Source organism: Sceloporus occidentalis, unplaced genomic scaffold (genome assembly GCF_023333645.1).
Source record: "Sceloporus occidentalis isolate IW3139 unplaced genomic scaffold, rSceOcc1.0.p SCAF_79, whole genome shotgun sequence".
Taxonomy (NCBI): domain Eukaryota; kingdom Metazoa; phylum Chordata; class Lepidosauria; order Squamata; family Phrynosomatidae; genus Sceloporus; species Sceloporus occidentalis.
This window is the reverse complement of record NW_028317059.1, coordinates 3,683,181-3,755,269: the sequence shown is the minus strand read 5'-3', so window position 1 is coordinate 3,755,269 and position 72,089 is coordinate 3,683,181. Positions and strand designations below refer to the sequence as shown.

At 41.9% G+C, this 72,089-nt stretch overlaps 3 protein-coding genes across 3 annotated transcripts; 1 reads left to right on the top strand and 2 right to left on the bottom strand.

The window, feature by feature from the left end:
* The first annotated feature begins 13,807 nt into the window (after positions 1-13,807).
* Positions 13,808-26,545, top strand: LOC149285458 (formylglycine-generating enzyme-like). Its single transcript, XM_089495380.1, has 9 exons — positions 13,808-14,029; positions 14,822-14,995; positions 15,460-15,534; positions 18,956-19,038; positions 19,634-19,756; positions 21,871-21,985; positions 22,639-22,752; positions 23,844-23,903; positions 26,447-26,545. Exons 1-9 carry the CDS (start codon positions 13,808-13,810, stop codon positions 26,543-26,545), a joined length of 1,065 nt encoding a protein of 354 aa, XP_089351506.1.
* Positions 26,546-27,501: 956 nt separating this feature from the next.
* Positions 27,502-30,515, bottom strand: LOC149285457 (histone-lysine N-methyltransferase SETMAR-like). Its single transcript, XM_089495379.1, has 2 exons — positions 30,432-30,515; positions 27,502-28,272 (listed from the first exon to the last, which is right to left on the bottom strand). Exons 1-2 carry the CDS (start codon positions 30,513-30,515, stop codon positions 27,502-27,504), a joined length of 855 nt encoding a protein of 284 aa, XP_089351505.1.
* A 21,848-nt stretch (positions 30,516-52,363) lies between these two features.
* On the bottom strand, positions 52,364-54,520 carry LOC149285456 (leucine-rich repeat neuronal protein 1-like). The gene has a single exon (XM_089495414.1). It carries the CDS (start codon positions 54,518-54,520, stop codon positions 52,364-52,366), a length of 2,157 nt encoding a protein of 718 aa, XP_089351540.1.
* Positions 54,521-72,089: the final 17,569 nt, after the last annotated feature.

Here is a 72,089-nt window from a genome sequence, read left to right as displayed (position 1 = left end):
AATATGTTTACAGCAGAATATTCTGATCCAATATTAGAAGTGATGGAACGAGACTGGGCATTCTGTGGCCCTTAATTACCACATCCACAGGGCACACTACAAGAGTACAATATAATGGGGGGTGTGTGTGTGTGTGTGTGTGAGAGAGTATGTTACAACGTGCGTGCGGGTGTAAGTTACAACGTGCGTGGGGGTGTAAGTTACAACGTGCGTGGGGGTGTAAGTTACAACGTGCGTGGGGGTGTAAGTTACAACGTGCGTGGGGGTGTAAGTTACAACGTGCGTGGGGGTGTAAGTTACAACGTGTGCGTAAGTTACAACGCGTGTGTGTGTGTGTGTATGTTACGTGTGTGTGTATGTTACAACGTACGTGTGTGTGTGTAATTCTGTAAGTATTTTACGTGTGTGTGTGTGTGTGTATGTGTGTGTGTGTGTGTGTGTAAGTATTTTACGCTTGTGTGTGTGTGTGTGTGTGTGTGTTAATTCGGAAAATAACCAGCCTCTGTTTATATAGATAGTCTCACTCCTGGGCTATCTAGACGCTGCACTGGACTGAACTGGAATGACAGAGTGCCATATCAGGGGGTACAAGGCATATCAGGGGCATATAGGGGGTTATACGGCACATTAGGGGAGCAGAGTAGCATATCTGGGGGGTATAAGGCATTTCAGAGGGCACTATGGCATATCTGGGGGTATGTGGCATATCCGGGAGGTAGTGTGGCAAGCTTGGGCTCACATGTGCATAACTGGGGGGGGGCAGGTTGGGAAATAAAAACAAGAAATGCATTTTTTTTATTCTTCTGTTTGTTTTTAACATCAAGTTTGTTCATTAAATTATTTTAAATAAACGAAAAATTTACATTTTCTTATCCGATTAATCAGAAAAAATAAATAAACGGCCAACTAATCGATTATGAAAATAATAGTTAGTTGCAGCCCTACCATTACCTTACAAGTCTGACTTAAGACATTGTGCCAGTCATGCACGTTGCATATAACCCCCGCTGCCCGCTTAGTTTCACCCACCTTGATGGCAATAACCAGTTTCCTAACATTTTAAAACTCACTGGAGGGAAGCAATTTGTGAGTTTTGTTTTGATGTGGTCGTTCCTTTTTGCATATAAAAAAAATCCCCTACTGCATGCGTGAGCGATACTACTCAGAACTGCTCGCTAGCCGTCCCTCTGTCACCCATAGCCGGGCACACGGGTCACAGTCAGGTTTAATCCTAAAGCCAGCCTGTAGGCGTTATGTTTCCAATGGCTTTTTTTTTTTTATGAGCATGTCCCTTTAATTATTGGATACGTTGCATAGCCATGAAGCCGTCCAGCTGGATGACTGAGCAAAGAAACAGAACACTACCTAATTAGCAAGTCATTAGCACATTATTTCTCAGCTGAAACTGGCAGCCACCTAAGGTGGTAATTTTATTGAAACATTAACCTAAATTGTACAGAGGTCAGAACACAATTTGCTTTTCATCCCAGTGCCCGGTGGTAGAAGCAACAGCATTCCCTATTCCAAGAGACTTTTAAAGAGATACATTAAATGACTACAATAACCCTATGTAACTTTTTTTGTAGCAAATAAAAGTTTATGCACGGTGAAAGTCATCCATTTTTTTCCAGAAGACCTGAGATTTCTTATCCTCATCGGATGGGCTAAGATATGAATATTTTACTACTGTTACAAAGGGACACTTCAGCCATCATTTGCCTTTTAAACACATATAACAACCCTATGGGCCCTTTAGATTTTCGTGTGATCAGTTTTGCAAATGCATGGGGAGGTTCCGTAGAATCCCCACAAGTGCATTTGCCCCTTTTCCCCTTACGCCTCAAGCTAAATGCATTGCGGAGACCGAAAATTACTCCCTTCCCACCTTGAAAAAAATATATATATTTAATTTTTCCACACTGCTTTGTCGTTGACCCTTCCCTTTGGTGCTTTTGCCAGGCTGACCCTCACTTTAGTATTGGATTTATGTAATTGCCCCAGCTAGCTGCCCCCCCCCTTGTATATTGATGCTGCCAGCACATATAATATGTTGCCCTGCAGGAAGGGGTCTGCACATCACTTGGCATCCTGTGCCATGCTTACACATCCATCCATTCATTAATTTACCCATTCACTTATCCATATACTTATTCACAGATATTCATTCCCTCAATCACGCATACTCGTTCATAACCACCCACCCACCCACTTACCTCAGGGGCCGCTGCTTCCCTCTGCTTTGCTCACACTCTATGCGAACTTCTCCTCTTGTCCTGCCCAGGGAAGTAGTAACGGAGCAGGGTCATGTGATGCGACGTAAATTCACGCGGCTCCGCTGGGATCCTGCTTCCCCTGGGCAGAACAAGAGACGTTGCACAGGTAAGCAGCAGGGCCCCTGCGGATGCAGTTGCTGCAAGCTTTTGCCCCCCATTAAAGACAGCCCTGGCGGCTGATTATTTTCGGCAGTTTTTTTTTTTTGCCTATAATGCCGATCTGTTTCAGCCACCGATATTTTTGTGCATCCCTACTAAATGCCGTGATATAATCACCTCCAGCGCTGGCTTGGGGAACACTAGGGGTGAAGGTCTGTCCAGCCACTGATTGGCTGCTTGAAGTAGTCAGTTAAAAGAAAAGTCAGACGGTGGGTGAGCAGGGCAGCCTCTTCTGTGACTAGTTCAATATGCGTCCTTCGACTGTGGGGGTCCCAGGGATACTGAACTGTCCCTTTAACAAAAGCACAAACAGTACCGAGCCACATAAAACCAACACTTTATATAAAGCACGGTTTAGCCGACTGCAAATACATCCCGCGTTATATGCATTTCTTTGAATTTATTGGGCTTTGTGTCCAAAATGCAAAAAAAAAAAAAAAAAAAAAAAAAAAGATAGCAATCCCTTTCACTTTCTTAAATAAATGCCCCCCTCAGCACTCATCTCAATAGAATAGAAACTAACATGTTTTCTTTGTTAACCCTTTGTAGTCTTCATAAACCGTATATTTTCATTATACCAAACCCGTGATTTTTTGTATGTTTTAGATTACTTTTCCCAGAATATTGGAATCTGTGTTCACTTTTCAGGGAAGTAATTCCCGGTTTAATTCTACTGGATTTGTAGGATTACCTCCTGGTCTGTGCAACATGATTTTACTGGAAAGAGTCTAGCGGATTGTAACTAATTCCAATGAGTTAAAGGAACAGTCGAAAAAAGGCTCGGTGCAAAGGACAAAGGGCATCGGCCACACCATTCCATCATGAAGCCATCTGCTAGGCAAGAATGCACTGGGGGTGAGTGAATGTGCACTTCTTAATTCCCAATGGGTGCTTCTTGGTCCACGATGGCCCTTTAATCCAGCTTTTTTCCCATTAAATCAGGAAGCATAAACTGCGGAGCCAAACAAATTACATATTTTAACAGAAGCTATGATTTGCTCGGAAATTATGTGGGGATCCCAGTGCAGGTAATGGATAGTTAAGTGCAGCAAACTAAGCCCCAGGTAGGAGGAACGCACCCCACCTGTCTGCCCCACCTATACTGCATCATTTATTTTCTGGATAAATCCCTTGACGGTAATGCCCAATGTTTTCCCCAAACTATAGTCTAAATCCCGATGTAATACCGTGTATTTTTAACTTTTCCGTAAGCGTGATTTAGTATATAATGTACTTTTGGTTTAATGAAGTATGCAGTATTTTGGAGCCAGACCAAAGAAATCCAAGGAATGTTAGATTTCAATAAACTGCTTGTGGCCTGTGTCGAAGGTCACTACCTTATAAATGAACAGTGGCGTGGAGGCTTATTTAGAGTGTATTTATCACCGGCAGAACCGTTTAGCAGTACACCGTGGGAACAGCAGCTGTAAGATTCAGCTTCTGACCCCCGCAAGAAATCAATCACTAATACTTTGATGTCCAAGTCCTTCTCAAACACCTTCAGGAGAGGTCCACGGGAGAGGTCTGCATGGTGATGCTGGTCCCGTCAAAAAAATTGCGGGCAGTTTTTCGGGTGTTGCTGACGGTCAGACAATGTACCTGCGGGTCCCGGTAATCCCGCAAGGCTGCCTTCGAGTTGCTCATACACAGCGTCTTTTCTCTTGTTCCGCCCAGGAACACAGCGGAGTCACGGGAAGTGACGTCACTTCCCGTTACTCTGCGTGTTCCTGGGTGGAACAAGAGAAAAGACGCTGTAAGGGAGCAATGCGATGGTGGCCTTTGCGGGAGTGTGTGGGAAATCTGCAATTCAAGTAAAAGGGGTGGGTGGGAGCGGAACACACACGTGGCGGGATCGGACACATGTGGTGGGAGCAAAACATACACGTTGCAGGAGCGGGCAGCAGCGGTCAGAAATTCAACAGGATCAAGAATTAACAGTCCCACGCAGGGCTCTTCTCAAACATGGTGGTGTCTGAGCATAGCGCTGGACCCAGACTTAAGGCACATAAGAAAAATAAAAACACATTGAGACATTCTCTTTATTGGAAATGCCTTTTAGAGATTTCTAGAGATGTACTAATAGAAAGTACACCCGGCTCCTTGTGTCCTGGGGAGTTGTGTGTTGGACGCTTATTCTAGGGATACAGAGCATGTTAGCCTGGATCGTTGCTGTAACTCTTCTAACTTTTATAGCACACCTGCCACCCAATGTGGAGTTCATAGAAGCACGGACAGTGTGATGAAATGCGCAGCAAATTCAACAGTGTTGCCTGCCAGGGATTATCCTTAGCTCATGAAAAAAAGTGTGCCATTTCAGAAATACAGCTCTCGCCATTGAAGAGTTTGGTGACCAAGCTCCACTTGCTTTGGTAATTTTGCTTTCGGTAGCTAGCATGGTATCAGTAAAGAGACTTCTTCACCTGGTGACAGCGTGATGACATCACATGCTCCAAAGCTTTCCCATTGGCAGCCGACCTCTGCGATGATCCCGGCTGGGCCCAAGCAAGTTGGAGGCGCTAGCAAGTGTTTCACTAAGGAAAACCGTGCAGGGCAAATAGCTTGAGGTGCGACTTTAAAAAGACCAAATGCAATGGTTCTTTCAAAGGATGATATTCATAACCAACAGTACAATGATGCTATACTGTGGACGGTTTTGCTTTGTTCCTCCACATTTTAGCCAGGTCTTTTTTGATCTACGCCACAATACCTGCAAAAGACTACAAGGCCAACAGCCTGGCAAGGAAACTAGAATAAACCTTTGCTAACCCATAGCCCAGCTTCAGACACACAATAGCCTCTAATCTTTATTGATTCACCTAACCTTGCTATAGATTTGTCACCATCATCTGCGCCGGAGACAAGTAACAGCGCAGGATATATAATTCAAACCCATTTAAAATGACTACTTAACAGGGAGAAATCGCCTTGGGAAAGACTGCAACCAGGCAGCCAAAAGCCATCCAGTAATTGTTAAAAAATGGGTTAAACTGCTAAAATACCAGGAGCTCAGAAGGGGAACCCATGCCAGCCCATGGTTTTGGCATTATTTTGAGACCACCCAATAAGCCCGACTGCCCCTATAGCCGGCACAAAGTTAAAATAAAGCCACACTATGGAGACGCGGTTATCCAAGCCAACGAAGTGTGAGCAGCGTTCCAGATGGTGCAGCGGAGGAAGGCGATTGAATAAAAATATACTTTCAACTTGGTTATAATAATGTCTTGTGTTTCTATAAATAGAAGAAGCAGAGGGAGTGCTGAGTGGGGGGGCTATGCAGAATCTGTCCTCAAGCGCAGAACATGTGGAAAGGGAGTGGGAGCAGCTAAAGACAGGCAAAAATTTGGGCAGCCAAAAATTTAGATGGTTAGCGTTACAGAGGGTCTCAAAGTGCGGTCACATTGGCACCGTTTGGCAGTACAGATGAGCAGAGTGCATGCCAGCTCAATTCTGGAGTTGATATTTAGAATGAAGCAGTGGCAATCATCTTGGGGATAAACTTGGTTAAGGATGAAGGCATTCCAGGTGATAATGTTTAACACGATGTGGGAAAAAGCTGCAACATATTTTGGTACCCATACAGTCAGGAAAACATCATATAGTACTAAGGTGATTAAACTCCTGGCAGCTCCCCCCCCCCCCGTGCCAGTCATTATATGCACTTTAACGTATACGATCGCAGAATGGTCCCTTTAGAGTTTTGTTGTATCGTACCCTAGAAGTTTTGGGGGGTACACCAAAGTCTCCATTGGCAGAAAATCCTTCATGTGGCAAATGGTTCATTTAGGTTATATTTTCTTATACGATGAACAAACAAAACATGGAACCAAGCAGCTTGAGGCTTGGCCTTGCAACTTTAAGGTAGAGAATTCTAACAAGAAGGTCTTTCAATGACAGATTCTAGTGCGATGTCATACCTGAGGAGTGATAAAAGCACAAAAGCCTCAAGTGACCAAGCTACAAAACCCCTTGGGTGGCAGAACACCCATAAACTGATGCTACCATCGCTGACAAAGCTTTTCTCCAAGGGGACATTTATGAAATTCTCCATGAAATTCGCCTTTTTAATTTTAGGGGGAAGAGGGAACCTGGTGTAATATAAATGAGTTTTGTCTATCTTTTATAGGAGAGCTTTTCACATTTGCGGCCAAGTCAATTTCATCTGACCATCACAAGGTGCGAACGATGGACCACAGTGTACCAGCTCACCATTAAAGGCTATCAAGGACTAGCCTGGAAATAACGGCAGCAATAAAATTTTATCTTAGAATGTGCAGCCAGCAACAATGCTGAAAGGGAATAAAGTGACACTACCATCAGTTCTGGTTGAGCAAGCCCAAGGAAAACAGGAACACTTTTGCATGAAGACAGATAAAAATACACCTCAACAGAAGATAAGTTCTCTCGAGACCAAAACAAAATGCCTGCACACCTTACCAGGACCAAAAGGGTTTTTAAACAAGCTTCTAATTTATGACAAACGCACTTTGCGTTGTATTGTGTAACTATAACGACACTATTACAACCCAAACAGAGGTCAGATAAGGAAATTCTACCTTTTCGGATTAGAAGCAACGATCCTTCATCACTATGCATGTCTGAGATGCAGATCTAAGGGCAAGGATAGAAATCCAGAAAAAATGTTTAAGGCATCGTGGAGATGTAAGAGGTCATAACCACATGAGTAAGAGAAAAAATGCGATGTCTGCTAGACTGACGGACACCGGCTCTGAGGAGGGTTTTCTTGCCCGTGGTAAGAAATAGCCAACGGCTGCCTGGAATAATAAGGATTATACCCCCCACAGCAACACAAGTGACCCTCCCTGTTCTACTTTGTACTCCGTTTTGGTAGAGATGTTCTGGACAGGCCTGGATGGTACATATTAACCACTTTCTGCTGATCGTGTTTTGGGTCTCTGTAATATTGTGTGATTTTGATGGGATTGGCCACCTCATATTCCAAAGATGAACTTTGTCAGCCCTCGCTTGTGTTGGCACAGTAATCTCACACGGCACATCTCAATTCTGAGCCTCAGATGTAGAACAGGACTGTTTCTTTCCCAGAAGTCTAAGGTCCTCCAGAAGAAGAAGATGTGTAAGAAATAAAGAAATAACATAAAAACATAAAAAAGCTGAGTGGCACACATGCACCTATTTTTGGTGGCGTTGGGGATGGTATCTGATTAATTCACTAAATTGTGAATTATGGCCTTTTAACGTATTTCTATAGCCTTCGAGAATTAAAACGCGCTTCAGCTTTTCACTTAAAGCATCAGAAGACAACGGGTACAGGACCAGTTGGTTAAGAAAGCAAACTTTGAACCTTCTAGAGCAGTGGTTCTCAGCCTTCCTAATGCCGTGACCATTTAATACAGTTCCTCATGTTGTGGTGACCCCCCGCAACTAAAAAATTATGTAATTATATACTGTGAAATATCTGTTTCCCGATGGTCTTAGGCAGCCCCTGTTAAAGAGGAAACCCTATACAAGAACAAAGCATCATGGATGCCACAGCAGCAACACTATGATGGCAACTTGACACATTAAAGAAAAAGGTAGACATTATGGTGGGTACTAGAAGGAGGAAATAAATCCACGGTGGTACCCATTATCCCCGGTACAGCAAATCATGTCTACCTGGCTTCATGAACAGAAGCTTTTTCAAGCTCTGTGTGGGAAATGCCACATAAGTAAGCTGGTCTGTACCCAGATCTGATGATGTCATAATGTGGATGTGAAATACATGCCTTAAAATGAATGATCAATTGAGGTATCTGCACCTGCCCAGGCCTGATGACATCATCATCATACCTGGGAACTTTTGGGTGCCAGCTACCTGGAGCCTACTCTTGCGGGACGTGGTCCAGTTAGGACCCGCTCCCACGACCTGAGGGATTTGGTTGTCGACCTGGAGAAGCGACGCTGATATGATCATCATATTTTGCATGACATCACAATAAGTATGGGAGGCTTCACAACACTTATTGTATATCCAGCCAGCTAGATGTTTTAGTGGGGGGGTTTTTCAACACAAAAAAGGGGACATGGCAGGGCTGATGGCGACAATACAGGGGCTCGTGTAATTATATACTGTGAAATATCTGTTTTCCGATGATCTTAGGCAACCCCTGTTAAAGAGGAAACCCTATACAAGAACAAAGCATCATGAATGCCACAGCAGCAACACTATGATGGCAACTGGACACATTAAAGAAAAGGGAGATACACACACATATATATATATATATATATATATATATATATATATAAAAAACACTTTCAAAAAGATGGTCAGCACTCCAGGTCTTTAAATAGACAATTTCATTTTATTCAAAGTCAAGTCGACGTTTCAGTCATTACTGACTTTCATCAGGACATGGTTGTCCTATTTAAAGACCTGGAGTGCTGACCATCTTTTTGAAAGTGTTTTACATGGAAACTGCTGGTTACTAGCACCGGGCTTGGAATATTTGGAATGGTGTGCAATGGACTCTGTGAGTAAATATATATATATATATATATATATATATATATATATATATATATATATATATATATATATATATACACACACATACATATACACCCTCTAAAATAGGAGAAAATGCACATGTTAACGTTTTATAATCTATTATTTCTTGTCAATAAAACGACATGGGGAAATCACTAACCAGTAGTAAGTGCTAAAACCAAAAATGATGGAAATCCGCCAACATCATCCGCGCTGGATGTATAAATGGCTGATCTTTTTACTTAATAATCACTTAAAGCACACACATACATAACATAAAATACACAAAGTGTACACAGAGTCCAGCAGGTGAGCTGTGCAAACATGCATTAGAGGCAGGATTCTTCCTAATCTGTAGGAACGGATATAAACAGCTGCATTTTTCAACAGCGGCAAAGTGCACTTACAGACAAGCGCTGACATCATAACAAAACACTACATCATCGCTACACGGCCAAGGACACGAATCCTACTAAACGATACATTCTCACAACCAACTCGAGTGCCTACGAAGCCTAGAAAGTCCCTAGAAGCGGAAAAAGATACAACGCAGCAAAACAAACATCAATTAAATAAATAAACAGCGCCCGGCTATAGCATCTGTTTGTAAATACAGATATACATACGCGAACGATCAACAGGAGGCTGCTCAGGGCTTATACACACACATTAATATTCTATAGACTGGAAGCCACAAGCTGTCCACCAGGGCCACAGGAGCCCCAATTACACTATCCTGTGGCATAGTGCTGCAGTACAGCATCCATATGTGTGTCTATGTAGAATATATATATCTATATATATATATATATATATATATATATATATATATATATATATATATCGACAGGGAATGAGCAGCCAACATTAATACACACAGCAGATAGAGACATAGTGAGATACATATAATTTCACTAGATATTCCAGAATGGTGTATTAATAATACATGTACATTGATTTAAGGCTGCATATTGAGATCCACAGGCGTGTAATTAAAAAGCACACAATATTGTATTAATAATGAAAATTGATGGATATAAAAAAAATGCCGATTTGCGAAAAGGACCCGGAGTATGCTGGCCTATTATAGAGATTTAGTGATGAAGAATGCAGAACGCCTGAGAGCGGATAACGGACCCTATAGAAATATAAAGCGCTACAGATCAGGCATGCACATACATTTACCTGCAAAAACAGCTGTGTTGCTATGGGACACATATGGATGCTCAGTACCTGCTTTACGGTCAGTATTTTACCCCATTGTGGCCCCCGAGTGCCCCGGCTGCCGATAAATCCATGCCCTGAGAAGTAAGTCCCTGTAGACGGCCGCTCGTACTACAAAACCCTCTCTACCCACTTTCAACGAGACTCTGTCCCCCGCCTCCCGCCAGAGTCTTCTTATATTACTCGCTATGCCGCTGGGTCTTGTAGTTCTAACCGGAAGAAAGAGCGGCGGCAAGGAGGTGCTGAGAACTGCAAGTCCCAGAATTCAACGCGGCGCTCAGTCAGGACCAGGGCGCTGAGGAGAGACAGTAGAGTCCCGTTAGATGGGGGCTGCATCAACTTTTGGGATGTCTGATTGGGGTAGAAGGCGGTGACGCTATTAGAGTAATCTCTGCATCAAGTTTGAAGTACAGACTGAGCAGCAGAGGAAGAAGGGAGAAGACATGTCTAAAATAAACATAAGGCTATTATTAGCCTGGGGTTCAACATATTTAATGTATTTCATGTATAAAGAGTGGTTTTGTGTGTTTATTAGCCAGGCCTGTTGAATAACTTGATAAAGACCTCATTGTGAGGTCGAAACGTTGTTGTCTGTTTCCTTCAATAAATCTGTCTGATGGAACCCTTGAGTGCCTGGAGCCTTTTTCTATGTTGAATATTCTGACACATTATGAAGAAATGATCGTTTTCTGTAACCTAAAACACATTGAGACGTTCCTTCAACCCAACACAGGCGTAATTAATTTGCATTCCTGAAGAAGAAGACCTGTGAGGTCTCAGAAACGTACGTCTGCTTTTCAGTTGGACTGATAAAGGTCTTTGACTAAATCGTTCATGGAATTTACATCGAAAAAAGGCTCCTGGAACAAGAAGCGAAAAGACAGATTTTAGTTGAGGCCTGTTGGTTGGCGACCAAGTTCCTTTTAGGAGGAACAACAGTTCAAGGACATCACTGTGAAATAAATACCAAATGGGGTATCTGCATAGGCCGTCTCTTGGTTGAAAATGTCCAGATGCAAGTGGATGAGGGAAAAGCTGAAGAAAATCCCTATCTGTTATAATGTAACATTTAATAAGATACAAGTAAAACAGAAATTGATACATTTGCATAAGTGGCGAGCGTAGGAAGTGACATCATATCCTTGAATGTCCAAGCTTGTGGAATTGGAACAATGTAGAACCACATCTTCTTCTCTTGCCTTCATCTAGATAAATGTAGTTATGGATATCATGGACCTATGTGTCTCTCCAACCTTAATATGTAAAAAAAAATCTCCTCATTAACCATTTCTTTTTTAATAAGCATGTGGTGCCCACAAGTTGTTACTCCAACCCTCAATTTGAATATAGCTATGTTTAGTTTCTACAAGCTTGTCCTCCCTCTGTTCTAATATATATGGCTTCCAATAGTGATTTATGGATTTAATCAGTTTTTGGTGCTAAATCCCTCTTCCAGGAGCAAAATACTACCAGGAGGGTGGGTACTAGAAGGAGGAAATAAATCCACGGTGGTAGCCATTATCCCCGGTACAGCAAATGATGCCACATAAGCAAGCTGGTCTGTACCCAGATATGATGATGTCATAATGTGGATGTGAAATACATGCCTTAAAATGAATGATCAATTGAGGTATCTGCACCTGCCCAGGCCTGATGACATCATCATCATACCTGGGAACTTTTGGGTGCCAGCTACCTGGAGCCTACTCTTGCGGGACGTGGTCCAGTCAGGACCCGCTCCCACGACCTGAGGGATTTGGTTGTCGACCCGGAGAAGCGACGCTGATATGATCATCATATTTTGCATGACATCACAATAAGTATGGGAGGTTTTACAACACTGATTGTATATCCAGTCAGCTAGATGTTTTAGTGGTTTTTTTTTTCAATACAAAAAAGGGGACATGGCAGGGCTGATGGCGACAATACAGGGGCTGGTGTAGACAATAGAGGGGCTGAAGGAACATGGCATGGGCTGGGAGAAATCACAGTGATTGGTGGGGACATTGTAAGGGGTGGGGATATGGCAGGGGTTGGTGGAGACTTTCCAGGGACTGGGTGACACAGCTGAGGCTGGGGTAATAATGGCAGAGCTGTTAGGGGCAGTACATGTGCTGGTGGGGGCAATAAAGGGGCCAATGAGCATCTGGCAAAGGCTGATAGAGAAAACTGAGGGGCTGGTGGGGACATGGCTTACGCTGATACTATTGTGTGATTTCTTCTGTTTAGGGCCTACTTAAGCAGGCATCCCTATAATGGAGGATCTCAGCTGGATCACATAACGCAATGCTCTGTGACTGCATTACAGCTTGCACAGAAAGTAAAAAGAAACTGTCTGCAAGGTAACAGTGTCAGTGAGTGCATCATGTTAACAGTGTGTGGGAGTGAGTTAGCATTTGTTATTAGAGTATGTGTGTGTTTGCGTATGATAGTGTTAATATAAGGTGTCAGTTATGTCAGCTAATGTCGGTGTTTATGTGTAAATGTATTGTTTTATATTAGTATGTGAGTCAATGTGTGTAATAGCTGTTGTTTTAGGTATTAATCCTCAGCTGGGCCCTAGGCAGGATTTGAAGATATGTGTATGTATTAGTGTATGCGTTTAGCATGCATTTGGTTTTAGCATGTGTGTGTGTGTGTGTTACTGCTAACATACGTGTATCTGTTATTATATGGTGTTAGAATGTGTAAGTGTATGGTGTTAGCATCAGTGTGTGTTAGTGTTTGGTGTTAGCATGTGTGTGTGTCAGCTTATGGTGTTGATGTGTTTGGGGTTAGCCTAGGGTTAGTGGCACTAGGGGAGATGAAGAGGCGGAGCAGGGGACCACTTGATGGATGTAAGCTGCATAGGGTCATGAAGGGTCACAAAGCGTCATATGATATGTACAAGCGTAAAGGATACAACACAGAACAGAAGTGACAGGCACAATTTAACTTCCATGTAAATTAAGGTTTCTTCCTTTATGTTTAATAATGTACTTAATTTATTATCTTTATTTAATGAACACAGACATTTTTACATTTACTTAGCAATGCAATAGTTATGCATTCATTATGAATTTAATATATTTGATGATGTAAACAAATACATTTGTAGACTTTTTTTTATCCCTAGATAAGGATTCACTATTAGATCCTATCAGAAAGGCGGCATTTGGTAATTGGATTCAGAACCAGTGGTGGTGGTTGTTGTGCCTGATACAATCAGATCACAAATGAATTTGTATAGCTTATAGACCTTATTTTGATGCTTGCAAGTTTGTTCTATACTAAACCCACCCTGAGGTGGGTGAATGGGTGGGCAATGGATCATGGTGTGAATGTGTGAATGCTTGGGGCTATGTCAGTACTAATACACTTATTTATATACCGCTATCACCAATATGTTCTTCCATTTATCAGTAGCCAAGGAATAACCCTAGAGTTGAAGTTATTTTTCCCTACCCTCAGAAAATATTAACTAAATCTAATGTTTTTATGGATAACAAAGAAACTTTATTAACTAATTACATATATATTAGAACATGCACTAATAAATGAGTTAGAGTACGTTCGCTTGTACCAAACAGAACCCTGATCTGACAGCTGCCTGGTACCATAGCGTTCTATAGTGTCACATGACCTATCACCTGACTTGGGAAACATGGCTGCGCCCATTGGGCACCGTTTCCATTCTCTACGGGTCCAATTACTGTTGCTTTTACTGTTCGGATCGGGTTCCGCGCATGGAGATTGCGGCTGTAACGCAGCTAACAGAGACGGCGGCACCGGATCAAACAGCTATGATCACGGCGCGGCGTTTAAATACTCCCGGGAGGCGAACGAGGCGGATTCTGCACCCAGAGAGGTAAAAGAGAGGAGTGAGGTAACGGGAGTGCAAGCGAGGGGGTAGCAGAGGGCAACTAATTAATAGTGATGGAGAGACACAGCGCAAGGATCAAACTATAGCGGAGAACGGTCGTTATTGTAACGGGGGACATAACCGGGCGCTGCTATTGTCACAGAGGCCGGCAGTAATCCGTGTTATTGATTGACTGCTCGCTCTGACTCCATTTGTTTCTGGAAGTGCCCCCCGAATCTAATATAAAGATATACATCTTTTTGCACATACTGTAATCAGGGCCTGTAATCATATATTTATGTGTTAATCTGCTACATAAATGATCTCAAAACGACAAAATTCACTTCAATCCCTATTGATTTAAAACAAAATCCACTTCCACTATTTTTATTGAATACCGTTCATACATGATAGAGGGGAGGTAAATAATGTGCAAAAATGAGATATTTTACGCATGTCTCAGCATTTTATTTAAAAACTTTAGATTTTTTCATTGACTATGGAGTTTCTTGGATATAATTGTTCAATGTATGGCTTTGTATATGACTTTGTGGGGCTTAAGTCTCAGGTACTCCCCATACCCTACGTTTTTCTAATTTAGCTGCACAAGGGCTACCTGTACCCAGAGTCCCAGAGAAGTATAGTATAGAGTACTATGCTATATATATATATATATATATATATATATATAATGTATGCTATGTAAGTACTCAGTCTGGATTCTCTGCAGTTATAGGTTCTGATGGAGACAAAATGAATTTATCTATAATGTGACATTAAGGTGTTCCGGAAGTAATGCCTTTTTTCACGGTGCAGATGGTTCTGCTTCCTCCGGGAATCTTCACCATGGGCACCGATAACCCTGGTATACCTCAGGATGGAGAGGGACCACCCCGCCAGGTACAGCTGGACTCGTTCTATATGGACACGTATGAAGTCAGCAACTTGGAGTTTGATACATTCGTGAGAGCGACGGGACACGTGACGGAGGTGAGCAGGTGGCCGTGACCTGGATTAAGGAAAAATAAGAAGGTGGGATGTATGCTTTAATGTGGATTCATCTTTAGAGGGGGTGTCAGGGCCATAAAACTATAATGTGGCCAAAAATATGGTAATGTTATATTTCCTTTCTTTCTAATGAACACAATTTCACATCACCAACCAAACCATTTCTTGCTCATATATATCTCCCTCTTCTCTCTCCTACATATGCGATGAGAACAGTTTTTTGCACCTCTTCATTTTACTTGGTAAACGTATTCGAACCATCGAGTGCTCGTTCACACGTACAGATTACAGATATAGCATTCTGCCTCGAAGTTCCACGTTAAATATTCAGAGAATCCCGTAATGTCAGAGTTTGAGCCGTGTATTTCCCTGCCGGTACATTGTTTATTGTATAGCATCACATAAAACCGTTGCTTTACTTTAATGATCACATTTTATATTTCTAGGCGGAGAAATTTGGAGATTCGTTTGTGTTTGAAGGTTTGATAAGTGAAGATGTGAAGAGTGGCATCGATAAGGCGGTAAGTTAAATTGATCATTTGAATATATTCGGAGTATACTAAACCTTGATTTAGTTTACTTTTATTGTCCGATTTTATCAGAAGTGCTTTATTGGGTGCCTATTACATGGTCATGTCAATCAGACTAAGTTTGTTTCATCGTCCCAGTCTCTGAGAACTCTGAGCAATGTTCATTATAGAAAGGTGTTTGGTTACTTACTTGGCACCTTTCCCCAGATATGATGAGCTTGTTTGCCGGTTTAGTGCACACTGATGCATGGATTGGCCCAGGTATACAGTTGATTATACCCAGCATAGCAGGACCTTTTAATCTAGCGGCAGGGTCCAGTAACCCAATGGTGCCCTCCCATGCCGCTGGCACAGACCTCCATTAAGCCAATGAGGGTAGCAGCATTTGTGACGGGGGACCCTAGACACAGTATCTGTGATAGTTACACTATATTTTTGGTACAGGTGTCATATTCAGTAGTCTGAATAGAATTACATGTTGGATGTTGCACATGTTGGATGTTGCACATGTTGGATGTTGCACATGCTGGATGCGTATAAGTTTAATGGTGATTAAGGGTTCTGTCCCAGAATGAACGATGTTGAATCCTAAACGGCATGGCTGTGCAGGGCTTATCTGACTGCTCGATTATGGATGCCTGAGAAGTAAATATCATAATATATAACATGAGCTTCCACCAAAGCCTTGTTTGGGTGGCTGCGAGCTGCCAGGTGCTTGTGGGTGTTTGACAGCTATAACTGCATGTTATTTACATTAAAATCATATTATCCTATGTATTGTCTGTGTTATGGAGCATTACGCCGTGACAGCAGCGGGATGTGATTACGTGTCTTTTTATTTATTTATTTGATAGAAAAGACAAGGTTATTTCCATTTGTAAAGACTGCACGTAGACGCTTTCAGCTTTATATTCGGCAGATCCATCTGCGGTGCGGCTGACGGAGGCTGTATGGTTGTCGTCTGTAACGTAACAACTCTGTGGGGTCTTCTGTCTGTACTCGCATCAGTAAATATACATTTTAGGCTTCGTTTCTTTTATTAAAGCTCCGATGCTGTCTCGAGCCGTGTATACATTTCCTGAGAATCTCAAATAGCAACGCAAGCTGTTAGCTCAAACCTATGACATGTTCTTTGCAGTAACCATGGAAACTGTAATAACAAAAGAAATTGGAAAGGGATGTCAATGCCAGGGTTATATGCATATTCAGAGATTCACCATTTAACAATATAACGTAACGGCAAACTGAAGTGGGCCAAGAAACAATTCTGCAACCCAACCGCTGACGTTTTTAATTTATTTTTAGTTAAAAGGAGATCTGTGTAATAGATTGGTGATATATATATATATTATGTAGTAGATGCTTGCTAGTGATTTTGTTGCATAAGCTATAGTTTAATGTTATACGTCTCATGTTATAGATACATATCGTGTCTTAATAGGTCCTCATCTGTGCTACCGTTCAAATGTTTGGGGTCACTTAGCTGTTTACATGTAAAACGAGGATATTTCTAGCTGTTTAAAATAATTGCAAAAGGATTTTCTACCAATCAATTTGACGTTTAAACCTAAACTTGGATCAGCGAACACAACGTGCCATTGGAACACAGGAGTGATGGGAGTGATAAAGGACTTCTGTATGCTTATGAAGATATGACATTAAAAATCAGCCGTTTCCAGCTACAATTTACAACATTAACCCCCGTCTGCGCTGGATTTCTGATCCATCTCATGTTATTTTAACGGACGGCGTTTGCTTTTCTTTCAAAAGCAGGGAAATTTCTCAGTGACCCCAAACCTTTGAGCGGCCCTGTATGTAGGTCACTAGTCGGCTTTAAAAGTCTCACAAAGGGATCGAGAATGTAACCGCTTCCTGCGTTCCCAGAAGAACAGCATCTCAAACATGCACAGAAATAACAACGCTAAGCCACTGGCATGAGAGGAGACGTATTAAAGCTTGCCGCTTTCCCGAAACCCTCCATGTTACGGCTCTGTATACCAAATAAACCCATATAATGGCATTTACAAAATAAAGTGCCCCTGCCTTTGAAAAATGATAATGTAGGGGGTAACCTTTGACCTATACAGTCTGCTAGCCAACTGGCTGGGAATGTATAGGAGAAAAGATATGCGCACGCACCCACAATCCTTTCCAATATGTCGCAGAATGCTGCGTGCGCATGTCACACATACAGCATTCTGCGATCGAGAAGAAGATGCTGTCCTTTCCTGTCATCCACAAAGTTTTTTGGATATCAGTTCCACTTTAAGATAAGTAATATATATTATTGGGAAACTCATCCATCCCAACATTCTGATGTGTGTGATTATTTCATTCTTCATTCTTTCTTTTATTTCATTCTTTCGTAAGTTACCAATCCCTTTTTGGTGACAGCATTTGCAAGGGATATAGAGAAATAACTTCAGCGCAGGAGATTGATTAGTTGTTCTAGTGTTGCCACAGTTTAGACCAAATATCTCTAAGATAACGAAGCAAATGTAGAAAAATTACATGCTGTCACTTTTAACAGAGAGATCGTTTATTTAGTGCCAAGAACTAAATTACAATCTAGCCAACAACACACCAGTAGACGGCTATACATTGCCGATAATCTGCATTATATGAAACGGTATATGACGCAGAACAAATGTAATATATTTTCGCATCCAATAAACTCTGTATATAACTATGCGGTTTCTAAATCTCTGGATTTACAAAGCAATCTGGTTTTATGCCGCTATGGCTGTCCGCTGGCTGCAGTTTCACTCTTCAAAGTCCCGTTAGCTGCACTCGAGCCGTGATCAAAAAAACTTGCATTAACTGCGGCATACACAGGGGGCACATATCTCGCAACTAATTATAATTTGTGCTAATTAGATGGAGAGCTATTATAATCCTAGCGTCCTCCCGAGACAATTTAAAAGGTACTGTACTCCGCGCAATTAACACTTTAGCTGCCGATGCATCATTTGACCGTGAATTAGTGAGAATTTGCCAAGCAAGCAAACTTTTAGGTTTATTCACTGAATTTCTACTTGACTATAATAATTATGGTACTTATTTCTGCACTCACTGTGTGTCTTTTTTGGGTAAGGACACATTTAGTCTGATGCATTACTTATAGCTCTCGATATCGGTCTACTATAAATTTTATAAAGCCGTACAATAAGATCTCAGGTCATCAGAAAACGGTAAATCCCTTTGAATTCTCCTTGTGGTTACGATTAGCGGGCATTTTATTATTGCTGCCGTTTTAATTCTCCTTGCGATTCTGCTTAGAGGGCATTTTGTTCTTGCTGACAGTTCGTTTTGTACATCCAAGAGAGAGTAAAGAATGCGTGTGACACATGTCCCCTTCACGTGGAGTGGAGAAGATGTACAGCGATGACGTGACCGCGTGTCTTTCTTTCAGGTTGCTGCTGCGCCCTGGTGGCTTCCCGTGAAAGGTGCCAACTGGAGACACCCTGAAGGTCCCGACTCTGATATCTCAGAAAGGTACAGGATGAATATTTATCAGGCGTAGCTGCAATCACATGAACACTGCTTCAAATGGACATTTATCTATGGGATAGTCTATAGAGATCCCTATAAACACACAATAATTGAGTGAAACATCATGCTATTCATGCTGGGGAATATATTGGGGGTTTTCTTGCCTGCAGTGCAATAACCTTCTGTAGATAAACCGATATGATATCCATAAAAATTAATTTTTTGATGACCCTGCTTAAAGCCTTATGTTCTGTTTAATGTCCCAATTGCTGGCAAATCACTCCCTGCTGTTTTCAAACAAATACTTTTTATTTGAAAAGTTTGGAAAGACACAAATAGTCCGCTAGGTCTGCATAGTGTAGAAGGTTTGGAACTTAAATTGCAAACTCACTAAATATGTAAGGCTTTGGTTACACCATAATTGCAGATGAAAAGCAGTTTATTAGCAATAATATATTGGCAGATACCGGTATTGAATTATTTAAAGATAAGTAGAATGTCTACAATTTTGAAGTCACTTTGAAAAATAGGATGTTTGCATTTTAGCGTACTATTACTGGATGTGGCCATAATCTGCTTTATCCTTGCTTTGGGTCAGGATGGACCATCCTGTTCTCCACGTGTCGTGGAACGATGCAACGGCATTCTGTACCTGGGCAGGAAAGCGCCTTCCTACAGAAGCTGAATGGGAATATGCCTGCCGTGGAGGACTGGAGAACAGGTGAGTTCCCGTACACGTGATTGCAGCATTCATAACCCGTCCTAAGGATCTGTCTCCAGGGATTAATCAGACGTTAATCTGAAATGGCCAGTCTTTTGATTTAGAGACAATGAGCCATTAAAACCCTGTCGTTTTAGCCCACAGTCGCTCCGGCTTATTGAAATGCCTTGTTCCCTGAGTTGGCATCCTCGCCGTAGGTAAATGAACTGATATGCATTAAAGTGCATGAGAGGACTGGAGTGCACCTTTAATGGGTTATTGGTTGTGCCTTAAATCTTGGGTTTCATTTCACGGATGTCAACAACCGTATTGTCCCTGTTATATGCCACACTTTGCCCCCTAATTTAAATCTTTAAAGCTCTAAATTCGGGGTTTATATATTTAGGATGGCTGGCGGTACTACCAGTGCGCAAACAGACCAGTGGAATAGAGCACTTTCAGAAGCGGTCCGTTGGTAATGCAGTCCCCTGGCAGCACAAGCTCATGAAATTAGTTCCTCCCTGTTCGCTCATTCTGTGCTGGAAAATACTGCTTCGCCCTTTTGCTAATGTGTGTTTTTTCTTAAAAACAAAACAAAACATTTTCTTTAAAATGGTACCAAATTATAAGGGTGCTGCCTTTAATTGGGTATGAGTTGTAATCCGGGAGAATATGGCATATTCCCCTTATTTCTTTATCGAGCCAAATGCTTTGGAACTTGGACTCCTCTGTTTGTCCCGGAATCCAGTACAATGAGATACTGCTTTTTTGACTTGCGCCACGCTCAGATTGTCCAGAATTGTGATTTAAAGATTAGACTTCTTAAAATAGAAATCCTTAATTCTCAAAGAAGCCATAAAGAGCCACTTATTTCCATAATAGCAGAAGGCTTTTTCTGTGTGATCCCTGAGAGATACAGGCCCTGCCAAGTTGCCGGCTTAAAGGACAATAAAGAACAACATTAATTTGGAAACATTAAGATTACATCTTAAGATGCATTGTCTTATTTAGTATTGTTAGTTAATTTTATCTCGGGGGGGGGGTCTATTGTTTACTAAAAGACAGTAGAAGATTGGCCTTCTATTAAGGTCCATGTTGGTAAAGTTATTTGTTCTGCAGCCAAGCTGTTCCCTATTGCCTGATCACATAATAAACTTATTTTATGAGAGCATTGAATAAGTCGGTGTTATAGCCTTTTAATGCACTTACAGCATCCAGAGCACGTTGGAGTTTATTCATTAAATACTGAATTATAGATGCAGTATTTCAGCTAGCCACATTAACCATGCATTGTGCAGGGCCCACTCTACAGGAGAGACTTTCTTGGGCTGACCATTCTTGGTGCATTCTTGGAAAATTCAAGGTACAGCTTATTGTCCCTGACATCCACACTAAAGAAGAATACATATGAAAGTACTCTGTGAGTAACCCTAACCCCGCCTGTGAGTACTTTGAAATGCATTCTTAAATAAATATTCTGAAATAGAAGCTGCAGCCCTGCAGACCCCTACCCTCAGTGTTCTCTTAGCCAGTGCTGGAGCTGACTGTCAGTAAGCATGTCATATGTCCTGTACGGAAGATAGCTGTGGAAGGGGCAAATGCACATAGGGGGATTCTGTAGAGCCCCCATTTTATTTGCAAAAGGTACACCATAAACATGTAAAGGTCATGTGATAGCCGGAGTCCCTTTTAATGTATAGTTAATGGATTAAAGGTTTCAGCTCAAGTCCAATTCAAAGTTTAGTGAATAAACCCAATTGTATACCAGCTGTTCTTCTGAGCAGTAGCATTGCGGGTAAAGTGCTGGATACGTTGGAGATGCATATGATTCCATTACAAACTAAGTTAATCTTCTATTGGGTGAGAATCAAAGTGTTCAATTTAAACACTTCTTTAAAACGCTTACTAACCAAGATATAAACAAATGTACAAGATAAAAAAAAAACGTGAATCTCAGATATTTTTAGCAGCAAAAAAAATATTTTTTTTCTGCACACAGTATTTCGATTCGCTCCTAAATTAGTAAATTCCAACGTAATTCTCGCCCTGTGTGGCACTAGGAGGGTTAATCTCAATAAATCATGTGTTGTGCTGAATTGTGTCTCCAATGAGCTTCACATCTTGTTATTATGAAGGCTCTTTCCATGGGGGAACAAGTTACAGCCCAGAGGGGAACATTTCGCTAATCTTTGGCAAGGGATTTTTCCAACCAACAATACCGGAGAAGATGGCTTCGTGCAAACATCTCCTGTGAGTACCTGACTTCTCGATTCGCGGTATACAAGCGGTAATATGGTGCTGCTTCTACCGTAGGGGGTGATCCATGGATGTCCTCACCCTTCCCACCAAGAATTCCCAGTGTAGAATAGTAATGGAGCTCCCAGTCTTCTCCTTGTGTGTTCCTCACAATCGTTTTCCCCGCGGCTGGCTTGGCCTTATCACACATAAGCCACATGCGTTGTACTGGCCAGCAATAGACTACGGGCTGGGGGCCACAAGTTATTCTGATGATAGCAGTGCGCATGTTCCTGCAGCAGAGCGGGGCCAACGTTTCTCCTCCTGAGCTCAGGCTCTGAATTTGCCCCTTTAACCCAACTACGTATGCTGTAGACGGGACTATGACAATGCAGGCCGATTTATCTTCTTACATATGTGTGCTCCACGTAAATGCCAAGATTTATATCTGTGTGGAGCCTGTGTATGGCTAAACCATGTGGATCAATGACCGGTGGCACGTCTGGGCTTTCTGTTTATAGCCCCCATGTTCTTCAGCACATTGACCGGAGTCTTGAGTCCTGAGGATCGTGGGACCTTCCGGCGTCTGTGTGAGCCCCATATTGCGACACCACCTGTAGTGCTTTTATCTAGTTCTCCCGTAGATAATATCTGATTCTCCTTCACAGGTAACTGCTTTCCCTCCAAACGGGTACGGACTGTATAACATGGTGGGAAACGCGTGGGAATGGACGTCGGACTGGTGGGATACAAATCATTCAGCTGCCGCTTCTTATAATCCGGTAAGAGCCCGTTAAGCTTCCGTACGCCTCGTTCTCCTGTCCTCGTGGAGGGACCTGCCTTGGACTCTTCTCTGGAAGAATGTAACGGGGCCGCGGAGACGCTTTACCGTGTAGGAGCCGCGGAAAGCCTGCGTCTGACTCACAGATTATTGTTCGGAAGCCTCTCTGCCGCCTCTTCACCTCGCCCTGTGTCATGTCTATTGTATACGTTTGTCTCTACTTACAGATGGAGTAACCCTTTAGGTGTTTTGTACACTATTCACAATGTTCTAGAATTAAAATAACCCTTTTTAAGACAGACCCCGGCCTCCCAATAGTTAACATACAGACATTTAACTCATCGAACACCTTTCTAGAACATTCCTAGTTCGGTATAAGAACAAAAGGTTTATCCAGTGAGTTATGGCTTTGGCTCTGAGCGCTTGATAAAAAAATAAAATAATAATTAAAAAATAAAACATAGTTGACAAGGCATCATTACTAATAATACACATTGTGTTTTAATTATGTAAAATTTATCCGGATTTCGGGGTTTTTTTTTAATATTTATTGGGTCCCATTGTACAGCACTGTGGAATATGAAGGCGCTATAACAATCAATTAATGATAACAACTTGAGGCGATACAGGCATTTTGTTTTTTGTGGGTGTAGTAGAGCTGAATAACCCCTAAATAATTTAAACCCTATTAAATTATTGGTTTTGGAACTTTCCTTTGTATCCAGATAAATCATATATTTCTACATACTGGTTGGCTGAGGCTGATGTGAAGTGCAGTCCATCATAAGGTGTAGAAATATTTGAAGAAGCAGTCACAATCAGACTAGAGGGGCAGAGGTTAAGACGTCATGGTAGGATGTTTTACCTACTGACAGGGTGGTAGATAAGTGGAACTGTCTCCTGCCAGATGTGGTAGAGCCTGATATAGTAAGGGAATTTAAACATTCATGGGAGAGGCTTATGTCTAAGACAAGATGAAAGACCGATTAAGGCTTGAGTTGGTTACATCGGTTAAATGTGCAGACTAGATGGGCCAAATGGCTCTTATCTGCCTCGGTTTCGTAGCCTAATTGAAGGTGCTTGTCTTTGCAGAAAGGCCCATCGTCGGGAACAGACCGGGTGAAGAAGGGAGGATCGTATATGTGCCACAAGGTAAGTAACCTAAACCAAATCGTTTTCTTAATTTTCACCTATTAACCCTTTACAGTTCTGTGCTCCCATAACAAGGTCACGTGAGATAATAGGGTGAATACCTACTAACCCCCGAGATGTAGGAGCACTTTGTTTGCGCTGAATGTGTTGCCACTAAGAACGGCTCGCGGGCAACTCTTCGACAAAAGCCAAGTTCTCTGACTCTTCCCCCCCCCGTACTTGCTGAAAGTACCCTTTCTGGGAGTTTGATGTTTAAGTCGCTGCGAGGCACGTGGGTGAGACCGATCACGAGTATCTCTCAGCACATCTTCCGCTTGGTGCTAACCGTTCGAGTTTTCAGTGGCAGTTTATAGACCATCTGACGATTCTGCGGATAATTTTAGCTTCCTAATCACTGCTCTCTGCCTGTTTACCGTTTCACTGCGGATCTCAAACAGGCAATTTACAAAAACACTTTGATTTTCTGCTTTTTTCTTTTTTTCTTCTGAAGCTGCGATTTTGAATGAACACAGGGGGGACCCAATCTTAAAATGTGGCTTTAAATGGACCTGGCACGTGTAATTATCGTTAGTCCAAGAAAATTGAAGATGATATTTTAATAGATAAATATTTAAAACAAAAAAAAGTTATTTGTTTCGAATGCAATTTGGCAAGGCAAGTTACCCTAATTGACGTATATTTATTTAAAAAACAATATTGTTTTGTTCTGTTTGCATTCATATAATAATAATATCATAATATTTGTGAAAGCCTCCCTTTGCAAGTGATAGAGAGGATACTGAAAAGTCCCATCATGCAAAGAGAAAAACAAAACCATAAAACCCAATGCACTTGAGCTAGAAAAACCGGAAAGGAATAATGGCATCCAAAGTTGAGTTGGCCAAGACGTTTCCTCTCATCTGTTGTCCGTCTCATGGGATAAGGACATTCTATAAGAGGTCGGCACACCGCAGCCAGCTCACCTATCTCTCAGCAAACGTTTTTATGTAATAGCTTTCCCCTTTTTTTTTCCCCATGACCTCCTAAAATACTTGGTGCCTAAGGCCTATGGGTAGCCTGTCTTGGAGAAAAGCCAGCATTGCTTCCTGCTTCGTCTAGCGTCCCTCCATGGACGCTCCTGCCATTGGATGGACTTTAATGCTTATGATAGCCGCGCAGTCCCTTTAAATGCTTGCAAAGTCCCAGCACTGGATTGGAGAACTCAGCAGGTGGGAATCTGTTCAGATCCTTGTGGGGAAACCGCTTCTGTCAATTTAGATGGCAGAACTTTCCCACAACTGACTGGCTGCTTGGCAAAAAATGCAGGACCACGGGGTATTAGAGGGCAACTGCAGCAACTGGGCTGCAGCTTCTAGATCAGGTTTTTTTTTTTTTTTTACAGGGGGTCAGAGACAATAACCTGCTCCTTAAGTAACAGTTGGCACATTGTCTCTGATGTCAGGAGCGGGCATAATTTACACATCAATGCAAATGTCCCCATAGAAAATCTTAGGATTTGATTGGTTCATTTATACATTGAAGAAAAGCCGTGGAATAATGTGTATTAGTAAATGCGATAGAGGAAACACCCTGTGCTACTTATTTAAACATCTGTCTTTCCTCAATAAATACTGGGTTAAAACCCCCCAGGATTACAAATGCAAAATCTAAAATAGCTGTCAGATACGTATAATTTATACATCATTCAGGCTTTTACCACTTTACAAAGTATCAGAAGGTGCATATTTTATCATCGCGTGCAGCTTCGTTGGCCAGGTAACTCCTATTAATGTAGAACAGATTACATTTTTTAAGTGTTCGTTACAAAACATCTGATTTCATTTTCTACAGTTTTCCTTTACAAATCTTTGCAAGAATATGAAACAGAGATATAGTGGATGCCGTATAAGCTTTTACAGATTTTTTAGTATATTTACACAACACCGTCAAATAAAGACGTCTCTGCGTTAATTCACGAGCTTGAGGTGGAATCTAAGCTTTAAATACACGCATGAAGGGGCTGAAGCCGTAATAAAGCAGAGACTTTGACGCGGAAATAAAAACCGGGTGACGGCAAAGTACCGTTTATCGGGAAAGTGTAAATTATTGATCCCCGTAGAGTAGATGAATTTCTCATTTCGAGGTATGCATAGTTGGCTTACAGCTGCGGTGCTTTAAACATAAGAATTCATTAAAGAGAAGGGAAATGATAGAAATATACTAAAGGAATACTTTTGCTACAAAAGAGTGTTACACTCTAAGACTAGAGGATCAAAAGCTTGTAAGAAAGATTCACTCCACTGAGAATATAGTAGATACATGGGACAGCGGGGTTTAATAATAATTATAATAATAAAAATAGTGGATAGAACAGAGAAAGGAGTTGGGGGACATAAGACAAGACCAAGGGCCAATTTATTTTTAAAGTTTTATAACAGGTAGAACCAAAAAGCAGAGAGTTTCCAATACATTGCTGCAGAATATTATATATATATATATATCTGTATATAATGTACAGTTTAAATACATGTTTATTCATTCGGTTTATTATTTCCTTCTCTTAGTCATATTGCTATAGGTACCGATGTGCCGCACGCAGTCAGAACACGGCCGACAGCTCATCCTCCAATCTTGGCTTCCGATGTGCTGCAGACGCAGAATAGCCCGGTCCGGATGGGCCATCGTATACTATGAGAAGCAGAATGAAATAAGAAGAGCCTCCCGCGTGTATTCCTTTAAACTTTCTGTGAAGAAATGTACTTAAGATATTGTAATTTTTTTTTTTTGATGGACTCCTTAAATTCTGTACTGTATAATAATTGCACTTCACGCAGTGACGAAGGAGATTCAGGAAATGTTCGTATAAAAAGCTTTGTGGGGGTGTCTCTAATTACCTTTTAAAGTATAATAAGCCGTATCTTGATACGAGACAGCTGTGCGGATCGGCCACAGGAGGAAGCTGGTTTTGCACAGATTTTTATACAAAGAAAACGTCCATCCTATGCCGAGGGAAGAAAACATTAACATTCCTTTTTATGACTTTTTTCTAAGTTAATAATACAATGATTGTGTTAATTATGATTGGGTTGTCTTTGTGAATGTGTGTTTGATTATACCACACATTTCATGATTTCAGTTTGGCGGGGCTTATGGATTTGAAAAGTATATGCTCATTGTCTTTGTGCCTTATGTCCTTTTAACCCTTTGAGCATCAAACATGTATGATATACATGGTTGATAAAATAGGCCTAAATGGCGATGCCACACATAGTGGCTTCCTCGTCCCCTCTTTTCCCAAAACGATCTTGGGGGAAAAAAAATGGGTTTTCTGCAGGCAGAAATTGGATCGCCATCACTTTCATTTACCTTTATCGGAGGTTTTGAGCTTTGTCTGTCTTTATACACAGATCACTTATACAAATAAATGCACGGCCTCAACAACAAAGAGAAACTCTGCCAAATTTCCTTGGTAATCAATAATAAAAAGCCCGTGCATGCTGGCATCTGATCTATTGTTAAACAGGCTCGGCCGTCTGCTAGAAAACTGTCTGATCCCTACTTGTTGGGTTACCGATGCGGCACTTGAGGTCAACCGTGGTTTTATAGGTTCTTCAAGGGGCTAATCGGTTCCTGCTTTGTACAAAGAGTCATCAAACGGGAGGTAGCCAGAGCAGCATGTGGTTCCACACAAACACCTCTTGCAGAAGCTCGGAATAATATTCTCTTTGCCTGGCTTTGGAGTCTCCTCACCAGGGACGGGGTTAAAAGAGATCCCAGAGTAATCGTAACATAGTTCTTCCCCGGCCAGGATACTTCGGCCTGCAAACAGTGCCAGCTTGGGAACCATGGAGTGGGTGCGCACTGGTACCATGAAAAGGTTAGGTTGGCAAGAGTGGTTCAAAAACCGGCCCACGTTCCCTTTACGGGTCGGGTCCACAAACGTCTGAAGCATCCGTCCTCCGTGGAGGTGCTCACGTACCACGATAATGTAGTTGTTGTCGCTGTGTTTCTGGGAGTGGATCCTGCGGCTGGCCTCTTCGAAGCCTAGAACCTCCCCTGCGTATTCACATACAAACCGGCCCTTTGGGATGTCCTCCTCCGTGAGCAATCCCCAGCCTTTCCCGGGAAGCTTAAGCACTTTAAGCCGAAACTGCAGCCCTGTCTGTGTTTCTCTGTTGGGACAGGCGTCCCCACACTGACACATAATGTTACACTCCAGGATGGGCCTCTGGTTGTCTATAATGGCGCGGTTTGCATAGTTCGCTCCGTGCGGCAGACATGTGCAGGTCTCGGGCATACAGCAGCTGTTACCGCGGCATTCACAGCCCCGTATGGTCACTTCTCCCGGATCTTCTTCGGTTCCAGGTCCTGCCAGCAGCTCTGGTGTGTACTGTGAGAAGATACATGTCCGGAGATTAATATAGAGTGCAACCAACATGTATTGTGTAAGCCAAGCTTTGCTCTAGGAGGAGATGAAAGGGTTACAGAAACGCAGTCCAAAATGGGCAATATATTGCAAAATCTGTTATTGGCTGTTGAATGACATATTACATAATCCTAAAAAAAGATGGAATCTGTTCTTCGCTGCACAGTACAATGGGACTTATTACATTTTGCCTAAAGGTGTGAATCAGAATTCAATCCTAATATCTCCATATCTGGGAAATGTATAGACGCTCCAGCAAACACTGCGTACAAACCGAAGACTTTATAGTTCTATACACTAAATAAAGTTATATAATGGCATTCAGATATTAACACGTTTATTAGGAAGACTAGTGGAATCTTGTGAGCCAAAGCAGCACTTGGGCTCGGCTCACCTGGCTGGATTTGGCTTCTAGGAGACATTGGCCGGATCAGCTTCTGCTCATACTATCTCCCTACTAAGAAGACCTAACTCTCGTCCATGTTGGCTCCCCAAGGTCTAGATCGGATAGATCCCACGGGATCTAACATTTCAGGGTCTATCCACAGTGTTTCCTACAGTTTTGGGTCTAAATTTCTCTTGTCTATTATATTATGGTAGTTTGGCACAGGGAAAGGTAAGCTTGGTTAACCACATACAATATATCATACAATACATGCCAGCAGAGTTAATACGGTAGTATACAATTTACATAAATGTCTCAAAGTTAGGTTGAAATCATCACCTTACGTATGAACGGCCAATAACGGACCTTTAACTGTTGGAGCAGGGAGACCAGTGGTCATTGCCGGCCAAGTTTCAGCACCAGGATTTTAAAAGTCTGTACGAGCGACTCTATTGGTCGCCAGCAGGGGGCTCGTCTGCCATCAACCAATGAAGTACAGGTGTGCTTCATTGGTTGATGGCAGAGGAGGCCCCTGCAGGCGACCAATAGAGTTTCTCAGATGGACACTTAAAATCCTGGCGCCTGTGTAGTCTGTACCGCGTTAACTCCATATTAACCCCTACTACAAAAAATGGCAAAAACGGAGAAAAACAAACAAATGTACACTAACAACATAATAGAGTACATTCCAATATTTTATTGTATGTTTGATTTCTGTATGAACCTGATACAGTCACTGAAATGTCATAGTGGAGCTGGGTCCCTGAACAGGCTTTTGGGTTGTCGTATCTTTTGGCCACGATACCCGCTTGAAGACTTCAGTGGGTTCTCCTTTTGAGGAGAATCCAAAAACATCCAGCCCTCCTTTGGCTCAGGCCTTGGAGAGAAGGAGGGGACTTCACATCCCCCTTGTGGGGCGCGCAGTAGAAGAAGATGAAGATTGGTGACCACTGCAGCACCGTTCTTCACTTTCTTCAGAGGACGATTGCCATACCTGGGAAATTCTGAGTTCTGGCTACCCGGCGCCTTCCCTTGCCAGGGGAAATGGGTGGGCAGAGGGGCGTGTCAAGACCCCGCATCCCGGGGGATTCTGTTGTTGACCCAAAGATGCGGTGCTTTGTCCGGACTAACCATTTTCCCAGGGCAAACATTGAGTGTGTTCCTGACCACAACATACGAAACGCTCATCATACTCAGTTACAGGGATACCCCACTTTAAGGACATTTACTTAAAGGTCACTCGCAAGTAGGGACATGGATACAATGCAACCATTCCTGATTATACACATTCGCTTCACATGAATGGACACATAGCAGCATGACCCCGGCACGTAGCAGCATGGCACCGACACGTAGAAACAAGGCGCCAGCACGTTGTTCTATGTTAAGATTGCAGTGCAGGACACGCATTGATAAGTAATAAGAGGTAGTGCTTCACTTTAAGTTCATTTCCGCTTTACACACATGCTTTGGACCCCATTGCATGTCCATGTGGGGTATACCTGTGGTTTCCAGAGATCAACTGAGCCTTATGGGTGCTGTAGTTCACACAGAGCCATAAAGATACCTGTAAAGGGAACCTAGTGTCGGCTATAAAACTACATTTCCCATCGCCTTTAGAACTTTACAAATATGCCTACATTTCCCGTGATGCTCTGCATACATGTAATAGGTACATGTTCCAGAAATAACATGCGCCTTATCTCCAATTGCGGCAGCAGAGCTGCTCAGGTCTCACCTCAAACGCATCCATTTCCTCCAAGGGTCCGCACACCGGCACCGGCAGAGCCTCCGTCCCACCAGTCACATCGCCCGGCTCCATTACAACGCTGTAGGAAGCTTGGAGTGTTTCTGATTGGTCAGATCGCTAAACAATCACCGACGAAGGGGCGGTACTAGGAATAATTACAGGGCGCTGGCGCCCTCTGGTGGTAGTAATAAGTAAAACATTCTGTGCCACCAAGATGCACCAGCAGTGATTAGAGGCTGTTGTCATAAATATGAATGTAAATGCTTAGTTTATTCAAAAAGGCATTAAATAAAGGCATATTATTACATCACCTGATTTACATAAAAATCACGTAAGGGCCACGGACTTGGTCCAAAGACATGCCATATTACATGATATTGGACTAGAAGCCCATAGAACTGTCACCTTTTCTTAAACAAATATCCATTGTGCATTAAACCCATGGAATTATCACCAGCCGAATTATTACAGGCCAAGGTATAGAGCTAAGGCAATTGGCGATAATTGGCTACGCATGATGGGAGCTATAAGCCACAGATGCAAGCGCTGGTAGGTCATTGGTAGAAATCAGTGAAATCCGGTAAGATGGCTGCTCCCAGCGGTATAAATCCCGGTATGCTGTGTATATATTACTTACCGCAGGTCTGTAAACCATTACAGTTTTATTTAGTCCATTTCATCATAAATTATAATATTGAGTAAAATATATGTTATATTTGACAAAACATTTTCTTCATTTATTTTTTAAGGATCCTGGAGGAAAAGTAACCGAAAGGCCACACGAAAGGAAGGATATAGGGTGGTATGTGGCCACTGATTGTACGGAGAGGGTCGGGGTTTGAGTGAAGTCAATTCCGCTTGACTTATCATCCATGACCCCAGCAGTTGAGCCAACTGGCCTCCTGTCTGCCGTTAGGAAGGACGGGTTCTCCTGCGGATCATTGAGCTCTCTTTCTGGTTAGGAATTAAAATTGGCCCTGGCACTTTAAGGCTTGCGGCTGATAAATGACATGCGTGTAGCTTTCTGGATACACGCAGGCTGGACAGGATTGGCCTTGGCATATCTGGGAACTCTCTGGGTTTCACCTGAAGACTCCAGGTGAAGGAACCCTCACCTGGAGGCTTTGGCAAATATTGTTATTTAAAAGATTGATTAATATTCTTGGTATTTTTGGGAGCATTGATGATTGTTAGAACCATTATACAATGGAGATTTAGAATGCGGAAATATATACTTAACAAATAACTCAACCCCATATACTGTATAGCACTTTACACATGTTTATGTGTTTGTGATGGAGGTTGTGTGCATGTGTGTATGTAGATGGGAGAGTGTATGTCATGTGCGTGTGTGTAAAGCAGCAAATTTGGCACTAGTTTATGCAGGTTGTACAAAATTGCGTGAAAACTCATTGTATTCAGGTAAATATTGTATATTAGTGTAATGCCTTTTCACAGTGTGACGGAAGCCTCCATCACCAGGGCCACTGGAGAAGCCTGACTGCCAGCCTCCTCCCTATTGACTATGGGCCCTGGGTCTGTAAAGACTTCTGTGGCTACCCCCAGCAGTATCATCTCATCACTGGCTGAGGGGATTATCTCCAGCAAACAGCCAGGATCTGCAACCAGGGAGTGACCACCATTCTTTTAGTAATGTTGTATAAACCAGTCTCCCCCCTATTGTATTGTTAATCTCGTTACTGCCCCTGTTGTCTCTGGGAGACAGGGGTCCCAGGCTAAGGGAGCACAAGACAGCGGAGGTAGTCGGTCAGACTAGCCAGCTCCGTGACACACAGGATCTACAATATTAATATATATTTAATGACAGTGTCGCTTTAAACTTGGGTGTGAGGACACATTTTATTTAATGATGACAACTCCTATGTCTGCAGGACACCAAAACACCCCGTTGCTTGTTTTTTTTCTTTCTGGGTAAAAAATCTTCCCCGCAGCAGATTTTCTGCTCATTTCTCCATTTTCTTCATGTAACACGACCCTCGTAAAGAGCAGCAGCTTGGATGCTAATGAATAATGGTCCTTTCCAGGCAAAGGTAGAAAAGAATGTCCCAAATTCAAGCAAAAATAATGTGTTTCCTAAAAAAGCCACCCTAGTGATGTGATACATGGCCTTACGTCTTATAAGAGGTCTACGGAAACAAAACACAGCTGGGAAAAATACACCTGACCTAGTTCATGCACAGACACAATCTTTTACAAATTAAACAGCAATGTCCGTACAGAAATGGGCTCTTGGTGATGATCTTTAGTTAACAGATGGATCAGGATGTCTACAGCTTCCTTATTGAGCAGCTTGGTCTGGTTGTGATCAATGTTTGACCAGGAGATGGCTTTCTAGTTGTATCCGTTATAGTAAAGAGACGCCCGTCCAGCCTGCAGGTTGTTTCATTAACAATGGATTTTGCTTGTTAGGTTTCCATTCATTACATTTTAATATTTAGGTGGGACCACCAGCCCACAACCCCACTGCTACAACCCATTTGTTACATATAATAAAATAATGGCCATTAAAATGGTCCAACTTGAAAATGTCAAGTCTTGCGGGCCAATGCCTCACGCCATTTATCAGTCCTTTGTGCAGATATAGACTGACTGATAGAAATGAACCTCTTCTTCAGCCCTTCCCCAGCACGCTGAGCACCTGGCTATTACATCATTTCAGAAGATAACATCATCATCAGAGTCATAGTCTTCTGTGATTAGTCTTCTTCTTTAATGGTCCATTGGCCTTCTTTCTAGAAACACTGCCAAGTCGGCGATGGAATTTGTAAGCCTATTCCTTTTGCATCATACCTCCCAGATATCCATTGATATAACACTAAAATTGACAATAACACTAAAACTCATTAATTTCCAGAAATTAGCTTCTAAGCAGTATTTTTTCTGCATTGGGTATCTTACTATACATCGGTTTCTCATGTTACACAAACTGGCCAGTAGAGGGCAGTAGAACACCAGGATGCAGGTTTTAAAAAAAAATCTTTTACAATATGTGATAGTTAATAATTAACAAGAGTAACTCATTTAATGTCTTTATTACTGTAACAATAAAATAATATTACCGCCTTTTTTGTCTGGCTTATTTTTGGAGTATAAAAACTGGATTTGCTGTCTAGATTAAATGAAGAATATGAATAAAAAAGACAATTCATATATAATTGGCTGCTGTACGCCCTATTGCCTCTGTTAGTTTGTACTTCTGATTGACCCAAACTGTATTTTGCTGTACTGTTTAGGAAAACTGGTATTCCAGGAAATGTTGCTCAGCGGTGTCCTTCTCCAGGCCTCGAAGAAAGCAAATGGGACAGAATTTTTGGATATCTCAGCCAGCGGTGGCCTTAGAACCAGGCATCCCAGGCAACCTTGGGTTCCAACAGGTCATGACTTCAGCAGGACAGCCCTAGAATAAATGGGCATGTTATCTCTCTTTCCCAACATGAGGGTTCCTGGTGCATTTTCTAAACAGGGCAACTTGACATTGGGAACTTTGTTTCATTTGTGGCTTGTTAGCTCTCCAAGTTCTGGGCCACCAAAGAGTATTCTTGCTTGCGGCCCATTTTGGTCAAGAACTGGCCTTGAATCGAGATTGGGCACAGGCATCTCAATTAAAAATTAGGAACCATCAAGTTCTTCATAATTCTCTATGGATTTGGTTTAAGAAAGAACCCTTTCTTGTTTTAAGTCCTACTGCTCTACTCCCTCTTCCAATGTCTTGATTGTATCTCTTCTCATCCTCCATTCAACTGTCTTCTCCATACACCTCTTCTCTTGGCAATGTTATGATAAGACCGCCAAGAGAAGAGATGTATGGAGAAAACATTATTATCAACTCATTTTATGATTATCTGCATTATAAAGATGTAGGATCCAAAGGTTAGGAAAGCCAAATATGTAGCTTGGATCCCAACCAGAGCTAGATGAAGAGCTGTCAGAATATCTTCTTAATTACACAGTTTTATTTGTAAATGCTATATTTCTGCCACCAGTGTATATCGTAATTGTCACAAAATCATGTAAAATGGGAATATTCGTATATTTTTTATATTTTAATCTAGCTTGGCTAATTACATCAGTATTATTGTATGTCACCACCTGATTTATCAGTTTAAAACATGAAAGTGGATTAATAAGTGTTTATTCAGTCGGAATTTTCTTGCCTACACCTACAGAAATTTATTGTCGCAGAGTTTATGAAAAACCACAACTCATATTTTTCTATCACGTCTATTTATCTGTGGAGATGCCAGAGATTAGGGAAAGCAATAAGCTTTATACGCCCCGCTGACTTTTCCTTTGCACTGATTATTACGATGTAATTTTAGCCATAAATAAAATAAAAACAACGTTATTTCGAGGCACAATTGTTCCTAACGTTTACATAATACATATACTTGGAGAAGTCAGACTCTGAGTACTCCCAGCATGCGGACCTGCTTTCCATGTCTGAGCCACTTGAAGAGCATGGCAGGCTTTATTGCACCCATCAGCAAACAGATCCTCTACTTACTGGACATTGGGCCATAGACATAGGGATGCAGATTATGGTTGTTCTATGGTTGTCACTTTTTCAGGGTATAGAAGAGGCAAAAGGGGAGCGCCAGGCAGTAGGCCACACGCTCCTCCCTATGCCTAGTAACATTTTTACCTAGGGTGCTACCCTATGCCCCTGGTCGCCCGGTCTTGGCTGCGCAGCACCAGGACATGGCTTCATATCCTGACGCTCTATGACTTAGAGGTGCAAACTGCCCCATTGAGCAGCTCAGCTCGCTCACCCAACAGGTTTTTTGGCCGGGGGGACTTGCCACCCTAGGCCTAGTCGACCCATGGCAGAATACACCACCGTCTCTGCCCTATCCTTGTTTCAGCATGCTTCTCTCCATTCAAATACATTCCAACCTATGCGTACAACATTATATTTAGTGCATTCAGGATGGAAATAGACGAGGGTCAAACTCCAGGCCTTGAGGGTCGCAAACAGACCAGGATTATAAAAAAATGATTGTTTCGAACACGTGATTTAATCAACTAATTTTGATTGATCTACCAGTGCTCATACAATCAGACAATCTGGCCTGGTCCTGGCCCTCAAGGCCTGGTTTTTGACAGCCTGTTCTAGAAGCACCTCATTTTGTCACTGAATGCACAGCAAGTTTCCGGCAGTCCCAATGAAGAGAACATTTTCAGGGACATCAACAGCTGTCCTGCTATGGGTGCTCTTAGGTGGATCATATTTATCAATAGAGGTCAATAGACATGTTTTGATTAATGGAAGAGATGCCCTTACTCTTACTATCACAAAATCCTATAAAAGAAGTAGTAGGGGTAGTAATGGTAACTACTAGACTTGGGCACCAGGGGGCTCTTCATGTTCGTCTTCGTGCTCGTCTTCGGGAAAAAAAAAATCTTCGTATTCCGCGAATATTCACCTGTTCCTGTCTTCTCTTCGGGCGAATATTCGTGGACATTCTTCGTGTTCGTTTTTTCTTCGTTTTTTCCGGTTAAGGGGTTAATACGGGGTTAACGCGTACCGCAGCAGCTCTGGCGCCAGGAGTTTAAATGTCCGTATGAGCAACTCTATTGGTCGTCAGCAGGGGGCTCGTCTGATTGCTGGCAACCAATAGGGTCGCTCGTACAGACTGTTAAACTCCTGGTGCCGTAACTTTTCCGGCAGATGCCATTGGTCTCCCTGTTCTATCAGTTAAATGTCCGTACAAACGACCAATAAAGTCGCTTGTACGGACATTTAACTGATAGAACAGGGAGACCAGTGGGATCTGCAGGGTAAGTTGCAGCATTGGGGTTTTAAAAGTCTGTACGACTTTTAGGCTCCTGGTGCACTTCTTGCACCTTAAGGGGTTAAGGGGCCGTGCAAGTGAGCCTATTGGTTGCTTGCACGGCCCTTTAACCTACGGATTTCCGCTCCCGTTATCTAATGCAGCATCGAAGGGGTTAACGGGAGCGGAAATCCATAGGTTAGCTGTCAGGGGTTACAAAGGCCATGTAGGCGACCAATAGGCTCATTCGCACTGCCCTGTAACCCGTGACGGCGAACCTGCGGATTTCCACTTCCGTGAACTGCCGCGATGCCGCGATGCCAAGGTAAGTTAGAAGGGGGGGGGAGTGGTAGACGAAGACGATCACGAAGATCTTCGTGGTGTGTGTCTTCGTCTTCGCCTTCGTTTTACCGCCGCTGTCTTCTCTTCGGCGTGTCTTCGGAACGAACATGAAAACGCACTCTTCGTGTTCGTTTTCATGTTCGCCCGAAGACGAATGCACAAGTCTAGTAACTACAGAATTAGTAATGCCATTGTTCCATTATTAATATTAATATCTGTAAATATTTGTCTGAGTTTGCACCAAAAACAACAAAATTACCCGTCATATCGGGAATGGCAATAAGGGCTTATGTAGGTCGTTACGCAGACAATCTGCCAGTCGTGCTCGTGGCACCATCATCACTCGCGGTGTCTGTAAAGTGACATTGTACACTAATTCCACATCATTTCTAAGCCCAGTCCCGTCCATGTGCTGCATCGGGCTTCCAGCTGAGATCTAAAGAACCTTAGAGTCAGACGAACATTTCCAGCTCGTTTTGGCTTCGGCTTCAAGGGTAATTAAGCAGCTCATTATTTGTTTTCATTTTAATTGCATTCCTAATGTGGCTAATAGTCTGGCATCAATAATTTGCTGCTAAAAATACCGCCTGTAGCTGGGAAGAGGATTCTGCAGGTATAAAGCATACTCTGCACCATAGTCTATGGCAGGTTAGGGTAACCAGCTGAACTGTATCTTCTTCAGTCTCATCACCCTTGGGTTGCCCTGTTTGGGTTGGGACCTCCATCCCTTTCAGCCAGCTATAGGTATATCATTGCAGTCCCCATCACTCTCTTTTGTGCTTCAACAGGGGATTCAAACACAAGGCTGGCTACGGTTATTTAGACATGGAATGGAATAACTACAGTCATTCTATATCAGTATCATCAAGTGAATTAAGATCTTGACTGTGGGTATTTACGGATGCAGCCCACAATAAAAAGTAATACAGCTAGGAACATAAGCAAGAATGAGAGATAGAGTATGTTCCAAGGTAGACACGACTAGCATTTAAACGTGCCCACATTAAAATGAACATCACAGGAACCCCTAAACATTTCTAGAGGTTCCACTTCTCATTGAGGGGGAGGACTATGGCCTATGTGCATAATATTTAATGGGACAATTGATTGAAAAAAAAAAGGCGTTCCCTGAGGCAGAAGCTGGAGCCCTGAAGCTGTCCTCCCTCTAAACATATCTTGTCCACAGCATATAAGTGAAGAAGTTATAATTGACCAAGCTACGTGACCCTGCTTGCAGTGTGTGTGTGCAAGCTGCTGGAATGAAGGCTCTGGGCAAGATAAAGCTGTGATGATGTGAAGGAGTGAGCGCGTGCTGGAGTGAATGTGTATGTGTAAATAAGTTTGTGTGTTAGCATGAGTGTGTTGGTTACAATGTGTGTTTGTAGGAGACTGGGTGTGAACGCGTATTAGTGTGTATGTATAAGCACGTGTTAGTATGAGTGTTAACATGACTGTATGTGTGTATATGTAAGTGCATGCATTAGTGTGATTGCACAAGTGCTTGTTTGTGTTAACATGAGTGTTTATGTGAGTGATAGAGTGAGTGCATATGTTACAGGGGGTTTAATCCATATGATAGCTGAGTGTCCCTTTTAAATTATGGTTTTCTCCCTCTTACAAATACATGTGGAGGTTCCGCACAATTTCCCCACCATGACTTTCTCTTCCGTAGTTCTCACCCTTGTCGGAAATGTGTTCAGGCAAGGGGGCCGCATCTTCTTTTAAATGACTATTTTTTCTTCTACATGTTAAATAATGCAGAATAGAGCACTTACTCGATATACCTTTTATACCTGCTATGCGCATCCCATCTTATCCACATGGGCGTTAATGTTAACGATCTGGAAAGAAAATAAGAGGAAAAAGGAAATCTCTAATATTCAATATATAAAGAATATATTGAATAAAGTATATTGAATCTTTGTAACAGGCAATGTTACCCTTAAAATAAAGAAACAATAAAATACAAATCATCCTTTTTATCTTGAAATGCCGCTTCAGTGATGCGTTTTATCCCCTTTTATGACAACCAACCGTATAAAAAATTTTTGTCGTTCTGCATTGTTCATATGCGAATTTTTATTCTCGGAAAGTATATTGCGTAGGGTTTTAGACTGAATGATTGCATACATTAGGGAGACGAAGCAAATATCTTTCAGGGTAAAGTAGGGAGAAAAAACAAAATCAAAACAAAAATACAGTACACATATATATATATATACATAGTAAAGCTTTTTGGACAGTTAAGCAAAACGTCATTAAAAATACGTTTGCACAATTATTCCGCAGTATGGTCAGCAAGAGTGCAGGTACAGGTAGTGTCTGTAATGTGCTGTAAATTCTTCACTGTCATAGCACAATGGGTTAACACAATGGGTCTGCTCAATCCTTCTCTTATGAGCCCTTTCTACAAACAGCTTCAAATAAATCTGCAGATTACACACACATGGACCAATGACTTCTACAAGGTTTGTCGCTGATTGCGATGGACACTGAGGTCTATGTGACAGTTGCCCTACCCCTGCTCAGGGGCGAATTCCGTGATTTCCCATGGAAACTCATACCTTCCACCATTCAATCCCCTTTCACCTCATTAATTAAATTTTTTGCCCCTTCACTCATCCTGAAGCACCTGGTTGCCCTGATTACATCTCGAGTCCTTGAAGTGACTGATGTTGGCAAATAACAGGGTTTAATAAAACACTCTCACACGCCTTGTCCCTGCTTGTTAATACCCATCAATGTCTCTTTTATCCGGGGATTATTGTCACAAATGCACCATGCAGTGCTCCTGCGACATTAATGCATCCATTCAGTAAATATTTTCCTTAAGTGTCTTCAGTAATTCAGGCACAATAACAGCGGTGGGAGAGAGAAGAGATCGGCGATGTATGTTCTTACACTTCTCCGGAAGCCCGCTCATACAGTCTAAAACATTGGCCTGCGCTTGTTTTAGAAAAATATAAGGGAAACATAAGAAACTCCATTCTAGAGTATAAGATCCTATGGCCAACCCCAGCCAAATCCCAGCTTTGGTTAGAATTTATGTCCAAAATTCCACCATCTCTTTGATGAGCCTCATGGGTCTGGTGGGATTTAGGATTAGCTGGAGATACCTTAAAGTGATGGTCACTCTCTCATAAAGGGTTTTCAGGGATATCCAAGCAGTGGTCAACGTGACACCAATTCATTCTAAGACCTGTTGGCTGGATGGTGCTGATACCAGTGTTTCATTATCCGGACCTGGTTAGGCAGGTGTACGTTTTTATGCATTTGCATAGTCGTTGGATGTCTATCCCATAGGGATAAGGTCTTGAAGATACTACCTAATGTTTCTGAAACCCCACACACAATGCAGATAAGAGAGGGGACATTTTAATTATTTCTTGAAGAATCCCAACTCTTTCCAGAGTTTGAAATTTTTCCTAACATAATCTCTTCGGGGAACTCAAAAATGTTAATGGTCTCTGTAAAGGCTGTTCAAGATACAAGCCTTCATTCACATTCTAATTTAATAAACTGCAGCAAAATCTCACCATTGAGGCCTCGTTTATGTAATTACATAAATTGTCTGGATTAATAAAGCAGAGTCTGATGATTAATGACACGGCGCTGAGGAGGGGGGGGGTTCTGCTCTTTGAAACTTTTCTTCATTAACCCCAGCTGTAAATCAGAAGTGTCATAAATATTTATACTCCGGGGGGGGGGAAAAGTCTTATTCAAAAAATAAAAATCAGTCTTATTCAAGTTTGTTCTTGACCAGAACAACAGCCACAAACCTCTTTCCTCAACCACTTAACAGGCACAGCTCCCCGGAGATGCCACGTGTTTCCTTCAGTTTCTGTAGACTGGTCTGGGCATGTCTCTTTAAAGGAAAAAACTACAATGAGATGGCCCACAATTATGTTTGGCCCATAAACAACCTCTGAAATACAAGATAAAGGGCTGATTTCACATTAGTACAATATGATATAGGTGAGTGTCACGTCCGCCATCACCGAATGATCACTCACCACAGAAGTTCTTCAGCCTTGAGACGCCTAGCAAGAAGTGGAGCCACCAAGATAAGCAGATAGGGTCTTAGATGATCCCATCAGTGAGGAGACTCAGGTGTAGGAGGGTAAAGTTCAGTACTGGGTGTGATGGGCAATGCACAGACAGATCGGAAATCTGTATAGGCAACCAGCAGGCTGGAATCATGGATTGAGGATACAGTACGCCAGGGGGGGGAATGCGGAAGGATAGTCAGACGTAGCCGGGTTCAATAAACTAAAGGGGTAGTCCTACAAGCCGGAGATCGGTACACAGTGCAGGTAATTGATAAGCAAGGTCCGGTACACAGGTATGACAATACAGGAACAGAATGACTAGGCAGAAGATTGGTCAAGCCAAGGGTCAATACCAGAAAAAGCTAATTCCAAACTCCAATACAGAATACAGGGTGCCTGTGCTGAGCAGTTCCATATTTTTAAATGCAGCACCCAGCAAGCCGTCCGGATCTGGGTAAGTCTACGTTGCTCAGGACCTCCGCACCAGCAGAGAGGCGGCTGTCTGCCGGTAACGGGTCCCGATGACGTGAGCGAGCATGCATGGCTATATGCTTGCTGTGGTCCAAAGCAGAGCCAAGTGGGGCCCTATGTAATAGTCTAATATGCCTTGTTGTTAATGTGGCAATAAGTTTAATAAATACTGCTGGTGGCTCTAATGCATCAGGTCAGCTTTGGAACCCCTCCATCTTAGCTCTCTTCTTTCAAAACTTGGACAAGATTATTGAGGCAACGCCTCTCATTCCCGTTCTACGCCGGAATATTCAGTTGGAATCAGGCTAAAAAATATAATTTTTCTGTTATCTTCATGTCAAATTTACTGTCATTTTACTGTCTTACTTAAAGCCACCAAATGAAAACAGTAATACAAAGTGTGTCCATTGGATGAGATCTTCGCTTCTTTATTTTAAAATGTCTCCAAACTCTTCAAGTTTCAACATTTTAAATCCCATTTCATTGATGTGTTTCTAAAAAGAAAAGAATAGCCCAGACCAGATTTAGCATGTGATTTATCCCTGACCGCACTTACCCCATTAGCCCTCAGCCCCCCCCCCAATAGGACACCCTGTGCAAGTCTCCTCATTCCCGTTCTTGATCTGTTGAGTGTTCCGTGTCCTCATTAATCTTTTAAAGTGATTTCTGGCTGATTTCCATGGCGGAGCTGAGAAGCTCTCATGGGATCCAGGATATGAAAAGATGGTTTATTTTTACTACACGTAAATCAGAAAATCACACAGAGGAACAATAAATGTGAAATATGAAATATGGGGCACACTTCAGGCACTTATCAGAATTTGCAATTCACACAACATTCCGTGTACCGTGTTCACACATATGACATATCACATATCTATCATTGCATATAATTGTTGTTTTTTAGCTAAGAAAGACTTTCCAGTCTATTTAAAGTATATTAAAACCGTGTGACATTTTACTCCAAGCCCTGGATGCTATCATTCATCTTGACCTCCCAAATGCAACCATGTACATGTTTGATGGAATAGGCCTTGTCATTGTAAGTAATACTCAGCCTTTAAACCCGTTGGGCATCTGGTGGCTTAAGGTCACCTTGGACAACAAAGTACTAATAGAGAATGTTCTCGGGATGATGAAGGGTTTTCAGGCCATTAGAAACTCATTTCTTCAACTCACAGGAAATGTTTGACAGTTCTGGAACCTGGAATATAGTATTCCATCAAAAAGGCTCTGTGGCTTTAATGTTCTGCAAGTGTTAGTGAATAAAAGCCTTCATTTCTTTGGACAGATTGGGCTTCTCAGTTTTTATGTAGCTCTTACTGGTGATAATTTGGTCAGGTCCCATTAGCCACTAGCTAGTCTTGGGGAATATAGTCATTTATGGAGTGTTACGTTGACCTTAGGCGAAACAGTTCCTATCCAGTTGGGACATCAGTGTTATGACCACCAGCAAGATGCCAGTCTCCATAGGTAAAGGTTTCTCATACACTATGGTTTCTGCAAAGTCATTTCCTACAGGCACACACGGGTTTAATCTCTCCCCGTAGTGTTAAACCTCCCCATTAATAATCCAGAACGGCTTCAGAGTTTGAAATAATGAGCGTCGCACCTGCACATTGTTCCTTCCGTATGCAGAAACTGTCCATGTGGGATTAATTAAAGTGGGGAAAAAATGCAAATGTTGCAGAAAGGTGCCTTTACTTCACACCTTCACCTGTCTTCACGTAATACAAGCAGTATTCGCTTGGAAACTCTGCTTGCTTCTTGATTTCCAACATGAAGCAGCACCTACCTTCTACACCTGCTTGTGCACGGGTACCGGGAGCCTTTTCCACTTTGGTATGTCAGGTGTGTCCATACAGACGTGTATGGGGACCTCCTGTATCCAACAGACAGGCGTTGCCTTGTCCACCTCTATTAATGTCAGGGTTCAGGATTTAACCCACTCATTGGCTTCGATATGACACAGACATGCTAGAATGATGAATAGGCTAACATTCTATTGCTTGGTAAAGGAAGGGTCCAAGCAGCTTCTCTGAATGTTTTCTGTAGACCTACATGATATCTTCCTAGGGTGTCTTTCTGGAGACCTCCTGTTCTATGCCAGAGTATGAAGGAGCGGTGCTGGAGTTATCCACACAAGCGTGCAGGATGAGAGCAAGACGTGATAAAAGATGGGCATATATCTGATCTATGTTCCTCTAAACCAGAGAACATGAAATGTACTGGAAATCTGCTTTAATAGAAGCAACCTCCAGGGCAATCCCAGAAAGTTCTCAGGTATACCCACAGAAGCACAATACCGGACTCTGGGATGTCAGAGGGACTATAATAAATACAGAACAGACGTGCGAAGAGAAAAACAAAATATAACTCTACGGAGGTGGTTGGCGTGGGTGTTTATTGAAAAACAAATGTTAGACATTTTCAGCAAAGATACCTAAAAGCCAAAAAGATTTCCGAACAAAACACCCCGCTTCGGCAAATGAAAAATAATCGCACAAAAGGTTTTTAATATCCAAGACCAAGGAGCTTTTCATCATTGTTTCACTGTGAGATTTACCGGACATGCACGGATGGATTTACAACTCATCTTACAACCTGATCTGAAATCTGTCAGTTCAGTTTTACATCAACAGCCAAGACAAGAGAATATACCACTACGTCTTCCCGCAGCAAGGGATGCTTCAGGGGCTCTTGGCTCATAAACAGAGAGTCTTCTTCCTTAGTTATTGCTTTGAGCCCACCGGTCTCCAGAGATGGCCGGGTCATTGGCTGAGTGTCATTAGGTTCTGAAATTTAGGTTGAAATTTTACTGCTATAAAATAGAAGCCTGGTTTTGCTATCCATTTAAGGGGAGCAGCTGGAGACCCTACAAATGGTAGAAGGAATGAGTTGGTAAATGGTCTACAGATGCATTGTGATCGGTGAAAACCACTCGAATTCTTTATTGAACCGAGATAGTGATTGTTTTCATCTTTTCTTTACTTCCACAATTGCTGGATACTTTAAATTGCCATGGAAATGAAGAATGCGTTCGGAAAAATTGACGGTTCTTGTTGATTCTTGTGAAGCACCACTTTATCTTCTAAACCCTTTCACTCAACTCCTGGGTTCTTGAATCAAGCTGTTCCCTCTCCACCTGACATAGAATACGCATGTTGTTTTATTTATCTCATGCAATATAATTGAACTTCGTGTTCCATGAACAGAAAAAGGTACTCATTTTGTGCACTCAGTTTAAATATTTTACATAGCCTTTCCATTTTCGTCTCCCTTACAACCTTAGTAACGAAGCAAATTCCGGCTTTTCTGCTTAACCAATGTTTGTCTTGGCCAAAACATGATTTATCCACTCTTTTATCCAATCCTCAATTTAGCATTTACTGTCCTTCGCCTCCTCACATGCATTACTCTCCTCTATTTAGTTAAATAAATCCAGATTTCACTTGAACGTTGGTGATTGTTGTAGAAAACCCCAACTGAAGACATGGCTGGGTCTACAACAGCTGGCTCAGACCTCGCACAGTCCCGCCTGGTTTAGCTGCTTACTGGCTTAAAATAAGGACTACATAGGTCTAAAGTCAACTTCTTGGATCTCCAGATATCTCTCCAAGGTTGCCGTGAGTGCTTTCTGTTAAATCTCAATGTTTCCTGAATGCATATCATATGCATAGATTCGGTATAGCTCTGGTATAGCTCCGGTATAGATTCGGTATAGCTCTGGTATAGATTCGGTATAGATTCGGTATAGCTCTGGTATAGCTCCGGTATAGATTCGGTATAGCTCTGGTATAGATTCGGTATAGATTCGGTATACCTCTGGTATAGCTCTGGTATAGCTCCGGTATAGATTCGTTATAGCTCTGGTATAGCTCTGGTATAGATTCGGTATAACTCTGGTACAGCTCCGGTATAGATTCGGTATAGCTCTGGTATAGCTCCGGTATAGATTCGGTATAGCTCTGGTATAGCTCTGGTATAGATTCGGTATAGCCCTGGTATAGCTCTGGTATAGATTCGGTATAGCTCTGGTATAGATTCGGTATAGCTCTGGTATAGCTCTGGTATAGATTCGGTATAGCTCTGGTATAGCTCCGGTATAGATTTGGTATAGCTCCGGTATAGATTCGGTATAGCTCTGGTATAGCTCCGGTATAGATTCGGTATAGCTCTGGTATAGATTCGTTATAGCTCTGGTATAGATTCAGTATAGCTCTGGTATGGCTCTGGTATAGATTCAGTATAGCTCTGGTATACCTCCGGTATAGATTCGGTATAGCTCTGGTATAGCTCCGGTATAGATTGGTTATAGCTCTGGTATAGATTCGGTATAGCTCTGGTATAGATTCGGTATAGATTCGGTATAGCTCTGGTATAGCTCCGGTATAGATTCGTTATAGCTCTGGTATAGATTGGTTATAGCTCTGGTATAGCTCCGGTATAGATTGGTTATAGCTCTGGTATAGATTAGGTATAGCTCTGGTATAGCTCTGGTATAGCTCCGGTATAGACTGGTTATAGCTCCGGCATAGATTCGGTATAGCTCTGGTATAGCTCCGGTATAGATTCGGTATAGATTCTGTATAGCTCTGGTATAGCTCCGGTATAGATTCGGTATAGCTCCGGTATAGATTCGGTATAGCTCCGGTATAGATTCGGTATAGATTCTGTATAGCTCTGGTATAGCTCCGGTATAGATTCGGTATAGCTCCGGTATAGATTCGGTATAGATTCTGTATAGCTCTGGTATAGCTCCGGTATAGATTGGTTATAGCTCTGGTATAGATTCGGTATAGCTCTGGTATAGCTCCGGTATAGATTGGTTATAGCTCTGGTATAGATTAGGTATAGCTCTGGTATAGCTCCGGTATAGATTGGTTATAGCTCTGGTATAGATTAGGTATAGCTCCGGTATAGATTCGGTATAGATTCTGTATAGCTCTGGTATAGCTCCGGTATAGATTGGTTATAGCTCTGGTATAGATTCGGTATAGCTCTGGTATAGCTCCGGTATAGATTCGGTATAGCTCTGGTATAGCTCTGGTATAGATTCGGTATAGCTCTGGTATAGCTCTGGTATAGATTCGGTATAGCTCTGGTATAGATTCGGTATAGCTCTGGTATAGCTCCGGTATAGATTCGGTATAGCTCTGGTATAGCTCCGGTATAGATTCGGTATAGCTCTGGTATAGATTCGGTATAGCTCTGGTATAGCTCCGGTATAGATTCGGTATAGCTCTGGTATAGCTCCGGTATAGATTCGGTATAGCTCTGGTATAGATTCGTTATAGCTCTGGTATAGATTCAGTATAGCTCTGGTATGGCTCTGGTATAGATTCAGTATAGCTCTGGTATACCTCCGGTATAGATTCGGTATAGCTCTGGTATAGCTCCGGTATAGATTGGTTATAGCTCTGGTATAGATTCGGTATAGCTCTGGTATAGATTCGGTATAGATTCGGTATAGCTCTGGTATAGCTCCGGTATAGATTGGTTATAGCTCTGGTATAGATTAGGTATAGCTCTGGTATAGCTCTGGTATAGCTCCGGTATAGACTGGTTATAGCTCCGGCATAGATTCGGTATAGCTCTGGTATAGCTCCGGTATAGATTGGTTATAGCTCTGGTATAGATTCGGTATAGCTCTGGTATAGCTCTGGTATAGCTCCGGTATAGATTGGTTATAGCGCTGGTATAGATTAGGTATAGCTCTGGTATAGCTTTGGTATAGCTCCGATATAGTTCTACCACCCTGGCCACAGAGGCATGCTCACACCTTCTCAAAACCACAATAAGAAAGAAATGATTTTTCAAGGTGCAAAAAAAAGAGGAGAAAAAAGCTGTTCTGCTCACATAAGAAGTTCTATACATATCACTCTTATTACATGACTTCCATATAGCTGATCAGACAAGTGTATACGCTAAATATACTGCACACACATTATATGATATATATATATATATATGCAAAAGGACAAAATATAAAAATATAAAACATGCAAACATGCTATTTAACATATAACTTTTTAACATATGAATATGTTTTTTTAACATATAAACCTTAACTACTGCTTTTGTTCTTCACTGGCAAGGATTGATGTTATTATCCAGACTGAATTAAGGATACAAGGACGTTTGACACCTCTGGGAATAGAAATAAATTTAGCACATATTTCCCATATGTTTCAGAATGTACTTAATTACGTTTCTCATGGCCCAAGGATATGTCACGTGTTCCAAGGTTTGAGGATGAGGCATCCTTTTGTCATCAAGGTAGATCTTGGAAAGGAATTCGGTACAATAAAAGTGTGTATTAATACCCAACCCTCTGATTCATCGGGGGGCAATATGTGTGCCATATACACACATTGTTTGTGGTGCGGTTTTGTAGCTGTATCTTATCGGCTCTATGGTAAAACATAGACACGCTGCTCATAATGGTATTCGGTACCATGGACAGCTCATGGATCATGTATGACATGTATGTAAATTACCCCACGCTCCAACCATTGTATTTAAGGATGAAGTAGCCAAATGATAATTCCCATGATCCTCAGGCTATGCTTCCACCAGTTCAGGAGATCCATAAGTGTATGATTGCTATGTCGCAAGTATAATTAACATGCGCTGCTACAATGTACAATAGACATAGAACTTGACGGCATATAAGAACCCTTCAGCTCATTTTGTCCTGCTATAAAAGTGTCAAACCTTTATTGGGTTCTTGGTCATGTCTTATGGTCAGGGTAGCCTTTTGGTTGTCCTATGCATCATTCAGGGCTGGCCCTTGCATTTCAATCAATGAAGTGACTTTCATTAAGTTTCGCTGATAAAACAAGGCATTTTACATTTAACAACTACAATACGTCCACTGTGAATAAACCTAGGGCCCTATGAAGCTTCAACTTTCAAATTCTTCAGTGAAGATTCAAATGAAATCTGCTCTGTCAATTTGAAACCTTTTGAGTCAGCAGAAAGAGAACGCCGCGGCTCGAATCAGCGCTGACTAATGCGAATGTGATCCGTGTCATCAGCGTGCTAAGTCAGCGCAGTGCTGCAGAGCCATGTGCCCATTCCTCCCATGGCCATGGTACATGTGTTTCATAGCCCTTGGAGGCACGCAAAACCACCATTCACCATGGAAAGGTGAAGTTTGAGGCTATCTCAATGATGCTGCTGCAGCCTGAGACTTATCACTGTCACCGAGTTCCAGCCACGCATCACATGTCCATATTTTGTTCATTTTTCTTTCAATAAAATATGAATTTAATTTAAAAATGCTCAGTCTATTTGTAATTTATCCAAAATTCGGGATTTGCCGGACCCCTATGTCTGAGCTACCCTCCCTTTCATCAGCTTAAATATTATTATATTTGATATACATGACTTGCGCCCAGCAGATCTCGAACTCTCTCAACAGTCACCACCGGCTCCGAGACTGTGCCCGGCTCCTGGGCTGAGATTTCTGTAATAAATCTCTAATAAAACGCGTTTTGTGTTTCTGTATTCTCGGACAAAGAGCAGATTTATCAGGTCCCACGTTCCGCCGTCACATTGATGGATGAAGGCTGCAGGTTTTATCTCTTTATTTAGGGTGTGTGAAAGCTCTTAGGGGAGATAACAGAAACACAAAAGCCAGCAAGCTCTCAATATCCACCGCTGAACAATAGCGTAAACAAAGATAAATGCTGCAGCGGGGGCCATAGATTTTACTCTATTGATCTGCTTCCTCAAAGGATCTTTGTCCAGTTTTACAGTCTTGAATTAAAAAATAGCCCTACAAGCTTACAGAGAATGTAGCCAAAACCCACCCATTGTCAGTCACCCACACACAAGATTCTCCAGTGACATTGCCACTGGGCATGGATGGAAGAACCAAAGGCATAATGGGTGCCAATCCCCCTCCCAAGAGTTCACCAGATCAATCCAAAAGCAACATCACCGAGATCAACTGCTCTATTAGTATAAGAGAAGCAGGACATTCTTCTACCTCTACATGACAGCATCCTTCGTACCTCCTCAAGCAAGAGGGTTCTTACATCCCTGGCATAGTAAATGCTTAGGTTTAGATGTAATGTAAGGAAGTTTTTCATTATGGAGAGGGTAGTAGATAGATAGAACAACCTCCCATCAGAAACAGTAGAGGCTAATACAGCGAGGGAATTTAAACATGCATGGGATAGGCATAAACCTATCCTGAATCTAAGGCACGACCAAGGGCTGATTAAGACCTGAGTCTTTACATCAGAAAAAATGGAAGACTAAATTGGCCAATTGTTGCCTTGGATGCGATTTATTATCCTGTTAACTTCCTAAATTTAAAACCATATTAAAAATCTCTGTGATACCTAGAATATAATAACTGTGACTGATCCCACTTTTCATTCTTCTGCACAGACGAAGTCTCCAAAGCTCATGCTTTCACACCCCTTGTGTCGCCCTGATGACCGCTGTTGGTTCGTAGACCATAATTACTGGTGACAAACGCTGACACATTGAGGATTTTCCGGAGCAGAATCTAGCCTGTGATATAACTATAACTGCACCTTTCAGGTAGAACAGCAGTATTTTATCATGACCATGGTTGACACAATGGGATTGAAGAGGCAGAGCAAAACTTCCCACCATGGAGCTGTGAGAGTTCAATAATGATAGAATAGATCTTGGAACAATAAAAAAGGTTATTTAAATAATTTTTGGCATTCTTGTGGGAATATACCATCGCCCATCAAACACAAAAATAGATCCGCAACATGCCGATTTATTAAGTTGCCCTTGTTTTAGGTCCTCAGTGTTAATTAATTAGAATTACTTATAATTAGTCAATGATTTTGACAGCTACTATGAAAAGAGTAGACTTTAGCAATGAAGAATATTTTTTCAACATCTAATTAGCTTTGTTATTGTATGTTTTGAGTTTTTTGTGTAGTTCTTTCAGAGCATTAAGAGAATATATACACGAACCACCCCATTCTCAGTAGTACATGGGCTACCAATTGGATATCCTTGGTTTAAGGAATTAGTTATGAGCGTATTAACCCCTGCATGTTTGTTGACAACACAGTTTTTGACTATAAATGCCTATGTAGGTGCCGGTGAAAGTTAAATAGTTGTGAACCTGTGTCAAAGTGAAAGACTGTGGTTTATTATTGATCATGATGTCATGATATGGGGTAGGGCAGAGGGGCAGTTAAAAGTTCAATTGGTCAGACACGAGCAGCTGTTATAATTTGAGCAGGTGATCCTGTATACTCTGAAGAGTATGTTTATTAGATAACACGAAGTATTTTGTTTCAGATAAAATTACATTTTTATTGATATATGCCAAGGTGAAATGATATTTTTGAATCACTAGACCTTTAAGGTACCGGTAAATGCCATTTAAAAGGCTAGGCTGCACACTATGGGGTAGCTAAACTGCTGGATATCTAATTAGAATTCTCTACTAAAGGTATAATAAAACCAATTAAGGGATATCTGTATTTCCTCCAAGACTGTTCTTTTTTTTTCTCTTTGACTATTAAAAGTTGTGTATGATGCAGCCCTGCATTGAACCATGGTATGTTTTCACTGTTACATGTTCTTACTGTTACAGTCTTATAGTCACATTTCACTTTATCTGCTGATTGGTAGCCAATTGGCTCCATCCCATTTCAGGCTTATGTTCCACTAGTGTGTGTGTGCCCAGACCACATACGCGGTAGATCTGCCAGTGCTACCTACTGTCTGGGTGAAATATAACTCTTTTAGTGATCTGGCCGGGATCACAGAGGCAAACAACGCTTTGCTGATCCTAGTAAGAAATTAAGACTCTTATTCAACGCAGTGTGAAAAAAACAAAGTTTATTCTGATATAGAAAACATTATTTTGTACAGAATAAAGTGACACTATGTTCTATATCAATACTCTGTATTAGAATTCATTCTGAATTGGGTGATACTCTACCTCCTCTAATGTTTACATCATCGGCAGGATGGACTAAGGTTGTGCTTTAACAAGGTAGGTGACATGCTGAAGGTGGTCTCTGTCCCCAGGATGAAACCTCAACTGAGGATGTTGACATGCGGTAACAATGAAACGGAGTCAAGGTGATCTCTTCCTGAGGTCTCTATGCACCATGTAATGCTATGCTTGTGTCAGAAAACTTAAAATCCTAAGACCTAACAAGAAATGAGATCTTTACGAGGTGTCTCTTGTCACTAACATGGAATGCTGTGATCAGTGGGGTGATAAAACATTTCTACACGACATCACTCCATAGTGCAGGGTCAATAAAAGGTGTATTGCTAGCACAGCTTGACTACAAAGCTTCATCTTCAGCTACAAAAGACGGTCAGACTTCTGTTCCCCGATCAGTCCAAAAATTCCAGAGAATAAGTTGATACAACAATACAGTCAGTTCACTTGTTTGGCAAAAGACGTATCCTCACGTTCTGGGGGTCTTTGCTTTGCGGCTTTTTAAGCCACTGTAACAAGCATTCACACTTGAGGCTGCCATGTCAGTAAAATCAGCCCTTTGGAAATAACAAAACCCTTTTCGGTAACAGAGGAAATACATCTGAAATTAGGAGAAAAAAAATCACTCCAAATAAAGTTGCGATACGCTATACTAAATAAAAATAAAAAAAAAATCATAATATTCCAGTCCAAAATATAACTTCTGCCAAGACAGGAATGGCAGAAATGCATCTTCCTACCGCAGTATATACACTGCCCAGCCAAAATATAAGAAACCTGCTGAGGTTTTACTCTTTGCATATCTTTACATCCAAGTTAACAATTTATATTTTTATCTGTAGCTATGGGTCCCCCCCTTAAATACAACAGTCAACGCTCAGAAATAAAGCTTCCAGAAGAATATCAGAAAATAAGAAAATTGACAAAATTATTTCATGTTTGTTAATAAACTGGACAGTATCCATAAAAGAAAAAAACTATGCATCTTATCAAGAGGGATTTGTTAAAATAATTGTAAAGGAGTAAATATGGTCGACACACGACCTTACGGTAAACTGAAGCTCAATTATGGGGTAACTGAAAAACATTTTCAATTTGGGATGTGAGCGATGTATACTTATTCTAGCCTTGCACAAGGAACTCCGAGATCTAAAGTGGTTTCCCTTATTTTGGCAAGGCCATGTATGTACTTCCATCTAAACTCAAGAAACAGAGGAACAGAAGAAAAACAGAGCGCAAAGGTCAGAAAAAATGAGTGTTGGACAAATCTTGTGCTCCATTATATTGTCTCCATTCTGTGGGTTACCACATGTAATAACTTTGTGACGTGTCCACTTGGGAAGCTTTCGACTCTGTTGCCCCGTCTTTATCCTTTTCATTGTCTCCCTCCCACAGACTGATGAGTGGTGGGTAAAGCTCATTCAGTGGGATGGATGATGTTTTCTGCATGTACTTCTTTAGAGAGTGACGATAGTTTTTTCTCTGGAACCTTTTGGCTGCGTAAATGGAAACTGAAGCAAAACTGATGAGGGCAAAGAGGGAGCCCATCACAGCAGCCAGGGCGGCACTGGTCTCCTGGTCACTAAGAGTCAGCGAGTATGATGTGCTTTTAGTGGTGACGTTTAGGCAGGCGCGCTGAGCCTGCTGATGTAGGCCAGACACAGTCAGGCACACTTCGTACTCGGTGGCTGGCTGAAGATGTGTCAAGTTGTATTCGTGAACATCAGCTGGGACACGGGCTGTATAAGTAATGTGTGGGTTATCAATTTTCATGGTGGCTGATGACCATTTCAGGTTAGAAGCAAAAACATTGGAGCTAACCTTCCAGGACACCAAAATGGAGCTGGACTCAGCCTGTTGGACATATAGCCTAAGGGCTTGGGTTCCATCCAGCAGGGTTCCGTTTACTCTTAATGTGGCTACCCTTGTGTCTGCCCCTTCGGAATTTTGTGCCACACATGTGTAACGTCCAGAATCCTCAACTTGCACATTGGAAATCTGCAATGTTCCCTCCTCGCTTAGACGATACTTGTCAGAGAGGGTCTCCGTGGTCACCTTATGTCCCAACGGGGTCACCCAATAGATTTCTGGTTCAGGCTCTGCCATTGCTCGGCAGTCAAGAGTGACTGTCATTCCTAGGTCTAGGTTGAGATGGCTAGGGAAGGTATCTTGAGAAATCATAGGAAGACACTGTTCTCCTGCAGGGTCCTGGGCCACTGCCTCCTTCACCGGCTGTCCACGATACTCTGGTGGAAGTGCACAAAACATAGAGAGTGGCTCCATGAAACGGATAGTCGTTTGATTGGAACCCATCCAGTGTAGAACACAATCACATCGCAGAGGGTTAGTGTGGACACTTATCTCTCTAAGGTTCGGAAGGGACTCCACAGTCCCATGATAAACAGAGTTCAGTGCATTGTTGTTTAACATCAAGCTCTCCAGTGTAGGCACATTCCGAAAAGTGAATCGATGGATATAGGAGAGCTTTGGGTTATTGGTAGCCTCTAGCTTAGTCAGCTCGGGAAGATTGTCCAGTGCATAGCGATCCAGAGACACCAGCTCGGCCATGTTGTTGATTCCCAGCTCTTTTAAACGCAGCATGTTTTTAAAGTCTCCTTCTTGAATCTTTCGGATTGGGTTTTTATTAAGGTCTAAGAACTTAAGGTTGGGTACTTTCTGAAGAGCTAGCTGAGGAACTCGGCTCAGCTTGTTATCATAGAATGAAAGGCTCTCTAGGTTATCCAAACCAAGCAGGGCATTCCCTGGGATATCACTCAAGTACATCCCAGCCAGAACCAGACTTCGCAAATTTCCCAAAGGTCGGAAATTCATGTCCAAGATGCCAATTACTGGATTTTCTCCAATCATCAGGATCTCCAGGTTAGGAGTAGATTCAAACCAACGGCTGTCAATCATACGGAGCTTGTTCGAGTTGAGGTGCAGTCTCAGTAAATTGTGTAGTCCAGCAAAGGCACTAGGTGAAATGGAGATAAGCTGGTTGTGATTTATGTAGAGCTCCTGTAAGTTGTTCAAGTCTTTTAAGCAATTGTCAGGCATCTCAAACACTTGGTTTTCCTCCAAATGTAAAGTTGTAAGTTGACTTAGATTGGAAAGTCCCACATCCTGAATGGAGGTGAAGTTGTTCTGGGATAGGTCTAATTCTGTAAGATTCACAAGTCTCTGTAATTCTCCATTGGTCCTTGCTATGTTGTTGCTTTGTAGCAAAAGCACCTGGGTATCTGCAGAAAGGTTCTCTGGAATCCGAGTTAAACGAAGGTCATTGCAGTCAACAGTTATGGCTTCTCGGTATGTTGACTGTGGGGTAAACCAGGGACGGACCTCACAAACACATAGCTGAGGACATTCATTCGTTGATGATGAAGTTTCAGTTAATGAGCTAGAGAGGAGCCCAATTACCAGCTGACAAGCAGTCAGGACAAAGATGTTTATCCGAGCCATGTCAAGACTTGTATCCCCGTAGTTCCCAGATTTCAGAAAGGCAGAAAAAACAAGTCTTCTACTGATTCTTCACGTCTTCTATTTAAATAAATCCAGATAGGCTGAATCTGGCAGCACCTGGAACAGAAAATGGGATAAAAAAAAACATGGTTAAAAAAACAAACAATAAAAGGTGTTAATGATCACTATGCCCTCCCCACACCAGTATAATTAAACAAAATCTGTATGTATATGGCGTGTGAGTATATGTGCTATGTAAAAAGTTGTATGCGCTACGACTATTATGTTCCATGTTTGAGTCCACAATGTCTACCAAACAAAACATTTTGTATGTTTTTTTTTGCACGTAAAGCCCTGTTTAGGTAATAGTCACACAAACCACTTATTTTAATTATGTCAATCATTACTGTTTAAACTTGAATATTGCACTAAAAAGAAAGACCCAACTAAAAAGGATTAGGTCTGCTGGGACTTTCTTGTGTCAGGAACTCAGGATTTACCATGAATAATGTCCCCATGCTGACAGGGCCTAGGGCTATATATACACCCTTAATGGGTATCCTTTTCATACTGATAAAACAGAGACTCTCATCAAGACAGGGACTTATTCAATCGGCCCCTTTACTTATTCATATACAAATTAGGGGACAGCTGTGGTTGTCACATGGAGCCCTAGCCGTGGCATTAGACAGCTGGGGTCAGAGAATGCTTGTTCCTTTATATTAACCTTGTCACCCCAGGGGCTCCACAGCTTGTGTGCCTGTGCCAGGCATTCAGAGCGATAAATAAGTTTGGAGACAATGGCAATCAGACAAATAGGAGAAGGGGCATCTTGGTAGAATGTTGCACGTGTATCCATTTTAAAGGCCAGAGATGGGCGTGCTGTTTACCCTTGAGTTGTCAAGCTGAACAACAACATCCGAAAGATTCCCTGTATACGAGTATCACGAATCACAAGAAATATGGCAATTACACAAGGAAAGGGCAGAGTTTACTGGTGTGTAAGAAATTCCGCTCTGACCGACGTAGACATGAACGAAGAAGAGCAACCAAAGCTTAGGGCTTCCATAATCAACTTCAATCCATCAATTTCTGACCACTTCTGGTCACATTATAATGAACTGTCATCCTTTACACTATCTAGAATGCTATATTTCACATAAACCCCTTCAAGATGGCTTAGGTGGATTTACCCATTGTGTCTAGGTTAAGGCTCATCTCATGGATGATGTGGTCATCTAACATCTGCCCAGAACATCTCATGTCAACAGAAGTCCCTTTATAGCTCAGCTTTCTACCCGACCCCTAACATCACCTGTTAACACCACACGTTCCTTCTTTGAGATCAAAATGTGGCATATTCTTGTCTGATAGAACATGAAACTTGAAGGTAGATTAGATCGCTTTGGTCTGTCTAGTCTTCCTGTGACCATCCTACAGTGTGGTGATCAGTCAGCCCTTTAATTGCGGATGCATATAAAATACATGCAGGTCATTATTTCTTAACAGAACTATGTAGTTTACATATCCTAGAAGCATCCCCATCCAGGAAGACAGTAGACCTTATTTCACAAGTGAAGCAAACACAGGTTTATTGACTCTTTGGATGTTTATACAATAGACATATTTTGGATTTTATCAGAATCCCCTTTGATCTGATAAAATTATAGGATGCTTATCTCTGCCCCGTCCTTACAACCTTACACTCCAGGCAGTAACATAGTTCTCTGTGTGGTAGGGTTTATGGTCACCCAAGGCTCTTTGGTACATAAACAGGCCCTTTAAAGTTGGCACCGATTACATCCATGGCTAACAATTTATGTAAGTACTTAAAATATACGGGGTGTTTGCCGTCCTATTAAGGGTTAATGTTTGTGTTTATTTACTTGGTGATTTCTCAGCACATTCTTTATTGAGCAGGGTTGTACAACTGCACCCCTTCCTGAAAACGAGCAGTTTAATGAATCTTTAATTGAGATGACTGTGCTCAAGCTGGGATATCCAAAAACTGTGACCTGCTTGCAGCCCTCGGGGGCTGGCATTGTGCAACCCTAACCAAGATCCAAAACAGCATAGGTACATAGCCTGCGACGGGAGGGCAGCATTATGCGCTGCTCCGCTGCTGATACTGTTTTTCCAATGTATCTCTTGGTGTGTTCTTCACCTGACCTTCAAATACCAGGTGGATCGTCAAAGTCATCTGCTCTAATGAATCATACCAGAAGCTGCAGCATTCCGAGACCCCACCACACAGGATGAGCAGCACAGGAACCAGAGCTTCCCTGGGGGTGCTACTGGGCCCTGGATAGACTGCTACTTTAATCTTTTCTTTTAGAATTGTCAACGGGGGAAAACCTAAAAATTACAAAAATACTAGCAAAGAGATTTGGTTTTACTGCCACTACCGTCAGCTGCCTACCCATTCTTCCTGCGGTACGTGACTCTGGGGATCCCGCTGAACGTCGGCCCCTTTGTAATATTGCCAATATTGACACCACATAAAGTGGCTTTGTCAGCAGAGAAACAATCAAAACAGGCTTATTGATCCCAAATGTATTGTACATGTTTACATTTTACCGTTTTGCTAAAGTGTTTTTGTAACGCTTTCGTTTTTTGGACTTCCCATGAAGCCTGTGATACACGGCAACCTTTTCGTGGAAAAAAGACTTACTTTAGGATATTGTGTAGCGGCTATTAGTGAATGATCTGCTAGTTTGGAGAGGTAGCAAATTAACTGTATACTGAGTGATGGACTCAGCTTCAATCTGTGAAAGCGAGGGAAAGAGACAGCTGCGAGCCCTGTGTGAGTTAGAGGTAGCCGGCTGCAGGCTCCCTGCGTGACGGCGGCGGAGGAGGCAGCGTTTGGCACGGTGTGTGAGGGAGCAGTCTGTGAGTATGCTGCGGAATGAATACATTCTGCTTCGCTCTGCAGAACTCCGAGTCCTGACAAAGAGAGAGGCGAGAACAAGCAGAGAGAGGACAGTTTGCAGAGCAGAATAGTGTCCAGGTCGCGTAGCAGTAACACCGTACCACACTATACATGAACAGTACACTACACACGGACATCACTAGTAATGCACAACACTACAGTGCATGATACACCAAACGACCATGTTTTGTACAAACCACCTTAATTATGTGGCATCCAGAAAAGTATAACTGCGCGTAAGTGGCCACACACTCTAAAACCTATAGAGTACACGCGCTAAAAGCATGAACGCTGGACGTATGCTCCCTGCACACACAGTTCTTTTATCCCGCTCTGTTAAGGGAACTTGCTCACACGAGTCTCCCTGTTTTCTAAATTCCTTGGAGTGAACACAGAGAGACATCTGGCAGGGAAGCTTCATTACCATGCAAATCACGGCAAATCAGGGGGCCATGCCTGGTGTCAGCCTGCACCTCAGCTGGCAACACAACCCCCCCCCTACTTACTCTTTACAATACCAGAAGCAAGTGGAGGAGGGACCCACACAATGGGAGACATCAGAGAACAGGACCACTAAGACAAAACTACCTACGAAAAGCAAAGAGACACTGAGACCACTAATACAGGGGGGGGAGGTGGCCAGACAGCTGTTACTGGATTGCAACTCTCATAACCCTCTGCCAGCAGTCTGATGTAGGCTACTGGGGAGTGGAGGAGGACATTCTTATAAATACACCTACACTAGAGCAACAAACATAACAGCTATTGTAATACTCAAGGTCACTATAGTAATACACAGAACAGGTTGTATGGTAACCAGAGTTACTAATGTAATACACAGGAGATCTACAGACAGTACTCAGGTCCCTAATACAAGAGATATCTAGTGTGTTACTTGCAAAAACTATATAATAAACATAATACCTAATGTAATACCCAACAGTTAGTAACGCTATACAAGAGATACCTACTGTCTTACTTAACATATCCACTATAATTACAGAATAATGCGGAATTCCTACTGTAATACTCAGGGCCATTAATGTAATATACAAATTAACGACAGCGATCCTCAAGGACACTCATATTATACACAATACTTACTGCAATGCTCGAGGTCAGTAATGTAATACCAAGAGAAATACTGTAATACTCAAGAGTCTGTAACGTTACACTCAGGATAAGTACTGTAATACTCAGAGTCTGTAATGTTACACTCAGTTTAAGTACTGTAATACTCAGAGTCTGTAACGTTACACTCAGGATAAGTACTGTAATACTCAGAGTCTGTAACGTTACACTCAGGATAAGTACTGTAATACTCAGAGTCTGTAATGTTACACTCAGTTTAAGTACTGTAATACTCAGAGTCTGTAACGTTACACTCAGGATAAGTACTGTAATACTCAGAGTCTGTAACGTTACACTCAGGATAAGTACTGTAATACTCAGAGTCTGTAATGTTACACTCAGTTTAAGTACTGTAATACTCAGAGTCTGTAACGTTACACTCAGGATAAGTACTGTAATACTCAGAGTCTGTAATGTTACACTCAGGCTAAGTACTGCAATACTCAAGGCAAGTAATGTAATACAGAGGGGGGCTATGGTAATCGAGTTACTAAGTTAATACACATGAAAAATACTGTATTACTCTGTCGTTAAAGTAATACACATGGCCGCTTCTGTAATACTACGGATCAAATAGGTAATGCTGTAATACTACGGATTACTAATTTAACACTTAGTGCAACTACTAACTATTATAGTGAAACCAAGTAGTACCTCCTGTCCCAGTCAATATTGAGACCACAGGATACCTATATAGCGGTTCGGTGTCTCTTTTCCCACTGCCATAGAAACGAACGTAACCAGCCGGGGGCCGCTGGTGTAGAATAAAGAATAACTGAGACACGTTGCCGTACTGCACAGATTTCTTTAATAGTCCTGATCACCAGAATGAAACCCAAGGTCACTACGGTGGACATTATCACTAACGAAGCGTGCAGGTGTAGCGATATCCTAACGCAGGTCGCCGCTCTGGTTGCTAAAAGGTTGCTATGATTTTTCCATTTAATAAGTGAGTTCACTAATAAACTGTCACCGGATCACCGCTGCCAAGTCCCCGGAGGTCACCAGAGCGTGGAGTATAAACCACCGAGGTCATTAGCATACGGCATGGACCACATTTGGCTACTGATGCAGTAACAGCAGGTCATGGAAACAGCCCCCTGGCGTCATTAGTTCAGTGGATGACTAATACAGTCACATTTATTCAATCGTTTGCTCAGAGGGATCAGCGCTCGTGTTGGATGCCGATCACCTGCTGATCCCTGACCCCTTAACCTACAGAGCTTATAAAATGCCCAATTCATGGCTACAATGTCCCGAAGCGTCCACCTCCGTCTCCGAGGTCCATAAATGCTTTTGAGACGCAGAACGTTACTTGATTACAGGTTATCTCGAGAAATCCATAACCTCGAGCGGTTTACGGCCAGAGGTCAGTCCGGGACTTTAACGCATCCATACGGTATACTGTACATTCTATACATCACCATTTACAGGTAAAGTACTATCACTCATCCTAAACCACAGCTGCACGCGATGTGACCGTCTACTTGGGTGTGGACGACAAGGCTGTACACTGTGGTTTTCTTAGATGTCAACTCCCATAACCCTCAGCCATTTACAAGATGACATCATGGCTATGTTTGATCTTGTGGCACTTATGGTTTGTAAGAAGTTTCTCATCCACTTATATAAATTAGGAGACAGTTTGCCGTGTATTCCTGATGGGGCCCAAATGGTTAAGAAGTGCCATACAGTCTATACTGTACCCCCTTCGTTATATATGCCCTGCCTGCTGCTGTATACAGTGCTCTGTATATACAGTACACATGCAATGTTCAGTACACAATATACATGGCTGTATATACACAGCATTCAGTATACAAGCAGCGTGTACACAAAGCTCAGTATACAGCCCATATTTTTACGACAGGCTCAGAATAAACTGAAAGCATACTCTATATACAGCCGCTTAGTATGTTTGCCACTTAACAAGGACTTTTTAAAGGTATATTTAATGAGCCGTATGTAAAAGGTATATACAGTACATGATACATAAACCATAAGTGATCCCTATACTGTGTGTTTAGTGTCCAGAAAAGTGACACTTATATACAAAGCACACGGGGTACAGTGCTTAGTACATCGACAGCACGTATACAGACAGAATATACACAGTGTATAGAAACAGCACACGCAGTATAAAATATGGACTCTACCTATTGATCAGTATATAGACAGTAAACACACCCTGAGCTCAATACACACAGTATGCACACAACGCCCAGTATACAGACAGTATAGTGTATACACTGTGCAGGGTGCAGCCAGTATCCCGATATGTCTGGATACACATGGACTATATATACAATGCATAGTGTACACAGACTGTATACAGTGCCCGGTATACATCTGTAGTCATAGAGGTCATCATGTAAGGGGGGGGGGAGGAGGAGAATTTACCTAGCACTGAGTATACAGACAGTATTATATAGTGATGTATAGAATATATTGCAGACATGGTCAGGTAACATGTATCACTTACCTCTGTATACGATGGAGCGGGTCCCCCTACCGCATCCCTGTCACTCTGCCCTGCACCCTCACCACCCCCCACTCTCCTGCACTCCCCTCCGCCTCTACGGTCCGACTGAGGCGAACTCGCTCCTGTCCCTGGGGTAAGTCCAGTGCGAGTCAGCTGATCACTGAGCTGTGATTGGCTGCTGCCGGGAGCTCCATCTGCACCACGAACAATAGATGGGGAGGGGGAGGCAGGAGCATGTGTGACCAGGAGGGGGTGGGGAGGGACCGGGCACCGGGACAGGAGCCATCCGGGCAGCCCCACCGAGGGGGCAGGTGCCCAACCAGCGTGGGAACGCCACCCGACATGGAAGTTTCCTGCTATAAACACTCAATAAAGAAATATAACCGGATAATAGTACCGTCTATACTATAAACATATAGAGGGGATGAAACAGTCACGTATATGTATGTATGTACCGTCACTCTCTCTATATATCTATATATACTGTATATATAAACATGCAGTATATATAGAATATAGAATATATATAGTGTATAAGTGATACATAATTTCTATATTAAGCTGATGTGCAATGATGTTCCAAGTGCAGAAAAATTCTCAGGCAAAAAATAGGCAAAATCTTGATTGTGGCAATGTATACATTATTATTTATTATTAATTATTATTATTGCCACAATTGTTTTGCGCTTGAAACATCATCTAGACTGTAAGCTCGCCTGTTTTTTTTTCTGCAAGTCAAATTGTTATGTTATGACTACTTGTTACTACTTGAATATTATGGCGCCAAATAAAACAATAAATAATAATTATGAGAATGTGACAGTCACGGCAAAAAGAGATCTGTAAATGAAAATACAATAAATACAATACAATACAATGAAGAGTATAAAAAGTATGTATAAATATATAATATAATATATGTATAAATATTTGTCATGTTTTGACACCTAAAACCCCCCCAAATAAATCAAAGGCCACTTTACCTGCTACTTGAGGCCACCAATTACAGCTTTATTATGATTGAAAAAGGTCGTTTGAGTAACTAGGGTCCCCATCTTCCCTCCCTTCATATTAAATGCATAAGGTTCTAGAATTGAGTGATCATTTGCTGCGTCCACTGGAAGAACCACCATAATGTATGGATCCCAAGAGAATAACATATGTGGCTTATGGCTTGCCTGCCTATGTAAATCATATAACACAAGAGAATGCCAACTGGAACATCTGCATCTCACAGACCCTCACACTGAGGGCAACCGTTCTCCCAAGCCCATTAGCACCGTGAATGACACTGGGCATCACATGTATGTCCCCCCTCTAAAGCCCTTCATTGCTTGCCTGACACCGAATGCCTTTGTGACATCCGGATCAAGGAAAGAGCTCCTCACAGTCCATCCTCCAAAGCCACTCGAGACATGCTTACATTGTAAGCAACGCAAAACCAATAAACACAAAAAACGGACCACCAATACATTGTATCTTGCCACATAATCATCATTTTAATTGTTGCATTGGTTAAATTAATTAATTAAATGACAGTGGGACTGTAACCCTAAAGGATAACGGTTTTCTATATTAAGGGGGTGTAAATATTACAATTGTCTGTGGCTACACACCTGTCGAAAAGGCAGATGGGGGGTTAGCCTACCATACATTAGCTATGTCACGGCCGCCTTCCCCTCTTTTCTGTATGGGAATTCCCAGGAACTGCAGTGCAATGTGCATGGGGTTATTGTCTATACAGGGTCAGAGGTCACAGGTTAGAGGTCACAGACCCACTGCACTATTGCAGTCCCCATCTGGCTTGTCCTTTGATAATCTGAAGGACCTGAAATGTGAAAATTTGCTTGCATTTGGACTAAGGCAAATGCACACACAATATATATATATATATATAATCATAATCATATATATATATATATATATATATATATAAATATATAAAGTTTTATTATTCTATCTCAGCATAGGTACAGTTGACTATTTGATTCGACAGGTTATTTCAGCTGCTGAATGATCTATTCATTCCAATTAGCCTAATTTAGACCTACGCAGAAAAAAAAAAAAAAAAAGATTCCTTTGATACTAAGGGATTACTGGGTGATTACGCTTACTGTTATGACAATTCAGCAGTTTTGTTCTTTTTTACAAAATTAGTCATCAGCAAATAGTATGAAAAGCTGTAGAAATTAGACAGCACAGGAAATACAAACATACGTTATTCCAGCAAAAGTAAACATACTGTACTTTTGAGTGTACAATTTGATGGAATCAAATTATCATTACACACAGTTCTGTTATTATATTATATATATATATATATATATATATATATATACCGTATATATCAAAATATAGGTGAAATAGAATCATACTTGGAACTGTTCAGGTTGGACCCGGAGTCTCTGGGTGAAGCACTACTTACCAGGTCACTCTTGTCTTTCTCCGGGTTGTGGGCGTGGTGTTTAGTCACGCCCACTCCCTGCCCATTTCCACATTTCCTATGGAGCCCAAACTAGTTCAAGTTTCTTTAAAGAACCATTATTATCATTTTATGGTCTCAAAGTCTTTAACACTCAGCAGTAGAAAGCTTAAACACAATGCCGCGTGTGCAATGTGTAGTGCATTGTACATAGACCCTAAATTTGATGGGACATGACCAGGGCCGTAACTAGAAACAATGCCCCGGGACCTCCCAACTTCACAACTTGTCTGTGGCTTCTTTGCCCCTTGCCCCCCTTCCAACATACACTCTGGCACTCATATGCAAACACACTTCACAAATTACACACATTTACTCATACTCACTAACACACGCGTACACATTCATTCTAACACACACTCCATTTCACCCAATTACACATCCATGCTCTCACACACAAAATTACACATCCATGCTCACACACAAAATTACACATCCATGCTCACACACAAAATTACACATCCATGCTCACACACAAAATTACACATCCATGCTCACACACAAAATTACACATCCATGCTCACACATGCACTATTACACATCCATGCTCACACAGAAAATTACACATCCATGTTGCCGCACACACAATTACACATCCATGCTGACACAAACACAATTACACATCCATGCTCACATAAATACACATATACAAACACATTTACACATATACATACATCCCGCCCCTACTTACCGCTCACCATTCCAGCAACTTTATGTCCGGCTGCTTGAACAGTGTGTGGGCAGCCTCGGATACTCTCCTGGGTCCCCATGCCAGTTTTAAAAAAATATAGAAAGGGCCCTTTCGACCTGGAGTTGTGCGGTCCAGGTCAGATGGGCAGTTTCTACGAGGATACAGGGACAAGGGGTTGCAGCCAGTGGACAGGCCCCAAAAAAGCAGGACTGTCTTGGCAAATTCAGGACTGTTGGCAGGTATGTGACAGTTAAGCACTTTATTTTCCAGTATTATCTTTAACCCTTACACTTCTTTCAATTAATATGTAACCTATCAGACACTGGAGGGCTACAGGGTAACATTGGTCTTGGTACATCTGTCTCGCTGTCTTAGTTATTTATCAGAATCCCAGCTGCTTCACTCTGCCCTCTTTCTTTCTCTCACGCCCCAACACGTCTCTGCTTTCCTTTTCACCCAATCCGCATGTTAAATTTTCACTAAAGCCCCTAATTCCTTTTTCTTTTCCAACCTACAGACAAATAACAAATGGCTCCTAACCGTGTGATTCTTGGCTCACTGAAACAATGGCTTTCACTGGTTTCTTTGTCCCTATCTGCTATTGTTCCTTCTACCAACCCTAAAGACCCGCTAAGTTAGAACATTAGAACTACTAGGCTACCATGTCTGTCACGTGGCTACAAAGAAACTGTGATGAACTTTTTTGAACTTGTGATCTCATACGGAATATTTCCGGGTGTGTATACAGTAGATTTGGGTCAACTCAATATCTACAAAAATTCAATTTCAACACTTAATCTGATTGGCATTTAGTAGTCTGGGAATCGAGGGTAGGCAAAAAAGGGGGCAGGAGAGACAGGGTTAATAGTCCTAATGTGGCTTTTCTAGTTATCTTGAATTACATAGAATGTCCTCCTACTTTTTGTATGATGTATAAATCAGTTTTATTTATTTGTTCACTTCAGAACTATTACTTTTATATAACGCGTAGTGAGATGGAAAGCATTTTTACAAGAACTGGCAGAAATTCCCGCATTATATGATACACTCCAAATCAATACATTGTTTTTTTTTCTTCCAGAACTACTTTCATTAGGTTGTTAGACGTATAACGTGATATATGTGACAATCGTAGCTGCACATAAAACGTGTAGAATATAAAGCTGTGTTCAAACATTTTTCAACACTCTTAAGAAAGCCATAAAAATAACAGTTTTATAGAATATAAATCACAAATAAAACAGGGCTGAATAGATAGAACTGGGGTGGCCAAACTTGCTTAACGTATGAGCCACATACAATAAACTTCAAGCCGCAAGACATTGAGATATTTTTGCAAAAATTATATATAAAAATTAAGAAATACAGGTATAGGATATTTATTCATATGTAGTTTGTACAGTTTTTTTATAAACTAAATTATATGAATAAATAATATAAACTGTTAATATTTATTAGTTTCAAAAATCACAAAGTACAATCTAATATTTTCAAAGGCTATTTACTAGTAGAGGTCCCATTGTTTTAAATAGTTAGAAATACATGAGGTATTTTTTAGTCTAAATTAGACTAGAATTAGACTTCTGGATTGCGTCGTGGCTCCGCCCCTTCCGCGTAAATTCTCTAAGAATCCGGAATAATGCAGATGGATTTGCAGAAACGCTTCTCTTTCTCCGTGAATCTGTTGGCAATATTCTGGCTTCTTGGAGTACTTCCGCAAAAGGGCGGAGCCACAGAGTGCAGCACTTGGACAACCTCTCCCCCTGTTTCTCCAATAGGGGGAGAGGGTGTGTGCGGAGGCTCCGCCCTTTTGAAGACGTACTCCGAGAAGCCTGGTTAATGGAGCTGTTACTGGGGAAAAGCACAAAAAAAACCCAGAAGAACAAGAAGGGGCAGGAGAAGAAGCGAAGCTGTGGAAACGGAAACAGGGACACGCAAGCGGACGGTGAAGAATGTCGGGAAACATTGAGGGAGAGTGTGAGAAAGAGTGAGGCTGCATGGTCGCATTCGCAGGAGGTCTGTCTGAGGTCTTAGTGAGCTAGCATGAAAATAGGTTGGTCCGACTAACATATTTCTGTGAGCCGCAAGCCGCATGTTGAGTGTGAAATGGACGCATACGCATTAGTTGTGGTTCAGCCACCCCTGAAAAAGATTTTAACCTCGAAATGCATCAATTTGACCGCCCGCTTTTCACCGCTATAGGATGGGTTAGAGGAAGAGTTTATGGGGGACATCTGGAGTTTTATTCCTACATATACTGTAGCTATGGGCTGGAAATCTATGGACTAGAGATATGGAGACCAGGGCTGGATCTTATTTGTTGGAATACACGTATCACTAGATGTAAATAGATATGTATCAACTTACTTACGTAGAACCATTAATGCCATGATGTACCCAATATATGTATAGTACTTATATTTAGTCTTAATAGTTCTTGGGATGCTACAGTTTATGTAACTTTAAAGATACACAACTTTAGATCCATGGATGTACACATCACAAAACCAAAAACCTGAACCCCATGTGGGGAAAAAAATGATCCTACAGAATCAACGCATCCACGGGATCTTTCTTAAGTCTTATAGATATTTGGCTTTGTAAAACTAGCAGATTGACACAAAGAAAGTGGGAGGTTGTGGCAATAAGAAGCTCAATTGAATTGCTGGAACTGGAACTGGTTCTGAAGAACAATCCAGTATAAGAAGCTATTTTGTAACTAGCCACCTCTAAAGAAGGAAGCCCATTTTATGCGAAAACAAAAGGGTTTTAATAAATGTTTTTTAATAGTTTTATTATATGCAATGCATACACAATGACTAATACAGGGCAACTTTTGCTGCTGCTACAGACACACTGACACATCTTAAAATGTTTTTCTTCCCTGTTGCCCTCCGCAGGAATCAATGGTTGAAATTTGCCCTACACAGGGTATTCTGTACCTCATAACATTTAAGCCAACAATAGATGGGCATGTCCTTTGCAAATAAATTGAAGAATTCTATTCTTGTTTCCCCAATGCCCTAAACAAAGCGCACAGTGGGACGGTGGATCTCAGATCTGGATAGTCGCTAAAAGGGGATATGGGTTTTCATGATCCCAGAACCTGATCTGTAATTACTCCCTTTATAGTTTGTGTTCCCGAGTCTCTAATCTTCAGAGTTGACCTACTTCTGAAAAATTCATTCCCCAGCTAGTCCCTTGTGCCAGAGATCCTGCTGGCTGCAAATGTCACTTGGCATGTGGCTGCCAAGAGATATCCGGAACAAGCTGATGTTTATAGATAACATGAATACTATGCATAGAATAATATAAAGATTTATCTGCTTACCTTTCAACCCCCATAAACCCCTGCAATCTGTCTCCAGCTACATGCATTCATTAGATTCATCCATATAACCACAATAACTGAATGTCCAGGATCTTCCCTCTGATAGATCATCCTTACTGACTCCCATTATCACTGTCCGGTTAATCTGATCACTTCTTTTAGTTTCTTCAGCCTCACAAATGGTACTGCTCAATATTCCTCTCTAAGCTAAAAGGTTTTGGACAGATTCAGTGTTTCATGTTTTGGATCTGTAGTGCAAGCACATATGCTTACAGTAGTCAGTACAGAACTGGCTAAAGGTTAACGGTTTGATATAAGAAAGAGGTGCCCATGGCATTATAGGGCTATGCATTAGACACAGGTCTGTAATTCACCATTTACATTAGGTATGAAGGTACAAAGGGGTTCACTTTGTGGCCCAGGGTTCAATAGAATCTAAATCTGTCTCTGCAGAAAATACAAGCTCCCCTTCAGCATATTTATGCATCTATAATTTGCTTACCATGCCTCAACCCCAGTATAAAGGTGCTGCATGTGGCGCCATACAACACATACAGCTATTACCCTATCTCTATACGCCCCCCAATGAAAAGCAAGGTTGGCATAAGCATCACCGTGCTTCTATATTGGCATATAGTAGATTAGATATATACCACCAGGCGGTTGCCACCTCTGCTTCACAGCAAATGAATCCTTGTGCACCAAGCTATGGGCTCAGATGGTCAAAACAGGTCACCCATCACTAAGAGTCTATGTTATTTAATGGATCCTGAGATATGTTACTTGTCACTGCCTTTAAGTAAGTATGTCCTTACGTCATCATAAACTTACCTACAGACAAATCACCAGCACTTAAGGGTGGATATAGTTAATAAACATGCTAATCCTTCATCAAACCCACCAAAATGGCGGCTTTTAGCCTATTCCATCCACAGCCTACCTCCAAACCACCAATTTTATCATCTCAAGATTCTCCTAACTCCTATCAGGACCCCCATCAGATGCACAACCCACCTCTCCACTCATATCCGCCATATCTCTCCCTTAACCCTTTCTTTCCGATAGCCCCCTTGTCCCTTTTCTCTGCTTTATCTCAAACGCTTTCCAAAGCTTGCCGCGTCCAAATTTTCCACCCTCACTCTGGAAGCAGGACTATTTTTTGGAGCCTCAAAAAGATGATAATCTTGTTTACACAAAGTGTGCTTGGTAAAAGGAATTAGTGAAGAACCCATGAGACTTGGTTCGTGAAGCAGAGAGATTCCTCGTAACCAACCGCCAATAAAATGATTATAAATATTGCATCTTTCCTCCCTGCCAAGATTCATTATGCTTTTAAAGCTGGCACAGTCTTTGGGCTGTTATCTCCTGCCTGCCTCAGCCACTCTCTTTGGAATATGTTTTATTTAGAGAGGGACTGATGTTGGCTGGCGGGAGATCAACATCTAAGCTCTGATTTATCAAAATTACAATCTTGCTGGGTAGCGGAGGTGTTAGAACCAAGGCTTGAATGACCTTAACCAGAGGTGAATTTTTTTCATTGCTTTCCGGCAGACATTAATATTAGTAGGGGAAAAAAATCAACCAAAATTTCTTGTAAGTTCTATTTTGAGCTCGAACACTAAAGTTATGGGCTGGATTCGATAATGGAGATAAATCTATTACTAGTAGTAGCAATACTGCAATGGAAAATATTACATTTAGAGAACAGGGATATATTGTCCCAGAAATTGAGAAATTCACTATTTTATCTCATATTTTCTCATTGCAATCTCAACGGGTATTGCAATTCAATTGTTGATGGATTTATCTCCAGCATTGCATGTGGCATAACATATAATGTAGTGCTTTGGGACATAGCGGTCTACGGCAGCTGCCTGACCTCTTAAAAAACATATATACATATAAATATGAATAAATATTGCTCAACGCCCTTGTCATCACTGGTTCTCCCCTGTATATTGTTTCAGAAACAATCATATTATTACTAGACTTGTGCATTCGTATTTGGGAGAACATGAAAATGAACACGAAGGCCCCGGCCGAGTTTTAGTCGCATTTCATTGGTTGATGGCAGAGGAGGCCCATGCCAGTGACCAATAGAGTTGCTTGTACGGACCTTTAAAATCTTGGCGCCAAAGCTGCTGCGCAGTGCGTACCGCGTTAACCCTGTATTAACCCCTTCTAAAAAAAGGCAAAAACTGGAAAAAAATTAATAAAAAAAACCAAACACGATTGTACACGAATATTCCCCCGAACCGAACACAGGAACAGGCGAGTTGGTTCTCCCTTAGTCAGGGAGGGGATCCTTCGTCTATAAGGGAAAGACTGTCAATAGAAGCAGGATCGTTTCCCTTTGTTAGCGGCAGTCAGCAAGTCAACCCTTTTGTTACAGGGAACCAGGGGGTCTCCCTTCTGTTGGTTTAGTGAAGGAGAACTCTATTAAGTGAGGCGATGGAGACTACAGTTTCAGAGGGGGGGAAAGAACCCATCTGTTGTGAGAGGTGGGATAGTTCTAATGTTAGGAGAATAGAGAAGGTCTCCTCTGTGGAAATAGAGGTGGGGGAGAAACTCCCAGTGTTACCGGGGTTGAGAGAGTCCCATTATTGGAGGGGAGAGAGCAGGTGCTGGGAGCTGAATCCTTTTTTAATGTGTGTGTTATTCACAGACACTGGGAGAGCTGGGACCAACCTCAGCCCAACCCTCATGGCATATTCATGAGGATCTGAAGGGTGGCATGTCGACGCCAGCTGTACATGGGAAGGCACCACAAGAGGCTTTACATCTGAATAAACCTTGACATGTTAAGAGATACGGAGGAAATATGCAATTCTTGATTCCCTATAAAGGAAAAAACCCCCCACAAGATTACAACAAAAAAAGAGAAGCATTAGACTTGATGTTTTCTATATACCCATCTGTGGCAGAGTGATTGAGGGGTTAACACAATCCAAACACACCAAACAGGGGTTAAGGATCCACATGGGTTAAGGATTAAATGCATGGGAAGAAATCAACCCTGCAAATTGTAATTACTAAGCACTTGCTAATTTATCCCGTTGCTTCTGTGCTTCAGCTGGTGATATCACTAATTGACGGCTCCCGAGACGCACCTTATGTATTATTAAATTGCGAATCCCGTAATACGTTGAGTTGGCGCAGGTACACTTTGAGTGCCAGAGGGTTACGCTGTTCATCCTGAAGGCACAGGCAAAGCTTCAGCTGTTAGTGTCGCCGTTACTATAGTTGATCTTTTTGTCCTACGTCAATAAATATGGCCCCCACCGTGTTTTATAGTGCCAACTGAATGATTGCGGATCTAATTTCAAACAATCCGGACTCAGATCATGTGTCCCAAGCAGCAGGAATGGATTATATCAGCCGTCTAGAACCGAGGCAATGAATACTTAATGTTTCCTTTATGTCTCCATGCGGAAAGCAACAATTTGAAGTGATTGTTATTAGACACAACATTAACAAAACAGAACGCACTAATTGTTGTTCTCCGTAATGAAGGGAGAATTGAAATGAGTACTGTTTTTGTTTTCTTGGTTGGGAACTCAACACTTCTTTCTGCCGCCGATGGGTTCTTCTTACTCTCCTGGGGGCACCATATGGAAATTACATTAACTTTCAGACATAATTTGTGTCCTTACATGGGTCGAAAGTGATATACGAGAGCTCGGTCTGTTGTTTTGTTAATCATAAATAGCCCACAAGCGGCTTAAATCACAGCCCTCAATCTCAGGCTGAATCATAGTCTCATTTATCTCAATGGTATCCTGCATTTTCCAGTTCGTCACACTAAACAAACCAGAATAATGGTGCTTATAGATTAAACTATATAAGTATTTGATACCCATCTTATGAAGGAAATGGAGGGGAGTGGGGCATGTCAGGACTCCACTCCCATGACCCGGAGGATTCGGATGTCGACCTGGGGAACCGGAGAAGCAGCTCTTCTTCCCGGAACCTGGAGAGTTCCCATGGATGTTTATTTGTATACCATGGATCAGCCTTCCTAACGTCCCAGATCTTCATAGATATTCCATCCCGATATGGTTAATTCATTTATTATTGTTAAAGGAACACTCCTGTGTCAAAGGCAGCCTCCTCAGCAATGAATGCGCATGTACTTACTTTTAGGAGAAGCTGCAGATTCACACCTGCTCCTTGGTCTAATGCGCTACACACTTGATCAGTGATAGGAAAGCTCTCCCGCTGCACACGGGCACCATGGAAGGAGGGCACCATGAAAATGTAAAGGGACCACCCAGCTATCATATGCCGTAAAGTTTTGTGACATATCCCTGCTTTCCTGAGACAAAATAGTTTGTTATGTTTAAAAGGAATATCTCAATACAATGTCATTGTATTGAAGGTATGGAACCTACTTCTCTCTGTTTCCTGTTTCAATACAACAGCCCATTTAAAAGGTTTGAGGGATACTATACGCGAGACCAACTGTTTAGGTGATGATGGGTTTTTTTTGGGCGACAGAGCTCACATGGATCTCTCCGTGCCCC

What these genes read in the sequence shown, in the direction of transcription:
- LOC149285458 (XM_089495380.1), top strand. Translation starts at nt 13,808, where the DNA reads ATGGCTGCGCCCATTGGGCACCGTTTCCATTCTCTACGGGTCCAATTA. An exon ending in CGACGGGACACGTGACGGAG is followed by an intron (nt 14,996 to 15,459) that starts GTGAGCAGGTGG and finishes TTATATTTCTAG; the next exon opens with GCGGAGAAATTTGGAGATTC. An exon ending in GATCGTATATGTGCCACAAG is followed by an intron (nt 23,904 to 26,446) that starts GTAAGTAACCTA and finishes TCCTTCTCTTAG; the next exon opens with TCATATTGCTATAGGTACCG.
- LOC149285457 (XM_089495379.1), bottom strand. Translation starts at nt 30,515, where the DNA reads ATGGAGCCGGGCGATGTGACTGGTGGGACGGAGGCTCTGCCGGTGCCG. An exon ending in AGGAAATGGATGCGTTTGAG is followed by an intron (nt 28,273 to 30,431) that starts GTGAGACCTGAG and finishes ATCTTCTCACAG; the next exon opens with TACACACCAGAGCTGCTGGC.
- LOC149285456 (XM_089495414.1), bottom strand. Translation starts at nt 54,520, where the DNA reads ATGGCTCGGATAAACATCTTTGTCCTGACTGCTTGTCAGCTGGTAATT.